The 72,089-nt window shown below is 38.7% G+C and overlaps 1 protein-coding gene across 1 annotated transcript; it reads right to left on the bottom strand.

Moving 5' to 3' along the window:
• Nucleotides 1-17,296: 17,296 nt before the first annotated feature.
• On the bottom strand, nt 17,297-52,282 carry SYT10 (synaptotagmin 10). Its single transcript, XM_066183841.1, has 7 exons — nt 52,132-52,282; nt 38,959-39,316; nt 32,317-32,881; nt 21,103-21,223; nt 20,583-20,754; nt 18,954-19,083; nt 17,297-17,868 (listed from the first exon to the last, which is right to left on the bottom strand). Exons 1-7 carry the CDS (start codon nt 52,280-52,282, stop codon nt 17,797-17,799), a joined length of 1,569 nt encoding a protein of 522 aa, XP_066039938.1. The 3' UTR covers nt 17,297-17,796.
• Between the last annotated feature and the right edge of the window lie 19,807 nt (nt 52,283-72,089).

The following is a 72,089-nucleotide window of genomic DNA, read 5'->3' as shown; positions in this document are numbered from 1 at the left end:
TTTACATGTATCTGAATTTGTAGCCTTTCAGGTATGCTACAGTTGCACTTTTTAAATTTTTAGTTTTCAGATTCAGTTGCATATTTTTCGATTTTTTTTTATTTCATACCTAGTACCTTCCTGTGAGGCCAAAGGCTGAAATTTTGGGGAACAAAAAACCCAAATCCCTCAGAAAAAATACTGTAGGATTCCTAAGAAACCTGAGATATCTGACAACTCCCTGGTCCAAAGGACCAGGTCTGCGTTTTCATTTGTCCCTTATACACATAAAAGCCCTATCTAAGATTAAAACCAAGGCTACAGTAATCCTGATAGGCAATAAATAAATCTGTGAATTTGAAAAGCCTTTACAGATTGTATACAGCAGCCAATGTGCCAGTGCTCCTCAGAAACAAGAATTGAACAGTGTCACCTTGGCCTTAATCATCACAGAGGGCAATGGGATTGTTCCATGAAGAGGGCTGTGAACTTCAACGAATCCACCTGAATATTCAAGAACTCTCCTTTGGATGCAGGGAGTGAGAACATTCTTCTTCCTGTGAAAAATCCACCTTTGTATGCAGAGACATGATGCATGTGTCTATATATCTCATTTGTTTCTCTGCAATGCATTGTTGTATTTGAATCAAAATGCTTGTAATTTGAATGCATGTTCCAAAGTAAGATGCCTTATTGATGCATTAAATCCAAATAATACAAAGTGACACTGAACACACAGAGAAATTTGTCTGACCGCTGTGACCAAGCATTGCTTCTGAAGAAAGAAGATAAAAATCCTTGAGTTTTTCTGCTTCCTAGGTAAACAGATGAAGGAAATAAGTCTGTGTTCCTCTAATCTGGCCCTAGGGCATTTGGATTAATATTGACATCACCAAGCCCTGTGCCAGTGGACCGAAAGAAGAATAGCATATTCTGGTGACTAATTCAATACCAACAGGAGAAAGCAGCCTGAATTCAACATAGAAAAATACTTTTAGTGGATCTCTCATGAGTCTAAGACTGAAACCAGCCCTTGGCAAGTGTCATCACTCACCAGACAATCAGCTGGAACTCTGAAAGCTCTTGAAGAGATGAAACAACATATTCTTACCCTTTAGCATTTCACCTTGCACAATCAGTTTAAAGATAGCTCCATTTTAAAATTCAACTTCTTTAGACAAGCCAGTTATTCAGACATATCTGGCAATCTGCTGTGTTGAGTACAGAAGCGTATAAACAAAACCAAACAACACCAGCCACGGTACACTTAGAGAATTAAAACCACATGATTTCACTGGAATTTAGTATGTTCCTTTTTCCTCCCTTTCCCTTTCTTTTCCTCGTTTTTTGTTTACTTTTCAGCAGTCTAGTTAGGACGGAAGTGGTGTTTAACAAGAGCAGACACTGATGGGCAAGGCAGAGAGTCACCCTTGCAACTGGAAATTGTATTGATAGGAAAAAAGCTGTACTGGTGGGATTCTGTTTTTGCAGGGAACAGAGGAGCTGGGTGCAGCCAGTTGCTTTGAGGACAGGACATGCTCTTGCTTACACAGTGGAGAAAGACAGAGTAGCATCCCACAGCAACTTCTACAACTGCTGTGTGTTATGTCTGTAGTCGTTCAGAGCAGAGTGGGGTGGTTTTCGTGTCAAGTTCTTCTTCTTCAAGCAGGTGGGGATGTAGAGAAAGTAGGAAAAGGGCTCAGCCTGGCTTTTTCAAAGTATCATTTCAACTGGAAATGACCTGGGTTTGAGGAGATAGTAGCTTGTTATGAGAAGAGTCACACATGCTTTCTTTTCAGAAGCAAAAAAAGAGATCCCATGAAGACAATGAAACACAGATTACACTGCTCCAGGCTGATTCTGGATTTTGCAAGTTCTGTCTCCGGGGAGAGAAGTGAGGCTCAATCCAGCCACCTAAATATCACCCATGAAGGGTGAAGGACAGGAAATGATTGGTACAGAGGTGGCATGCCTGCAAGGGAACAGTACAATTTTTCCTTTCAATCCCACACCTGGCTAAGGTACGGTCTTTAGCTGGAACAAAATAGAAATTTATATTCATTGGCTAATGGGAAAGAATCTAGATGTGAGTTTCCTAGTCACATATATAGCTCTTGAGGTATGAGAAAAAAAGTAGGCTATAAAAGATTTTAATTTCTTAATGTGCTAAGTTATTCATATAGCATGCACTTACAAAACATTACTTGTAGATGTTCAATTAGTTTTCTGAAAGCTATGCTTGGTATCATTTTATTTGAGTATGCAGCCTGAATTTGTCTGCATAATAGAACTTAAATATCCAAATTCAAAGAGAATTCAATGTAAATATTTAAATCTAATTTTTACTAGATGACAAGCACACAGATAAATATTATTAGACGACAGTGTCAGTCAAAATTACACATAATTCAGTGCACTTGCAAAACAATCACAGTTAATATGAGCTTGTGAGTGCTTTATGCAATTAAATGGATACCAAAATTAGTTTGCATTATCATGCTCTAGGCAGATCATCACAATCCTCTAGCTAAGACCTCATGTGGCACCATGGCTGGGCAGTGCCAGCTTTCCTTCTCTCCTCTGAAAGAATTAGAAACCAAGCTCTACTGCTGCTCAGATAAATGGTTCTATATGCCTGAATAACATTTGTTTTTCTGCTGAAGATATTTATGTAAAATCACTTTAAAATCAGGCCAAGAGAAAAATGGGAGCCAGCTGAATGCAGGCAAACATTGTGGAATTTGACAATATATTTTGTTTTCTTTTTCTTATCTACCCTGGATTTCTTCCTTCTGTCTCACCTCAAAGGCTGCTTCTCTGAAGCCTCCTGAATAGTGGTTGAATTTATGGTTGTGCTGATCTCATTAAGAGCCTTTGTGCCACAGCTAGAGCACAGGACTCAGTTTCTGCTGCCAATGAAAACATTTGTGAGACAACGAGAATGATCCCTTGTGTTATTGCAGTGGACAGTTGTTTTGAATACAAAAGTGATTTCATGGAGCTTGGGAAGAAGATAAGCAAATGCTTCTTCTGAGGCTTGCCAGTATTCCATGCTTGTGTGACAGGTTCAGTTGCCAGCCTTTAACCTTAGTGGATTGATTTTATCAGGTTTTGGGAATAAATAACTGAGTAGTAGTTTAGAAATAAAATTTTATTAATAAAAAATAGACGTACATTTCCAGGAACACCTACTTTCAATTTTTGGCCAGTAGCCAAAACTCCTAAACAAAGTTTTGCTCCAACTTCTTCCTGTGAAGAGGCCACTTGATTCCCTTTCGTAGTGTGCTGCCTGGAGGTGATGCTCTCCAGCCAGGGGCTTCCCATGCCCACCCTAGCAGGTAGAAGACCTGACATTGTCTAAACCTCAGCACGTTTCAGCCTGAGGCACGAGCTACAACAGAAAAGCAAAGGATTGCTCGATGCTGTCTCTCTGGATGCCTTCCAAGCTTGTGAGGTTGGCTGCTGTGCTGGTCAGGGCCCTGACCTTAAGAACCTGGGCACAAGTACTTTGTTTGGCTGTAATTTGTTAATGATGAGGAAGGTGCTGGGTGACGAGGATGATCATCCAGATTGCTTCAGACTTGGAGTCACAGGGATTTTGGGTAGGATGCTTCCTTAACAAAAACTATTTAATGATTATATATGATATAGAGATGTCCAAAACTGATAGTTATCACTTGGCTTTAACCAGATGGATTTAGTAAACACATTCTAAAGAACAAGGCTAAAGGCCAGAGAAAACTTTTTGGACAGGTTCTTTGTGGACTTTGTGGGCTCAGAGCTCAGAAATAAAGAGCTGAAAAGTCAAGAATTCCCAAATGTAAATTCTTTTCTGCTAGTTTCATCTATAATGAAGCACAAAACCATTATTTCAATAACAAAACCATTATATTTCAATATTTCTGGATTTTTTTTGGTAATACCGAATAAATTAATATTCAATGAGTGAAACACTATAACACGTCTGCACAATCTCACTATTGTTAAGACTTTACAAATAATTTATTTTTATATAACATCACGGAATATAGCATTTAGTATGTCTAGTCTCAGATGCTGACTTGGTTCCTGAATCTTAGTGAGCATGTCATAATAGAGAAACTCACAGAAAATCTTCTTCAGTCACTCCAATTTTGATCCTCAAATGCATTAGGTATGTTAGAGTTGGGAGACGCAACAAACTCTGGTCAATCTCACTCTTTGGAGCAAGGCAATTGTGTTCACCATTTTTCTTGAGAAGCAGCATTAGAGCAAAGAGAGTTTATACTAAACCGGTATCAAAGAAATTAAAATGGGAAACTGTCACTGGTCACCTTAACTGGAAATGCACTCCTTGGGATGTATAACACAGACAAAAGAGAATTGCTATATTTTGAAGGCTGAGGACACAAAATATATTCTGGAGAAGGCAAAAAAAGCACCTGAGTGTGAGTGAGTATGCTCATCACTTCAGCAGAAGAGCTTAGGCTGTGATTGCTGCATTTTAAAATTCCAGAGGGGACAGTAATAGATCAATTTAAGCGCAGTGGGCATGTTAAGCAAAATCAATGCATGTGCAAATCAGAGCACTTGCACTGCTCCGAAAATGCCACTTTTCAGAACGTGACAAGAGACAAAGATTTCTGTCTTTATTATGCCATAGACTTAAGGCTTTTAAAATGATGTTTTGTATTACTGTAACCAGGATTGTGATCAACTGAGCTGCATCCAAGCAGAACAGAGGAGGGAGTTCATTCAGGACCTTTTGTTCTGAAAATACGTGTCTGTCTTCTGAGTTGAAAAACAGCTGTTATCTACAGCAGTAGGAGCAGGGGGGTTTTATTCAACTTTCAGAATGACATAGTGAACAATATTGTGAGAAAATCGTATTTCTGTCTCCTTATCTGAACCAATGTGTTTTAGAAGGACAAGACGTTACTATATATATATTTTTAAATCATTTGCTGCCTCCTTATGCATCACAGCTTTTCCTTTGGGAGACTCTCACATGCTAAGTACAAATCCAAGTAGAGGAATGGGAGTTTTGTGGTGTAGAAGATGGAAAATCTGGATTCACTCCTGATCCCTGATTTTCTCTGCCCCACTTTTAAAGATGTGGTGCATTTTGTTCAGTGACTGAAAGATAGTGCTTTTCTATGTGTGCAAGAATACCCAATAATTCGCAAGATTTTATTATGTGTATTTTTACTGGGCTTTGTTTCCCTTTCTTTCTTCTCCTCTTTTCCTGACAAAACTGCTCCCTTCCGGTTCTTGCACCATTTTAAGCTGCACATACTCCAGCTTCTCTGTGGGTTGGTAAATTTGATTGTTGTAAGGAATGAAGATATATTCAGGACTGACTGAAGCAAAAGGATTAGGACTTCATGCAGAAATGATATTTCACAGACTGCTGTGAAATCTTAAAATGATCCTGTTGCTTCTATGTGAATTACAGACAAGTTTTCAAAATAAACTATAATATTCATAACCCCTAGAACCTGTCACTCTAATGAAAATTAGCATTTTATATATGTGAGAGGGAGAATATTAAGATTAAAGGCAGTGGAAAACTGGAATGACATTACCCTTGCTAGAGAGACAAACAGTTTTCCACAGGAAACAGAATTTTTAAGTCACAGATGTGAACCAAGTCCCTGAATTGAAGCAGAGAACAGAATTGCATTTAATATCTTAGCAAGAATTTGACTTATGATAAATTAATATTCAGCCAGTAGAGATCAGAAACAGGATGGGAACCTCAGATTATTAATCTATCTTTCTCTCTCTCTCTCTCTCTCTCTCTCTCTCTCTCTATATATATATATCTATATCTATATCTGTATCTAATTTCTCTTCAGGAGGATTACAAAACTCTGCCAAAGGTCAACTGCTTGTATGCTGTTTTTTCCCCCAGTGTTTTTAATATGGAATTTAAGCATCTGGTAGAATGGAAGTAGAGCACATCCAGATGATACTGAACACTTGGAGCTTAATTTTCCTCTTTATACTGTCCTTGTAAGTGCCAGCAAAGATCTGACAGGCTTGAACCTGTCTACCTTGGATCATCATTGCTTCATAAAGTGTTGTCATTAGCACCAATTCAGTTTAACCATAAATCCTATTCAAATCTGGCTATTCTTTTCCATTTAATGGTGGTAAAGTTCTTGTCTGTTTGATCTATATGATTGTACAACTAGAAACAAGTGTTTGTTTGTGTCTCTTTAGTGAAATACTTCAATATTCTTAAATACTTTAATAATATTAAATTGAATAGTTAATCCATTATTTAAAACATGGTCTAATGACTTTGAAGATGACAGTAAACAATATCATAGCAGGAAATGGAAGATAATGTGAAAAGAATTACAAAGTAGTAATGGAGCTGCTTGATTTAATTGTTTTCACTCGAAGGCATTGCATCTTGAACCTTGCAAATCTGGTGGCAAAAAGTATCCTTTGCTTCTTCAGGGTGTAGAATTTTAAAGTAACAGTTTCATGAGAAGAAAACCCCTTGGATATAGACAGGGTTGCTCAACACAGGGCCATTGTAATCCACTGATCTTTATTTACCTTTGAAAAGCTTGCCTTTGTAAGAATGACGGAAAAAAGTGAATAATTTTAATCACTTTATTTCTTCTTCAAAATACATATGAAACAATTAGAATAAAATTATTTCAAATGAATTATTTTATTTTTCTTGTCTTTTTAAATATAAAATTATCACAAACTGTACACTTCATAACATCTTTTGAGGTTTCATTGTTACATATTTTTTTCAGAACTGACAAATAGATTCACACTTTCTAGAGAATACATTGTAAAAATACCAAAATGTGTTACAGCTCTCAAAGGCTAGTGCAAAAAACCCCATTTACTATCAGTAGTACAATTTATGTTGTCGAGTTTCACAAATGGCCATTTAGCACATACAAAAAGCCAGTAACACAAGTTCAAAAGGCTTTGTTTTCTTGTCTCTATAACGCAGAAGCCAAGGATATTGACTTGAACAATGTCTAGGTATCAAATCACAGACTTCATTTAAAAAGTCACATAATGAACACTGAATAAAGGGTACTAAAACAGTCAGGTGTTTAATATTAGATCTTGGTCAGCCAACACCACATAGCAAGAAGAGACAAAATCTGAGAAGAACTCTGCAGTTCTTTGTAAGCTACAAAGACTTGGCAACATTTCTGATCTAATCATAAAGACAATTTTAAAGGTAGGGAGTTCTTTTAGAGTTTGGGCCAGTTAGGGCCTAACCCAGAACCCTCACTGACACAGCAAATATGCTTATCCTGACAGGCATTGTGCTGGGTGCTTTCTTTTAAGAGATCAAGATATTAAGTGTTTAAATATTAAGTGGGTTGTTTTAGATGTCAATATTTCCTGTGGCCAGGAACTCCATTTTAACTTCCTACCTTTTGAAGCACACACTCTGGATAATGCCTTCCCCACAATCAAGCATATACTAGGAAAACATGATGCTCTGTGCTGAAGCAGAGATGTGGCTAATTTCTATTCTCCTCCCCCTGCTCCAGTTTTCAAAAGGAGTTCATTGAAGCCAGTCAGCTTGAATGCAGCATGGACTACAAGCTCATGGAGAGAAAGGAGAAGCTTTTTGGGACTCCCCTTGTGGTGTCTGGAGGAGCACCTGAATGGTTCAGAGGAACCAGTGCTGCAGCCCTGCTGCCAGTGCTGGTGGCCGCTGGGCAGAGCAGGACAAGGAGGAGATGCCCTTTGGCTTTGCCTGCTCCCATCCCAGCCAGCAGGGCTATACTGGCATAGAGGGAGCTGAGATTTACAGGTCATAGTCAACACAATATTTCACATGGTTTGCTGAACAAACCATGCCTCATGATCTCTCCTAAAAAGTGAAAAAAGCACAAGTCAGAAGTGCCTCTCCAAACCAGATGCCAGCTTGCCAGCTTCTAGGATATAAAACTACCCGTATTCCATCCTTAGACAAGTGCATTTAAGTCCAACATATCCTACAGAAACCAAATAGACAAGCATAGAAAGAATTTAGACCTACACTTGGAATAAAGAGAAACAAGTAACAATACTAAATATATATCTATGCTTTTTCCTTCTATTGAGAAATAGTTTTCTATTCATTTAACAAAATTAAACTTTGTTCAATACTTTTTTTCCATAGAAATATAGACTGAAAAGAAGTGCTTTTTATCTGATGTGCAACAGGACTATCTACAAATTCCATATGAAAGATTTAGTCTGTACACACACCCTCTGAGCTTCAAAACAAAATAGCATTTTGTGGAAACCTGCAGGCCACCATTAAAAGCAAAATCTGTAAAAATACATCACCTCCCTGTCTGACTATATACACCAGACATTTTACCATGTCAGGCAGCTGAGGATCATCTTTCCTACCAGTATTAGTAAAATCAGCATTTGCACTAAGAGCTCATAGCCTAGAGATGCGCTGAAGACTTCTGATACAGACTGAGCTGTCAGAAAGTGACAAAAACCCATGGTGGATGTAAGAGAAATTCAGCTTGCCTTGAGACTGGGCTCAGTTCATAAGATGCTGTGACACATCCTCACGTGCAACCTGATGCAGAGTGCCCCAAAATCAGTAGCAGTGGCCCTGCTGGATTTCAGCGTTGGGCTGGCCAAGTACAGAGTGCTGTGCTTTCAGAGGAAATTACATGTTCTAAAGGTCTACAGAGTGATTTTGCTGGATACATTTAATGGTCTATTGTAATGATATCAAGAAAATATTTTCATTTTAATTAATACAAGAACAGTTGGCATATAAAGTGATTAGCCTAAAAGAAAGCTCCTTTTGAAAGTCTGCTAGAAATCTTGTATACTTGAAATAGGGTGATGAATAGATTTTTTAGCAATGCAAAATATATAAACAAGTGTGCATTGTTAATACTTACACCTTAAGAGGCTGATTTTAATAATTTTCATTGTGTTATATATTCCAATAACTGTTAAAACTACATTAGATACATTTACCATTTTTGTGTTTTTCTTGAGATAGCCCTAAAAGAGAGGTGGAATATTCTAATTCTAGTCAGAAAAAGTCCCATCAAAAGCAAAATGTCTTTTTGTCATCATCTTTATATTTTGCTGCCACAGATTTTTTTTTGCTGAAAGCCTGTTTTAATTTTTTTTTTTGCATCAATATTATTTTCAGTGCATGAATAGATTGGTATTTTAGTACCACTTTTTGCCCTGCTTGAGATTAAAATATAAAATTCTGTCTTGAGAAATAGTCCATTTTTAACAACATTACATGGAAAAAAAGAAAGAAAAATCTAATAGCCATGTGGGTATCATTTCAATGAAGTCTCTTTTCTCAGCACAGATTGCTCATCATCAAGCCCTCTTTGAGTAGGACTGCTCTTCGACTTGATAGACTACCCTGTGCCTGGAGGGCAGGTAGAATCAGAGCCAGGATTTTAGGGGTTAATCCTCAGAGCTCCTCTGAAACCTGGCTGTGACCTACAATTGTTTGTCTGCTACTGGCAAGTAGCTAAAGTGCAAGAGTGCCAGGCTCCCTTTCAGAGGAATACAAAAAAGGTCCAGATGTGCGGATTTTGGCTGCTGGCTAAGATAAAGATGTACTTTCTCATCAGTGATTTTGATTCCCTAGCCCAAAGTTACCTACATGGACTAAGAACTTAAAAGGTTGTAGGTTTAAATAAATGAATCAGATTCTTGTGCTGTAAAGATAATTAAGATTATTAAACACTTATAATACATGAAGCTTGAAAAGAGTAGATGTAAGAGTGTGACGTGCTCTTTGGAGAGTCCACAAAATCTCCTTTTTCATTATCTGTGGTAGCCAAATCTCCATTTACAGGAAGAAAAATACACCCATGCACACATGCCCATTTGACAAAAATAATTACAGCTGGCAATTCTCTGCCTTGTTCAGCTATGCAGTCATTTCCCTCATAGCTATTATTACACAATTAAGCCTCAGAAAACTGTGGTGAGGGAAGTAATGGTCCTCTATTGATCACTCTGATTTTTAATAAGAGGCAGCCAGTCCCAGGGTGAAACATTCACAGTACACCCACTACTATGTGACAATCTGGGACAAAGGAATAAGAATTCATTATTCAGCTGAACCTCCATGAATAGGAAGAACAGGAGGAGACGAGATTTGGCTGAAACCTCTGTTCCAGGACCCTATTCATACACAAAGACCTTTGGGATATTAAGGGAGAAATACACCATAATTATGACTCCAGATTTTTGAGTCATCAGAGAATTAGCACCTGCAGCAGCCCAATGACTTGTCCACCATTTTGTGGTGTTGGGAACTAACTTGAGAACAAGACCAGTACCTTGTGTACCACAGCAGCATTTTCCAGCCCTGTTTCCTATTGGTAATTCAAGCAGTCTTTGCCAGAAGCTTTGATGATGAGAAGAGGTGACATTATATAAAAATGTTTTTTCACCTATTGGAGATGATCCAACCTATGTCAGGTGCAAATAAATAGGAGGCCATTGCAGCATCTGGAGAGGAATGTGTCTGAGTACATGCGGGAAATGTCCCTTTTTTGCCTCAATTGTGCTGCAAGAAAAAAGACCAGGGGGATAGGATGTGCCATGAGCAACTAGTGGCACTCTTTGCACTGTGAATCCTCTGAGAGCAAGATCTGTGGGGCAGAAGGTTGTTTTCAGTTTAAGAACACACTCAGGTTGTGAAATTGGTTCCCACTACCCTCGAGAGCTTGCAGTGGCCATACAAGCTACGAGGTAGGGGAATCACAACAAAAAGGCCTTTTCTACTTGTAAGAATTTGTTACACATGCTTTTCTTCTATTGAAAAGACTATTCAGACCCTTTTTATATTATCTACTTTTCCTTTTAACAGTTTTTTGTTTGTTTGTTTCTTGGTGTTATTTTATTTATTTTACTTTATTTTGTAATTTTTATTTTATTTTCTAGATGGCCCTTTTCATACTCTATAGGCTCTTCCACTCCTCTCATCTCCTGTTATAGCTCAGTTGTCACAGGAGATTTATTTTAAATATCTTCTTGTTCAGTCCTCTTCACTTCTGATCCTATTATCAGTCTCAACTCATAGTATATTGAAAAAAGCAATTCAAACCTTTTTCTCTCTTCTCTTGCAGACTACTTTTATGGAAATGTATTTGCTTTACAAAAACATCCAACAGCCTACAATTGCTCCTGAAATTAACCTAGAAAAACAGATTCCTGTTTGCTTAAAGTGTCTAAAATTCATGCCTGTGTTGTTGACAAACATTTGTTGAAATATTTCTGATATTTGAAATCACACATGGCCAGGCAACTAGGAATTCCATACCTGCAGGAAAATATTGCTTTATAATCAGAAACACAGTAATTCCTTTTTAAACGAAGAGGTCCCAGGATATTAGGTCTTTAATCTATACGATTATTCTACACAGGAAAGCAATTTTAAGTGTATTCTAGAGCTTTATTTATTGTTCAGAAAGTTTTTACTCCTCGGTCTTGTTTAAATTCTATTTTATTTTCCTTGTGGATGGATGTATGGATAGATTTACTTTACTTCAGGGTCTTGAGTTTTTAAGGTATGAAAATATCCCAAACTGTTTAAAAGCAATATCTCAAAAATACCTATATGCTTGTATTTTGAAGGAGAGGAAAATTGTGTAAAAAGTAGGTTGCTGCCATGAAAACATGTTTCTGGCCCCCTTTTCTAATCAATCACTTTGTGAGGCTTGAAGTTGTGATGAAATAGCTGTGCCCTCATCTTTTCCTTGGTCTGTCTTCTGTTCTTTTTTTGTGTCAGGCTTCCTGACTTCACCTCTCCAGGGAAGAGGTAGGATTTCGCAGTCCTTTAGTTTTTGCTGGGCTTTGGGACACCCTGTCTGTCACAACTGTGCCAGCACAGGCAGTCTGAAATGGATTTGCAACTTTTCTTTTAGGGAGCCTGTGAATACTCCACTTCATTAAAAATAGAATGGTATTTAAATATTTAATCTTAAATATGCAAACTTAAATATTTCAAATAAATGGAATTGAAAATAAGTCTACATGCATATTTGTCCTGCCTCAACTTTTCCCATTCATTCATGGGAGAGCAACCAAGCCTATTTTCTCTGTAAACTACAGTACCAGCTTGCATCCCCAGCCTGCTCAGACACAGATCTTGTCTGCTCTAAATCAGATCTCTTGATCTTTCCTCTTTTATCCTATGCCTGCTTGGGATTTTGCCATTTTAGGTGAGATGCATTTTTCAGGCTGGCTATAGCATCAGCAGACTCTCCCAGGCCACCAAGATGGACATGAACATTTTATACAACTCACTTGCTCCTGAGCGACACTGCCTGTCAAACATTTTCTCCCCATTTTTCCCTAAAGTAGATTTATTGAACTCACCTAGTTCAGGACCAATAGTCAAGTCAACATATTGTATTCATAAATTATTACAGAGCAGCTCCACTTTCATCACAGCAGCTCTATGACTTCCTGCAGATCCAACTTCCAGAACATACTGCCTTGATTTATTTTTCAGGAAGTCAACATTTCTTTTCCACAGGAGGGAGCTTTGGTGTTCTGGCAACCTATATAACGTGTACTTATATGTATTAGTTATATTTTGACAGTGTTGGTGCTGAGGATCTGCAATAGCTCGGCCATGGCTCAGCACCACAGGCTTAGCCACAGAGTGCTGTAGGAAATGCCCTCCCCTGGATCAGCAAGGCACAAACACTTCTCCTTAGTTCCAACAGAGGGAATAGTCCTCATGATGGCAGAGTGCCTTCTTGGTTTTTCCTGTTCTGAAAATTAAATGTGATTTCAGCCCTTCCAGGGGACTGAGCCCCAAGTAACACAAGAACCACAGTCTATTCTTGGGCAGAAAAAAATTCACATGGCAATTGCAGAGGCATTCTCCTCTCTGAGCCTGTTAAGAGGTTTCCCAGCAACAGCAACATTGTAGAGGTGCTATCAGATAAAACATAAAATCACAGCCCCGAAAACCTGCTATCATCAAGCATCCCTTAGCACTCAGAACAAGACTGAAGGTGTTAGTTCCATTTTCCTGACCAGATTCCCCTGTGAAATTCAAATCCCACCTGCAGCTTCACTTTCTCTTAGATTTCTAGCTCCTGGTTTCCTGCGTGCTGTTAAAAAACTTCCATTTTCCAGGGTTAAGAAAAAGCAAAAATGTGCAGGAGGTATTTGTTCATCTAGATGAGTAAACAAAAAACACTTTTAGAAGTTAAGGTGTCATTTGCCTTGAAAAAGGCAAATGGCTATGATCACCACCTCAATTAACTCCTATACTTAATGCTGACACTTCTTCAGGAACATGCTTCTTTTTTCCTGTTTTACAGCAGAGAAAGAAAGCACAAGTGGTAAAACTACTGGAATTATTATCAGTTTCAGGAGGAAGGTTTCCATTTCAGGGAATTTGCAGTTGCATGGAACAGCTTTGTGTCTACTAACACATTTTTCTTCGTCTTTCCTAGCTCTGTGGTCTGCTCTATGCCATAATTTAGCTATTTTCAGAGAGCTCAGTTTAGACTGGCAAGTCTCAGAAGCTAAATGAAAGTCAATCTTGACTTAAACTGAGTGTCTGCTGTGGTGAGAAAGAGAGAGAAAATGTCCCATTAAAACATGCATTAGTATTTCTGATATATGTGGTACATTTTATCCGTGTCTTTGGATGGTCCAACACATATTACATGAGCTTTGCCCAAAAGTCACCTCAGCATCTGATTAACATATACATCATATTTTGACATCTGCTGAATTTTCAAGCATGTTCATTTGCAGAAATAAAGTCATGTGAACTTTACAGGGTCACTCAGTACAGATTTTTCAGGTGCTTATCATGAACTGAAATGTATTTCTGATTAGGCATGGGTGTTCTGTTGTAACAGAAGTGCTAAATAATTGTGATTGTACATCCAGCAAGTGCAAATATTTGTATGTGAAAACCTAGGCTTTTTCATGCTCAAATAAGGTGATTTTCAATTTGACAGGCACATTTATGGATTTCTGAAAAACTTTACATTTTCAGCAGAAGAACTCTATTACTGGGTTCTGAAATGCCTTTCTTTTAGATGTTTGCTGACTCAAAAAATGCAGTCAAATGATTTCAGATGTATAAAGCCTGTTAAATTAATGGAGCATAATAAAAAGTTAGTAAATATAAAAGTTTATAAAAAAGACATAACAAAACAACCTTGGAAATAGATTATCATGCATATGTTGTACATCATCATGTTTAAAATTTTTAAAAGGATTGTATTGAATCCAATTAAAAAGTTGAGAAAGAGGAGACAAGGGTGGATCAAATGAGTCTTTTAGCTAAACTTTTTCTTAATATTGCCCAAAAAATGCATCCACAGAAAGAAATTAGGAAAGCAATTGCCTTTTCCCTTGAAAAAAATCAACCCAATGAAAACATTTATTGCTTGCTCAATATTTTCATCAAAAATAATGGAAGTGGTAGTGATTTTTTAAGAAAAATGTATAATTTTGTTACTTAAACATAAGAAGTCCAACGAATCGCTTTCATTAAAGAAGAAATTTTGCAGGGGAGGTTGCTGGCCACATCATCTCAGACCAGTATTCATATTCCTAAACCCAGAGTAGACAAAAGATGGTGAGGAAAGAGATGATTATTTTCTGGGAGGGCAAGGAAAAGGGCCACGTCATCAGGACTGTAAAATGCTGTGATCCAAAGTAGAGATCATGGAGTGCAGTACATAACTTTAATCTTCATGAGCTTGTGCTCACCTGTGCAGTGTGAAAGTATAAAAAAGCCAGGCCATGCAAATATAATTCTTATAAAGTACTGGTGCTGCTTCCACTAAACTGCTTCAAGAAAAATAACTCAGGCCTTTAGGAAAGGCAGCTTTCCTAACTGTTTTAAAAGTACTACAATATATCTTAAACCAGCCTTTGGCTACATTTGATTTTCCCCAAGTTAGGGTAATGCATGAGATATGGGTGAAATGTGGATAAGTAGAAAGAAAAATGGGAGCAGGGAATTTGCAACTTCTCCAAATTTCCAAATTAAAATATTTAAAATTCCTTAATAAAGATATACATCGAGCAACATATTCCTTGACTTAAACTGTGCTAGGTTCTTCCTTGGTGCTTCTGTGATGTCACTGAGAGAACTAACTTGTGAACCAGGCTCCAAAGCCAATGGGCAGGTTATACTAAGTACATATCCTGTCTTTTGAGATAGCTAAGGAAACAATGGGGACAAAAAAAATCTTTTTCATTAATTCTACCAATCACTGCTAAGAAAATAAATATAAATATTTAGGGGATAATTTCTGAAGTTATATGTCCAGATGATTTTGCAGCCTGATTTCTCCTAGAGATGCAGAGCACCCATCAGTCAAGTTTAGACATAGAAGTAATTCACTATTGTTATTTACTATACCAAAACTAACACAACAAGGAGGCACAAACTGAGCCTTTGGTATTTGACAACAATTAAAATTTAAGAAAATGAATCTTGAAATACCTTATTACCTATGATGGAACATACAGGATACTCATAGAGAACAGTACAATAGGTAAAAATACATTGCTCATTGCTGAACACTTATGCTACATTTGATCGTGAATTTGTTCGCTTTTTGGATATTAGGTGCAAAAAAGTGCAAAGAATATTTAATTAACTGTTACAGTACCACATTACAAAAAGTATTTTCTAGGCCACAAAGGCCACTGTTGATATAATTTATATTAAGATAAATGTATACATAAAATAGTTTTTCAATCTCCATATATATATATATATATATATATCTGTTTCTATATCAGCCTTGCAGAATCATGTTGAAAATGACCTAGGCCACAGAATTTTGTTGGGATAACAATGATGGGAGGGAAAAAAACCTCACAGAGGAGAGTTTCTTCTCCTAGTAAAAAAATGACTCATCCAGAGCAAATGAAGGAATGAAATTCTGCAAGGCTGCTCTGTATTTATGGTGATGAAAATACAGTCTTAAGCAGGGAGGATCAGTGTACAGCATTACCAATCCTCTTTAGGAGAAACCATTTCTGCCTAGAGGCCGTGAATAACAACTTGAAAAGGGCATAAAAAAATTGGTCTGGAGCCTTTTCTTTTTTCCCTTTTTTTCTTTCTTCTTCTTTTTTTTCCCCCCTTATTTGTAAAGACTGTCTGAGAGATTGATTTTTATATATATTTGCTTGCTTGCTGTGTTCATACACACAGGAGGCAAGGTATAAAGGAGGCAAGGCTGCCTCATTTTTTGACTCAGATACACCTGTGATGTTAAGACCAGCCCTGCTAGCTTTTCTGGAGTAGTTAAGACACTTATTTTTGTCTATCTTAGAGATTAGTCTGTGCCATGGAGGGACTGGGTCTTCAGGAACATATTCTGTGTCAGCCAAACTAAACCAACTCAAAATGGTTCTTCAGAAGTTTGCCAAAACGACCTTTCCCCTCATATTCAGATTAACTTTCAAAAACTCTTTCAGTATCATAAACCAATCTTCCTTTGGCGTTTTGCTTCTGCATGACACTTCTGTAAAACTGTTTTGGAAAACACTGCCTCCTCAGTTTTCTTTATATATATATTGCAGAGATACCAAAAGTGCCACCACCCAACTTTTTTCTAATTACTTTCCAGCTTTCAAAACCTCAGACCCAATCATGCCATCTGTGCTACACTCTTAACAGAAAGATGAAAAAAAAAAAAAGAGGAAAAAAGAAAGTAACAATCTGATTTATCTGATTGAGGTAAACTGCAGTGTTTAGAGATAAATCCACAAAATAATATGTAGTTCTCTTCTAGTTTTTAAAATACCTGACTACGGCAAATAGATTTTTGCGTTTGCTGTCACTGTGTATTCTAATAAATGAGTTCACTTGCTTGTAAAATAGTCACATTTCAATTTCTCTCTCCACAGACTGACAGAAAACACATCTCAAATTCATATTTAGCATATATGTCTAGAGGCATCCAGCCAGCAACCAGAAACTAAATTCCATGCGTGCTGTGCACTCAGTCAAAATAACTTCAAAGAAATCTTAGTCTGTCACATTAAATCAAGAATCATAAAAATGTTGTGGGTATCTGCAATATTTGGTCAATTTTGTGAAGAGATAAATCACATTAAATCAATTCCTTTACTTTTGCGAATTCTCTCCTCTGCAGTTTGACTTGTGTAAAGATGAAGCTGTCATTATGAGTGCTGGAAGATTATAACTGCATAGATCCAGTTCTCATACCTGTTTCATAAGGGCTGGACTAAAACCCAATGAAGTCAGTAGATCCACCTCATGGGCTCCAGTGGGCTTTAAATCTGCCCTTCCTTCCCGCCCAAGGAATGAACTGATTTTCCAGATACTCAAAACATGACAGCAGTTGGGTTTTTTAATGCAACATTCAGTTTGAAGTGCAATTTTGCAAAGTCATAGAAGATTTAGTGCAATTCTGAAGAAATTTACTACATGAGCTATGACCATTTGCTCTCCCTCAAAATAATTAGCTGTTAAAAGCTGCAGTAGTTTTGAATTGCTTAAGGGATCTTTCTTTCCGATTTCTTTGCCTAAGAAATGATACAGGCTCCATCAAAACACTGCTTGAATATGACACCGGATGTATGCCAGAGATAAAACAGGTGAATGAATTTGCTCAAGGAAGGGCTATATTTGACTCGAGTCAACTTCATTCACACATTAACAAATTATTACAAACTGTCATATAAGACTTAGAATAGGAAAGATGTATTTTGATTAAAAAAATATGGATACAGTTCATATGCAGAAGCCAAACCTTCTGTTTATGTGGATGTGAGCTACGAGGGAGCTGTGGACGCTGACCACGAGGAATCCATTCTCACTACCTAGGGTGTAAGTGGTGGCTTGGGCGAGGAACAGGATCCCTGGCTATCAAAACTGGTTGCTCGGCCAGGTAGCTGCAAGAAAAATGTTATTTTTACAAATCTCGTCATATCTGGCTGTGCATCATGCTCATTTCAGAGGATGAGAGACTCAAAAAAGAATCCAGATCACATCTAGACCCTTTCTAGTCTCTGGAACAAAGTCTCTGGTGTCAAAGTCTCCAGCAGGACTAATAATGGAAAGAAAATTTCTGAAGTGACCTTCTAAAAATGCCTCTGACTCATTTCACAGGGGTGGGTTTATATCACCAACAGGGGTGCCACCTGTTTCCTAACTCACATAAACCAGACAGAGCCCTGAACCTCTAACAGACACTTCTCTTCTGCCTTGACTCAGTTTCCTTGTCCCAACACTCTTCTTGGTGTTTTACTGCAGCCTTGGTATTATGCTTTTGCTACCTGTCACAGGACATCTTGAGCAGCCATGCGCTACAGAGTGGGGAAATCAAATGACCTCAGGCAGCAACATATTTTTCTACAGAGATTGCTTTTGTGATGGGCTAAATAGTGCCCCTGCTGCTTCTTAAAGGCTTCAATATGTATCTCTCTGAGTCCAGAGCTGTGAGAATTTTGTGTACAGAACACCAACAATGTGTGGCCACAGCAGATCCCAGAGGGAGTCCAAGCCCAGGGACTTGTAGATATAATCACCCCTCCATTTGAAAAAGCTTCCAGTAAGCGTCTGTTGAATAACTCAGGAGGGAGCTGCTGGTATGCTGTCACAATTTAGTCTAATTTGCAGGCCAGTTCCAGATTAATGTTTTAGCAACAGCAGCTTATGTTAAAGATTTTTGAATAGGAAATGATTGCTTTTGAAATTTTTGCAAATGATCTCTTCTAAGTAGCTGTAAGCTCTTTATCATAATCTCTGGAAATTTTAAATGTCTAGATGTAATCTTACAATGCCATCAGAGCTACATGGAAACTGTTGAAAAGGCCCTTTAAAGTGATAGATAAACCCATGCAACTAGATTTAGGCTATGCTAATGGTCTTCTATCTGATCTATAGGTGCTGCACTGATTTTCATGATTCTCAGAAGCCTGTAAATGTGAGGGACAAAAACATTCAATATCAAGAAGAAAATTCTGCTACTTCTTACCTCTACCAGAGGGTGCCAGTGAGTAATTGGTTTACGTGGGTAAGCCAGCATTTCATTCCAATGGTCTCTTCCAAGTCCTTCGGCATCAATTCCTGTCCGGCATACTCCAATGACCTCATTGTGCCCTACTCTGAAAATTGTAGAGAGAGAAAGAATTTATTTTTAATAAAAAATAGTTTTAATAATGTCTGATATATAAATCTGTTTACTGGTTTATTGTGGCACAGAATACACAACCAAAGTTTTCACATCATTTATCACAGATATTAGTTTTAATGGTAGTATAGTAATATTAAATTCTGTAATGGCAATATCAAAAACCTCCAGCCACTTCCAGAGAGCTTCTAGCAGCTATAAAAATAGCAATGAAAACATAATCCTTGCCATTAAAAGGTTACAACCCCAAAGACACAAGGATAGAAAAGGATCATAATACACAAATTTATCTGAAGAAAAACATACTTGAATTTTGTGGGGGAAGAGGGAGAAGGAAAATGGTGGGGAATATATTTCCTGCTGCAAATGCTTCAGACATAATTTCACAAACTATTTCTCAGCTCTAGCTGTTGCCATCTTTGGAAATTCAGTCAAAAATGCAAAAGGTAAGAGTCATAGTTGTAATAGGCTATACCTTAACACTTTGTGCTCCTCACAGTGTCATAAACTGGTTGAGGAACACCAGAAAGTAATTTTCTGTACCTTGACTCTATGTACCTTAGAATAGTGCGTTCCAATTTCCCCTTAGCAAGTGCTGGGAAAGGAGGAGTTGAAGAGGACTGAAAGTGTGCAAGCTGCTGTGCTCCTTTCCTGCTAATGGCACTGTAGTGCCACTCTCACGTCTGACTGAGAAACTCTTCCTGGCAGAACTTGGAGAACAACCAGAAATCTGATGGCAAGGGAAAACAGTCTGAAGGGTGATGTTACTAAATTGGACTTTCACTGTTTATTTGCCCTGCAATCTCAAGAGCTCATTACTAATAGCAGTTGAATGAAGCAGATTTGGCTTGGGCAGGATTCTGTCAGTCACGGTCTTGATCAACCTGCAGTCCTTGAGCCACTCTAAGCAGGAGTCTCTCCTGTCAATTCTCAGTGAAGCCATAGATAATCAACCTGAGAGATGTTATCAGTGAGGGCTGAACCCAAAGGTTACATATTGAAGTTTACATACTGAAAGTTTATTTTACTGAATTAACCAAAGAATTAATTACGACTTAATTCCATGATTTAATTAGCATCTAATTCCTTTTTAGTCACTGAAATTTTCTTTAGTTTCAAGTACCTGATATTTAAATAGAAATTAGAGGGGTGAGGGACTTTTTAATCTAGTAGACATGCCTGATTTATAAAGTTTATACATAATCCAGCCCCTAGAAATGGACAGGAATGTATGTCAGGGCTAGGGGCCTGAAAAAAAATTGAGCCGTATTTCTTCCTCATCTCAGTTATTTATGACACTGATAAAATGTCATGTGCTCTAAAAGGTGTGGAAGCTTTAAACCTCTTCAGGAAAAGGCCCCAAGGCTTTATCTTTTGTGACACTGAAGCTGCTTGTAAGCTTAAGGAGGCAAAAAGCAGTCACATGCAGTGATCAGGAATTGTCTCAATGGTCAAAAAGTGAACTGTGCTTACCTGTCATAATCCATCACTGCAATGGAGAGGCTGACCTGGTCCACGTTCTCTGGAGGGATATCAAAGATGATGGCCTCATTATAAATGGGATTCAACGTGTTCTTCTTTGTGGTTGTTTTCCTCTTTTTCAGTCTCCGTCCCTCACACATCAGCGACACTTTGACATAGGGATCTGAGTAACAGATAGTCAGTTCATGCATTAGTACTCAAAGCCATTCAAATGTGTAGCATAAGAACAATATTTGTGGTAGGAATGTTATATTGCTAAGGTAAAAAGTTGCAAATGTTTGAATGACCCTGGCAAACGCTGCTTTCATTATGTTGTAAATGCAAAGGAAGGGCACGGGCACTCCAAACAGACACACTGGCTGCCAGACCAAAGATGGGCAGTCCATCTAAAAAAGTATCCATTTTCCTGCTACTTCCATCCCACAGCCATGCTAGGCACACAAAACCCAAGATCTTATTCGTCCCCTTCCTGAACAGACTCTGCCTTGTTGTTAAAAAAAAATAGATTTACCTGATGCACCAGTTATATCCATTGCTTTGAGATTCCGACATTTGATGACTGTCAAAGTCATTCTCCCAGCAGTAGGCAAATAACAAAGGGAAAACATGATCTCACCCAAATCTATGCTTTCCTGAAAAAGAAAAGCAATTATTAGAAATCTGATCATACTACCAAAATTCAGTTAAGATCCTGCAAAACTGTTTTTTTTTTTTTTTTGTTTGTTTTTTTTTTTTTTTTTTTTTTTTTTTTTTTTTTTTTTTTTTTTTACACGTAGAGAGGCTTCTTTTGCTCACTCAGATGCTTCTGAAGAGGTCACAAGCAATTTTCAGAAATTTTTTCCATAAAGTACAGAAGAAGTAACAACAAAATAATATTTTAGTGAAAAGATTTTCCATTAATAAACTGAGAAATTAAAACAAAATCAGAGACAAAACTTTCTGGATTCCTGGTCCTTTTGTATTGAATTCACATGAACAAAAAGGTGTTGAAAGTAAAATGTCAAGTTCTGCTCTTGAAAACACTCATACTCCATCAGCCCCAATAGAAAGAAATCTGACGGAATATTTAGATCATGAACATTTACATGCCCTTTAGACACTGGAATTTATGTAGGAGAATAATTTCTTCACAGGAATGTGTATAAAAAGCTAATCCTGTCTAAGTGCTTCAAAAAGAGAATGCTTGAAAAAGTTGCTCTCTTTACTGCTCTCAATGTGCTTTGAGAGGTTGTTCTGTTTCAGAAGAAATGCAAAGTAAAGGAGTAGCACCTACAGCTTTTTTTTGGCTCATTTTGGAGGATAATATCATCAGAAGGATGGATTAGGGTCCATAAGAATGTTAATAATCCTCACAAAGGGTCAGGTTCATACTGACACCATGTGCTAAGTACTCATGAAGCAGGACGTTGCCATACAGTTTAGATGCAACAATAGTTGAGTTGTGTAACCTAAGGAAGAGAGTTTCTATCAGTTCGTATTTTTTCCTTTTCACAGTTATACAATTATCCTAACATTGCAAAAGGTTAGGTTTTGAGATGTTTTCTCTGTTCTAAATTCTTCCTGTTTTAAATTTCAAATACACCTTTTCTCTCCCCACTCCTCAAAAAATTCTTCCCAAAAATATTAAGGACTTAGGATATGAATTTGTAAAGGGCAGGTAAAGGAAGCCACTCTGTAAGGCAGCCACTCTCAAGCATGCTCATGTGATCTCAAAGAACTCTTTTTTTATAAACTAATACTAAAAAGCTTATTTTTAACATCTCAGCTTCAATATTTTCTCTGTTAAATCTACAGTTACCCTGAGAGCACAAATTCGCTTTAGAGCTGCTGGATTTATGGTACAGCTGTTCTAGCATCAGAAGGCAAGCATAATATATTTTTAAGTGAAGCATATTAAAATAATGATCGCTGTGTAGATGACAAATATATTGTTTACAGTCATAAGACAAGACTGGGCTTCTTGTTCACATTCTTCAGCTGCTTATGTGAACAGTTTTATTGATTTCCTTCAGGCTAATACCCTGTCCAAATTGAAACAAGTATTTCACATCTTTCTTGAGTAAAGATGGACTTAATCACAGCTTCAGGGTGTGGGTTTTTTGTATTTTATTTTGTTATTGTTTTTTTCCACCTGCATTGCAGACTAGAGTGAAGAATACAGTTTTGGAATGGCTTTAAATTCTCTGTTGCAGTGGTAATAAAATATTGACTTTTGTGTACTTTGGTCAATTCACATATTCAGTCATTTTGCTGGGAATTTGTTTTGACAATTGCTAGTTTGATAAGCATGTAAACATGCACTGTGGGCAAATTTCATGCTTGTCAGAATTTCAGATTTCTCAGAATTTCAAAATGATTGAGCTCATTCAGTTCACACAGGACAAATACAACTATTTGACCTGTCCCTTTCTTTGCCACAAAGAGTGCAGAATTTTGTGCCACAGATTAAATTGCCAAACTCAATTTTCTATTTCAGAAAATAAACAAAACTTGAACAAAAGAATGGTGATTCTTTCCACTCATTTGTTACAGTGGCAAGTGATGTCTCATATTTTACAGTTCTGACATATCTGAACTTCTCTTACTGGCATTACTCTCTTAGTTCAGAGTCTGATGGTTATTTCTCTTCTCCATACACCAAACAGACCTCACTGTTTTGTTTGAAAAGAAAATAGAATTCCCTGAATTTCAGTGCTTCAAAGTTACCTAAGGTTTATGCTGAGAGAGGTGATGAAGATGGGTTGGATCATGAAACACCATGGCTAGCCCACAAAATGATCTAATTTTTTCTTCTTCAGAGAAATGGATTGTGTAGCTGAATAGGGAAAAAATACTTGCTGAAGACGGGAGTACGAACTTGAGTGTTCTATTATTTCTTTTTGAAGAAAAACTGGGTAGAGAGTGAAAGATTTGTGTGAGCTCAGCTGATAAAGCAGAATACAGACGGGATTATGTACTATGACTTAAATACTTTAAAAGAAGCATTGCTCAAAATACTTGCCAAGCTCACTCCATTGTTACTCTTCAGCACATTATTGAAGGGCAGAGAGTAGAAGTTTCTGCTCTGATTATCTGCCAAGACTGGTCATCCTTCCTCATATGTGAATGTGTGAATGTGCAAAGTTCCAAATGTTCTTTTGAAGAATTAAAATCAAAATTATACCTATATATTATAGTATAAGAAACTGTATTGCCTAAAATGCTGAGACATTTCCATTTTCGCACACACAATTTTATTGTTAATTTGAGCACTAGAGATTCATAAATTTGGAGCTGAAAACACAGATTCAGATCTAGATTATAAACATAGTAATGCTTTGTATTGTTTGGGGCTTTTTTTAAACTTCTCACGACAGTCTTTGTTAAGCATGTTGATTATAATGAGTAACATTTTTAAATTCCCTGGATCCTTAAACATTATCAGTTTTAGTTGAGATTTAAATACAGGATTCAATTTAATTTAGAATCTCAGTGCTATGGAAAATTCATGTTTTTCTCACATTATAAGACACTAGATAATTAGGTTGATGCAAGTAATCTGACAGGAACCCTTTAATACAAGCAAACCTGAAGAAACCAAGGCACAGACTGCCCCTGATAATCACATCTGCATTACAGCGTGCCTCCAACAAAACACAACTCACAAGACACAATCCAGTAGCTGTAATTTGTGCATATTTTTAAATAATCCTCAGATTGCCTTACTTGTATCACATATTTTCTGAAAATTTCACATGACTCAGATAACTCTCATGACACTTCATCTCTTTTATAGACCTATTTTGAGTTTTTCTTTTTCTCCTTGGACTGAATTTGGGTTTCAATTATCAGCTAGCTTTATGGATGTTGGTAAGGATTGCCTCCCACTGGCTTCCAATAACAAAAAATTCCAGAAAAACCAGCATTGAGCACAGCTGCACTTATGCAAATGAAAGCATTTGTTGACACCTCATATCTCTCCTTCACTTATTTCCCATATGTATCCACCAGCCATAACACAGTCCTAAGGACCTGAAACAGTGGCCAGCATGCTACCAGCTTCAGTTACTTTCATAGCTACCATTTTACCTCTATCCCATCCATTTTCTGGTATGCTCTGTCTAGAATAAAAAAAAAAAACAAAACCAAAAAAAAAAACAAAAACAAAAACCAAACAAGCTAAAAGAAAACAATTGTCTCACGTGCACATATCAGTTTTTCTGATTAATTTTGTGGGTTTTGAGCTACAGAATGCAGATTTTTTTTTAAAATAGCATAATGTTTGTCCCGCATTGGTAGCCATGTGAATGAATGTGCTAATAATATTTTCCTATTACTTCCATTTGGAGGGATCTGTCCACATTCTCTGCTTTGTGGGCTCTTGGGAAATTAGTCCAGGAGTTGGCAGAGTCAGAAATAAAAAAGTTCCTTATTCTATTCTATTTGTAATCATACCCAGTGAACGCCAGTGCTCTCATTTTCACACATATGCCTGTAAAAAATGCAGCGTTTCTACAGAGGCTGTGCTCCCCACTCACAATATGGATAAAAGGGAAGGGATGTGAGGAGAAGTTTGGAGAACTTGCAGGGGAGCATCAATCAAACTGATTGAGGTTTTTGAACTGCTGTTGCTGGAAAAAGCTTTGCTGCCACTTACTCCAATTAATTTTCTCAGTTGTTTCCACTAAATTCAATAAAAGGGACAACTTTTAACAAGAAACCTCCACAAGTTCAGTGGGGAAGGTGGCTATAGATCCTTCCATGTTCAGGGTGGTTTCTATGCACATATCAACCCCCATAACTCTGAAACTGAACAGGAAAACTGTTTATTGCCTATAACGATAGTCTAGTAACTTTCATAGTCTACCTCCTCTATGCCAACATCTTAACTGATTTCCTGTGATAGCAGGAGTAAAAAGCTTATAGGGACCTGATATATGAAAAAAGGTGTAATTTCTGAGTCACAATTGAACTTTAGACTATTTTTTCACTGATGTTTGTTTCTTCTTCTTTTCCACTAGTTTATCAAGTTTTGAAATTCAAGTAAAATCTCTAAACAGCGACTTGCTATGTATTCTTACAATGAACTAGGTAAAGGCTACTGGAGCTGGAAAATTTACATGCTTTTATTGTTACTAGTCTGTCATTAATTTCCATGGTTAAAATAACAAGTATCTGCATAATTAATACCAGTAGAAATGAGATTCCCTCAAAAAATTACTTGTTGCTACTTTATCATTCAGTTTGTCATAATCTACAGTAACAATTTTGGTTCTTAATCACAATTTTAATATCTGGAACTACTTTCCTATTAATTGAAATTGGAATGATGTTCAAAGACTGCGTGTAAGAGTAGAGTAACACAAATACTAATGGCAGCATGAATTCCATCTGTACTTGCTTTCTAAACAAATTATTCACCAATTTCATTCTCACTTTTCCTGCTATATTTTGAGCAAGCATCAGTAATAAATATTAATAGCAATTTTCTAGCTACCTAAGAAGGTACTCAGGCATTTGCTCTTCTAGAATTTTAGCTGTTGCCTTGAGTAACACTGAAAACTGTTTTTCTATACAATATGCAAATTTAAAGAAAAATGCGTTGGCAGAGCTAGACCTTTGGCTTTCTTGAATATTGCAGGAAGGTAATTCCCCCATAGCACAGATTTCTCTTCCTCAGTTTAGATACCTATTATATTTATTTTGGCTTTCCAATAAAAGCTGCCAATATTAGGCTTCAAGAATCAGGGATAAAATATAACAATGAATGTTGGGAGTTGGATGGAAAGAGAAAGAAAACCTGTCCCCTGAGAAAATTAGTTAAGATTATAATAAGGTATTTCTGGTTTTGATATATATCAAGCATTAAAAGAGTGATAGGAAAAAGCAGAATAGAAAGATAGAACAGAAATCTACCAGTCTGTTTTCTCATTTATGAATTTAGAATTCAATGGTACCCTTGCTATCACAGAAATTATTAAAAATTCTGTGAGGCTCAAATTGGAGAGCTAATTCTACCACCTATCAAGGGGACTTTCCTTTGGAAACCTAGTCCCCACTGCTAACATTTATTTTTGTCTTCTGTTATTCTTTGCATATCAAACCCAGCTCTTTCATTCCTCTCAGCACCAGTTCCTGATTGAGCTGTTGCCCTGGGAAATGAATCAATTAAGTTTATGTTTGCTCTTGCCTCTGTGGAAGATAGTATGGAAGCAGTGGGGCCTGTTGCTCTGTAATGGCTGTCTTCTGCTTGTGGAGGGCTAATGCTTGTCTGAACCTGTCACCCTGATTGCTCTGAGTGAGCTCTGCTGCTGATTGCAGCCCTGATGGCAGAGGGAGGGCTCCCTGAGACTGCAGAGTGTCTTCAGTAGTGCCTTGGAAGCCTCCTGGGTGCTCCTTGTGCTGCTCCCTCAGTACAGAACCATCTGTCCTGTGCACCCAGGTGGCTGTCACATCTTGCCAGGCAGCAAGGAAGCCCATTCCTGCCTCAGAGCAGCTGAGAAAAGAGATGCTCGTGTGAACTAACTGTGACAGGGGAATCAACAAAAATGTATATGGACTCCTATAGAAAAGATGCTTTTCCAAAGCTGCAGTGCAATGTCTGCAAAGAGACTTTGCAGTGAGAAACTCGGAGAGAGCGGCACAGCGGGTCAGAGAAGTCATGAACCTGCAGCTGCCACAGCACTGTCTGGATGTAGAGATATTAAAGTCCCTTGAGGAAACCATGCCCTTCATTCACCTGATATTTCTTACTTTTAGGGTAGAGTGAAAGTAGCAGTTTGCCCCTAGAAAATCAAAATATTCAAATAATTTGTCATTTCAAATGAAAAGAAATACAAAATAATAATAATAGAAACCTTCCCTGCCTTCAGTAACTTGTCAGAAACCCACCCTTTCTCCATTGTCTTCTCTGGTTATCAACCAGACCTAAAGCAGCTCCAAACATAAATGAAGGTCTCCAAAATGCTTCCTCTAAAGACTGATCCAGAGTGTTCTCTCACCTGCTCAGCAGCAGCATTGGTCACATGGATCCCTTTTATCACTGGCCCTGGGCAGAAATGACAAGTGCCAGCAATTCTTGGCTTAGTCCTGGGCTCTTCCCACTAGAGATGATAAATGTACCTACACTGGCAAGCCCTGAGTCTTTCACACCTGTTTAAGGCTCTGTTAAACCTTTTAGGAGCATTTCCCAAAACATTCACGTAGACCTTAGCCCACTACATTGCTGGTGATAAACCATTTACTCATAGTGCTGCCCTTTGAACACTAAAAAACAGAACAATCCCTAAAATCCCTCAAGGTTGGGCTACAAAACGCACCTCTGTCAGCCCTCTACCACAATTGTCTTACTCAGGGAAAAGTCTAAAGTGTTTTGTCCACTAACAAAACAGGAGATATGGACAAAACAAAGCAAAGATTATGTTCTGGGTGAAAATCAGTGGTGGGCTTCATTCTTGTTTGATGAGGAAAAGGGAAGAATCTATTTCCATAACAGGGGCCAGCAGCCAGCAGAGTTACCTGTGTTATTTCCTGCTCTGGCAAGTGTTTGATATAAATGAACTGAGACAAATGTTACTGTCCTACTTATTTAAAAATATACATATTTAACCTTTTCTGTCTTTCCCAGCGATGCTATTAATTATATTCCAAATGCTTTAGAAACAGCAATCATGCAGCACAGACATCACATGAAGACAATGTCCTTATAAAATCTGCTTTTACATTCCACTTCACAAATGAGCAAACTGCAGCACTGAAATGCCTGGTGTTGGGGAACTAAATGATAATCGAGTTCCATCTGTCTACATGAGATCATTCAAGAGGCTACAAGTCCATGACAATTTGATGACTAAGATCCCCAAGAGACGACCACTGTTGGAAACGGAAATGGCTTTCCTCTAAATTCTGAGCTCATTCTGCACAGTTTCCTATAATTGCTTACTCAGACTTCACAGGATACCTTCAGAAAAAAGCCCAAATCTTTCTGACAGTGACTTGCAAATAATTTTAGGCCATAGTATTAGAGGAAATTTCCAAAGCAGGTGATAATTTTGAAAAGTATTATAGGAACTTAATAAATGTTTACATGCAGAAATTGTTGGATCACAAGCACTGGACTTCTTGCCTAGAAAATTTTAAGACACTGGATATTAGAAATCCTTGTTTGCAATTCCAAAAAAAGAGTTTTCTTCCTTAAAAGTATGCAGCAAATTTTGATAGTAACAAGACCTCGGAAATTGTGCAAAACTTACAACCACTTGACAAAAATAGAAGCCTTGTGTTGATTAAACAATCCATTTGATATTATTTGTTTGCTTCTAATGTTATGAACTAATTTTCTCAGGTGTAGTGAGAATCACAGCATTCCAATATACTGAATAACCTTCACAGGTAGTCTAAAGCTCCCTCTTGATTTTTTTTTCTCTTTTTTTTTCTTTTATAATTAATCAGGTGAACAGAAGCAAATGATGGACTTTTAATTGAAAAGTCAATCACCCATGTACAAGTGAAATTTGGGGATACATCAGGTATCTAAGGTACTTTTTGTACACTACTGATTTTGGTCTAATTTACATTAATAATCTAACATTAAGAAATTAATATACTTCAGCTCTTAAAACAGGTGCAAGTTACATGTTATAAAATGTGGTATGCTACCAACACCATATATAACAGAGAAACAATGGTCTGAATAAAAAAATAAAGGCAAAAATCCAAACTACAAAATGTGAAAAAATATCAGCTTCTGAAAACAATGAGAATAAAAATGAGTGTGTGTGTGGGCTAATTCTACACTTCCACAGAATAAATTCAAACGATTATTAGGAGAAAAGAAAGTGTATTAAAACTGTAGGTTCACACAGAATCATTGGGTTTAGAACCAAAAAGGATCCAGTGATTCTGATTTTCCCAGACTGCATTTCTTGTACCAAATAAAAACTCTTTATGGTTGTGCAAGAAAATATTTTAAAAATAACGTTAGCTACTGACGAAGGGTTGTTGCATAATAAAGAATCTCCTGATCTCCTGTGGCAATCTCCTTCACAGGCAAAATGACACAATCCATTTTCTTAGTAAATCTCATTAGTAGTATTTAAGACTGCAGAGTTTGGTGTCATAAGAATAGATTCTCTTCACACTGGTAAAAGGAATTGTTTTTACCCTCATTTTAGGTTCTGAGTAGAAAATTCTTGACTGTGGAAGAGATGTAAAAGATTCACAGCTGAGGAGAGGCTGCTTCCACTGATTCTTTAAGTTTTGGACTAATTCTTTGATCTATGACTTGTTTTCCACATCTATCATTTAGCAACAGCACGAGCAGAACACTGGGTGTAGGAATCATGTCTGAACAGAGACAAAAAACTTCTGGGACGGAGCAAAGGTGAAGAAGCAAAAAGCATGAAATAAATATCTTTACAGAACGGCATGTTGGTTCCTGGGCTCTACTGGGTGGGTATGGCCTCTTGCACTCAGACAGCCTGCTTGATTTGCAAAAATTCTTCAGGAACACCAAAGTATATTTGCTTGGCTTAGAATTATTTTCCACCAATTTTAGAACCAGCTGGATCTTTCTTTTTCAGGCTTATCAAAGTTCAGTTGATTCTAGCCAAAATTAGCAATTTAACTTCTAGTTAGTGACTTTGGTAAACTTTATATCTGGTGTTTAAGACAGCAAGTCCTCACTGATTAACATCTCACAGAGTGTTTATTCCTGTTTGGCTCTCTCAATTTATAGTTTATGAAATGCCAGAACCAGAAACCTGTATTATTATTTCATAAAACTGCTCAAGTAAAACACAAGGCAACACATTGCACATACAGTTACTGGACATCTTCTAGGAAGGCTTCTTTTTGCCAGGAAAAAAAAATCGGTTTCCAGTTTCTTACATAATTTTAATGCTAGAAGATATCTCAATTTTCTGTGCCTGTCACTGATGGTTTAAGTGGAGACAACCTTTTCATACACATGCAGTACTTTAAACCATACTGACTGAAAGGCTGTAATCCAAAAACCTTATGGTTTCTCTTAAACTTGACACAGATGAAAACACCAGCAGAGTGAGTTAGGCACTAAAACTGCATGCACTAACCCTTAGTGAGGAAGAAACTTGAATTCGGATCCAGTACCAAGTTTAGCAACCATTTTCATCCATGTGTGTATTAGTATCAACCCCAAACCCTCGGTCTGATATGGCATTTCAATCTGCTCAAAACCAGTTATGAGCAGTCCAGAGATTCTTATTTGCTGAAACCATCCTAGTTATCAGTTAAAAATCTCACAGACACACCTGCTGACTAGTGAGTTTTAAGTAATTACTAAAGTATTAAATACAATGTCAAAGCTAGAAGAAATTTTTAAAAATGGTTATTTGGACTATTATTCCAAGACCTTAAACACATATTCTATTTTAATCTTGAGAACAAAATTCTTAAAATTGCCTTAAATCTGAGCTTGATCAAACTAGGCAGGCACAGATTCAGATTTCCTGAGGTGTGCTGAAGGTTGTTCAGTGCAGATTGGTAGGCCCAGCAGTGAATAAAAATAAATAGCAGTGAATTCACATTTGAAAACTGCCTCCACTATTCTACACTCGCTAGTATTTCTCCTTTCTCAGGGATCACAGTGCTATGCTGAAATTGGTGAGGCCATCATCAGTGCTCCTTTTCCTTCTAATCATGCAGACCTAGACCTGTCTACCAGGTATGAACACCATGCAAGTGCTTGGTGACAAAGGCATGGGAAGTCTCTGGCTGCAGGGAAGGGGTGGTGTGAAGCTTCTGTCGCTCATGTGTAGCACTGGTCTGTCCTCTGTTCATCCCTGTGTGGAAATGCAGCCCATGCTGAAACCCTGGCATGAGTCACACTGTTTGGATACACCCACAGAACCAGGGACAGGAAATGTTCTATATAAATAGCATGCTAGTTAAAAAGAAACTGAAACCAAATTCAAAACCAAAACAGACACCCTACACCTCACTATTTTAATGGTGGTTTTTTGTTTGTGGGTTTGTTTTGTTTTGTTTTGTTTTTTTGTTCCACTTCAAATCCCAGCCAGAAATTATGAGTTTGGAATTCAAGGTTAATAAAGCAATATCTGGAGATTGCTGTTCTCTGGTAGCCTGTCATTCATCCTGTCACCTGTGCACAGACATCCTTTTCTTGCTTGCAACAATAAACAAATTAATTTCTATTTCCTAATTCTTCTTGCTTGTGCCTCTTGAGTTTTCCTAGCAACCAGCAGCAATGAAGATACAAGTGTTGGGGGTCCTAAGCACAGTGCAGTCAGCAAAAAATATTTTACACTTCAAGCACTTTCAGACTCTTTTCCTTACCAAGATTTCTAACCTATGAAAATTTCCTAACAAGAGCAGGATAAGATGGGCCCTTTTTCTTAATAGATGGTCATTTCGCAGGACAAGGTGTTTTGCTAACAGCAAAATGCTATTAGTTCTGGATAAGCAATGACTTGCATGATGTAGCATTTAATTAATAAATGCAATTTATATACACACAGTGAGCCATAAAGATGACAGTATGCTCCCAGAAGATTTTTTGGTAATTAAATTTTATATCTTCCCAAACATTTTTCTCTGTGTTCAAAGGCAAATATTGACAGTTCCTCTTTTTAATTCTTTTTTTTTTTTTTTATTATTTTGGACTCTGCTGATAAACAGGGTAGACTGCCAAAAACTACAGAAGAGAAATGAAAATATGATGTTAATGCTTCTGTAACACATTACTTACTGTGGTGGCACAGTGGATGTCTTTCCATACATTGGCTTCCCTGGAGAGATCTGAGACTTCAAAAAGGTTATCAAGAATAACTTCCCCAATCATGTCATGTCTAGAAAATCTGTCAAAATCATAAACACTGAAATGCAATTTCCTGTTGCTGAGTTGATCATAGGCTACAGGAAACTGAAAGGTTTCATCAAAGACAGGATTTAATGTCTTTCTGTGAACTCGTGTCTGAAACTTCTTTTTCCTATCTGGAAGCAGATAAATCTTAACGTAGGGATCGGATGTTCCTGTGAAGTCTTTAGCAGGCAGATCTAAGGCTTTGACAATTGTGACAGCCAGAAGTTCATTCTCATAATCATACCGGAGAGTGAAGTTAAGTTTTCCACATGTTTTCACATCTTCTTGTTGCCCATCAGAATCCACAGACTTCTGTTTGTAGAGTTCTGGTTTTATTCTCCCAATGCTGGTTGTGGTCTCTCCCCTTTGCAAAACCGGGTCTGTCCCCAAGTTAAAATCAACGCTGGACACTTGCATCTGCCTTGGCAAGTGCCTCCTGAAAGAATTGTGCCTGCACACACACACGCACAGATACACACACACAAAAAACAAGCCATGGTTATCTCTGGGAAAAGACCATCTCTCAATAGAAAATTTAAGAACAAATTAGTGAGGGCTCCTCTCTTTAAAAGAATTAAAAAATAATCCTCTCCACACCCCCTTCAGTGTTTTGCAAGTGTTAAAGCATCCTTGAGAGGAAATGATCATTCAGAATTAATTTCGTGGCCTAGGGGACACCCATCGTCCCAGAAATAAATACATTTATAACTTTGCTTTCAGACTGTGCAGCTGAAACTGAATTCATGTTCTTTCACAGAACAAGTTGACAGTTCCAACATTGCATGCTTCCACTTTTCTAGGGCCTGAGTAAAGTATGGTCAAACTGAACAAAAAAAAAAAAAAAAAAAAAGCTCTTGCAGAATTTTCATCAGTACTCTCTGGTTTTTGGAGGTATTCCATGGTGGCTTTCCAATTAAATATTTACCAGCTCTCACAGTGATGATGGTGAAAGGCGCCTGAAAGGGAAATGCAGAGCTGTGTCTGGAGGTTTTTAGCATAGTGCTTCGCCATCCTACAACATTTTATATTCACCTGCTTGGTATCTGCTACACTGAGGTGCAGGCTGCCTTCTCTAAAAGCACTGGGAATATTTTGTTCTGCCTACAACGAATTTCAGAGTTCTGTCAACAATTTTCTGCAATTGTTTTTTTTTTCTCTTTTGTTCTCGTGGTCTGCTGTGCCGTGTATTAGAAAGCTGATTCCTGTACCACTAGCAAGAAACAGTATGTTAAATTCCTTGCAATTCTGAATACAATGTTGCATAAACATATGTATTTATGGGCTTATCTTGGCTCATGAATCTGAATGGAAAGTTGTGCCATTCCTACGAAGAGCAAAATCAAACCCCTGGCATGCCATACAAGCTTAGAGTAGTATAAAAACACTGGTTTTAAAAGCTTCACAGCATTTATCATCAGCAAATGCCATAATGACTACACTATCCAGTTTATTTTTTAGGCATTTTCACATTTCCTTGGTACTTCCCTACCCCAACAATCTGTGCTGCAGAAGATTACCACCTCCTCCTGTGAGCACACTTAGTTGCCATTAAAGAACAATCCGATTGTCAGAATTTCCTCTGCTTTTTGCAATCAATTGCTTATTAATGCCACATGCAGCCTTGCCTTATTGCTTGGTTTCTCTGTGGTGTTTTGTTCTGAAAACAAGAAGTGTCACAGCTGCATGTTTCTTTAAATCAGAAATTCGAATTGTCCATTTGAAAGCAACCAGGACTCATTTCATAGATATTATTTGTATTTTTGCTGTAAGTGAAGAGCTTGCAGAAGGCATGAAGCACAAACTGCCGCAGTTGAGCTGAGCAGAGATACAAGAGTGTAATTTGCAGCTATTAAATAATAGACAAGAATGTTTCCCCTTTCAGCTGTCTCAGTCCTGCTAGGTGCAGGGAGCAGTCCTAGGTCAACACATGAATAGGGCAGGGAGAGCTTCATAGCCTACACTTGAAGTAGCTCAAAAAAATCCAGGTGTTTGGATGTCAAATTTAGATGAACAATACAACCCTCTTGTAACACACTTTGCCTTTCTTTCTTTACAGATAGACAAGTTGAAAGATTTTCTTCTCTCTTAAATGTTAAACCTCCCTGAATTTATAGTGTCTAATGTCCACGTTGGAAAGGAGTGAGGAATGAAAAAGCCCTGACTGGTCAGAAAAGTGGAATATTGTCCTCAGGGAGTTTCACAGCTGTTCTTGTGCTTTTGCCCTCCAAGAAGTGCAACCTCATGGGTGTGCCAAAATGTGGGGGAAGAGCTGAACTCTACCCAAAATGTAGTGCAATAAATTCCTGGGCAGGCAGCAGTGTAGGGACTATCTTTTTAATGTCTTTGACTCATAATGAGGTCCAGGAAGATCTGTGTTACTGCTACTTCTGTCAGCGCTAAGGAAACCTGAGCAGACTGGCCTTCCTGAGTGCTCCTCACACGCTGTACTACTGAGATGCCCAGAGAATCACAGAGTCATAGAATAGTTTGAGTCAGAGAGGACCTTAAAAATCATCCAGTTTGAATCCCCCTGCCATGGGGGTATTGTGTTCAAACCCTGCTGTACACTGGCAGCAGCTAGAACTGCCTTTGCAGGGGAAAGAGTGAAACTGATTGTATGACATCAGTCTGAACATAAACAGGTACATGACAAATTCTCTGTTCTTCAACTTCTCTTGCATTTTTGACAATCTGGGTTAGTGTGAGCAAAAGCAATATATAAGACCCCAAATCCATGATTTCTAAGGTACCAACTTTCTTTTAAAATTTCAGACTTCATGCATTTCAGATCTTCTACTGAATTGCTGCGAGATGTCACTAAGAAAAAGAATGTATTTGTATGGCTGTTCCCTGTGGGAATCAGCAGCACTTTTGCTCTAGTAAGCCAAAGTCATAATTACACAGTGCCTAGTTCTGTTCTGAGTCACAGCATTTCACCAAGACAGCTAATTGGTCTGTTAATTATTAAGATGTTTCATTGTTGTCATGGCAACATATTTATTTTCCTTTGTTCTGCAGTAACAAAGGGATTAATGACTGTGATAATGAAAAACAAGGATGTCACAAAATCAGGTTGTTAAAATGTGGCAGAGCTACCAACACCTTCAAATCCAGGTACTTCAACCTCTACTGACTCTTATGTGCAGCACTCCTACAGTAGACTTGCCTTCCATAACAGAACAAATGCATTTTGAGTGATAGCAAACGTGTATGTAAATCAATATAAAAGTGTATTTTCATGGGCATAATGACACTATGAAGCTGATTTCTAGCTCAGTAAGACTGCCACATCTGTGACAAATGGGAGGGATAGGATGCTGATTTATGATATGACTTGAGATTTATGAGGGGTGACTCAGGTCAAGCTTTCCTAGATGGCATTAGACCAATCTTTTGGTCCAAATCCAGAAAAGGCCATGATCACTGGTGGTATTTAAACAGAACAAAAGCTTCTCTCTTCTCCTTGCAAACACTAAAATCAACAGATATGTTTGTTTTTCTTTAACCTTAACAAATCCAAGCACCTCACTTTTGCCTTCGTGCCTCTTGGGAACTGACTAGCTCAACATGTTCCCCTCCAGCTGGTACTAAAGAGCAAAAAGCATGTTCTTGGAAAATACAGGTGAATGGTTGAAGAATGGATTTTCATAGAAGGAATAAACTATATCGTAAAATAATATCACGAAGTATGGGAAAGGGTAGTTCTCAATAACACAGAGCAAAATTATTTGCAAATGAGCACCACTTCTGCAGTTCTTCTGCTGTAGTGTACTGGTTAATTGGTGTCAAGGACTAGAGAGATTTTAACAAACAGATCTTTCCATATTATCAGGGAGTATGAAAAATATGTAATTATAACTAAACAGAAATATATAATTTTCCCATACTAACATGTCTCTGTGTTAAATGTACAGTCTAAAAAATGTGATCAGGCACATTTGATTGTTGCTCTGATTGGCTTATTAAAACCCTCACACTTCAATTACAATGACTTAATACAATTTCACTTATTTTATTAAGAGCTGATGGATGCATGAACCCATCATAGGACTGGTTACAACCCCTTAATTTGCCCCAGCTCAGGTGAGATCAGTGTACAGGAGACAATTCAGTATATCTACATCCAACTGTATTCCTTTGTCAATGGAATACATTTAGGTGGGGGTCCATCTGAATCCCTCAGGGCTCCTGAGGACAAGAAGCAGTGTTGCATTGAAGATGATGCAAAAGAAGTTCTGTTACCTCTGCATCTGCCATTGGTGCCTTTTTATTTAGACGCCCCCAGTCAAGGACACCAGAGTCAGGTTTCAGTCATTTTGCTGGTACATTATTGCCAGCTGGGGTTAACACGAAACAAGGAATAATTCAGAAACCCGGTCTAAATGTCCAGCCTTACTCTCATACATGATATTCTTGGCAGCAGCAATTCATGTGGGCTGTTAAGTTAGGACTCCGATTAAGACAGGGAGGGTGTAGATAAAATGCATTTACAAACAGAAAGATCACCATTTCTGGGTAATTTTTAAGGCACATGTCATTCTAAGCATATTTTGTAAAAAGAAGCAGAATTTTTCACCAAACTCTGAAAGAAGGTGATGTTTCCAAACACTGCTACTGATTGGCTGTGATGGGACAATCAGGTACTCAAAGCACAGGAACTGCCCCTTTCAGAGGAGATTTAACCCTGATAATCTTGACAGGATAAAAAGAAACCTCTCTTACAAGGTTGCAGAAAGACTGGTATTGAAAGGAGGTTTTACTTTTTTAAAACTGTCCTTGGCTTCACAAATATTTTGTATTCATTTAGATCCCAATCCAAATCACTCTAGGGACCTGTGAGAATATTTTCACTGCCTGAAGTAGATCTGGATCATATCCCTGGAACTTCTCTCTTCCCCTAGAGTGCCACTGGAATAATTCAAGTTCATTTGCCAGCCAGCTATTTCTTCTGTCTATTCAGGAGGCCAGACAGTCTGAATACTTGGATTTGATGGATAAAACTCTTTCAGTTAATATCCTCTTAGGTAGCAGTGAGCTGGATAATGGGCTTGTCATGCTAAACTGTACCAATTTTTGTTCCTCTGTGTTTAGTGTGACAGTTACAAGCTCATAATTATCTGAGTGTTGTGGGAATGTTCCTCAGTGTGGTTTGCATACCATGCTCCTGTTCTGAGCAGATGGATACAGTAGCAGGAACCAGGCATAGCCAGGGTAATGTGGTTTAAAGCCAGCTGGAGAGTCTCTTAATTCAGGAGATGCTTTGGCTGCTAAAGTCAGTCAGACCTCCTCTAGCTGGAGTGCTCTCATTTTGGGAGCTTCCTGTGGCTTCCTGTTGGCTGTTCCATGAGGTTGGAATAGCTGAGAAAAAGCACTTGAGCACTCACTGCCACAACGAGTGCACTGAGCTGGACAAACACTGTCTTTAGGGCTCCCAGGAGGCCAGCAAAGTATGTGCCCACTCAGTGTAAAGCACTCGTCTTCCCCTCCTTTTGCCTCTAATTATTGTGAATGTGAACCTTTGTTTTTTTGTTTGTTTCTTTGGCTTTAGTGGGCTTTTTCATTTGGTTGGTTTGGGTGGGTTTTTTTTTAATTTTTTTTTTTTTTTTTTTTTTTTTTTTACTGGTAACATGTTTCCTTAGCAAATGGCATTTTGAGAAAAAAGCTACTTCCTACACAGTATTTGTACTGTAACTTATGGCATTACACAATTCTTCAAGTTCCTCTTTTAGCCTTAATTTTCCCAATCTTTGCTTATAAAACAACCCCCTTTTTATTTCAGGATTTGATCTTTGCAGTTCATAGTTTGTTACCATGTATTAAATTTGCTACGAGTGTTTCAAGAAAATCCCATTTGAATCTATAGGTCCCTGCACGTCTTCACTGCTTTTCAGTATAAAGTGGCATCTAATGAAACATTAAAGTTTGTGTCCTTCACTTTCATACTAAAGAAACCACTAAGGAATGCTGTGTGCTTGTCATTTATTTGTAGACTTACATGGAATCTGAACAGCTTTAAGATCAGCTTTAAGGATCTGTATTTTTAGGCCGGAATTTTAATTCCTTTGTAATCAGCAAACCATGTCTTAAGGAAATGTGCCATCAAAAATGAGTCTATCATTTTATTTTGTTGAGAGGGAATCTTTCATCTCGAAAACAACTGATATATCTATAAAAAAATCTCTGTGAAAATCTAGACTTGCAGTTCTTTAAAAAAACACTGAAATATGTTTTCCTGTAATCAAGACCCAAAAGGGAAATGCTTAAAGTAGCAACATCTATCTTTGCAAAGTAGTAGAAAATGTAGATTTCACTTTCATATGTTAAAATGATTATGAAACTGAAGGGACACTAAACGTTTCAGAATATTCTGTCCAAAGAACAATGTGGCTTCACATTCACATGACTGATGTTTCACCCATAACTGTTAAGAAACATCTGAATAATCCAGGATCCTGAAAATTTTCAGCAGTGTTCCTGCTCTACTTGTTGCTGGGAAAGGTGCCACAAGTGCGGGTGCCTCTGACTTACCTTGATGAGGACGTGGGCTCGGTGATCTGCCTCTGCATCCGAGCATGTCTGATCAGGTGCTCTTTCAGCGCGTTCTGGACCTCTGCTGGTATATCAGGTGAAGTGTGGCTGATTTTCAGCGCAGCTTCCAGTACCTTGGTCGTGGCTTTCCCATTTTCTTTAACTTCCTTTTTCTCGCTGTTCTCCAAAACCTCCGTAGGGGCGCTGGAGTTGCTCTGCGGGACATTACTGGTGCTGGAGGTGAGAGGTTTGCTCCTCCAGCAGGGCCAGCACAGCTTCCAAAAGACAAAAAGCGAGACGACCAGCAAGGCGAGCCCGCAGAAGCTGACGACGACTGCTAAGAGACTGACAGAGACGTCTGCAAGGAATTAGGAAACAAAAATCGTCGTGACAGACAAACATGCAGAGAAATAAAATTATTAAAAATGACACAGGCAAGGAGATAGAAGCATTTTTTATTATTATGTTTGTGCAGAGCTTTAAAGTCCTTTTTAAGATTGCTACTTTTTTTTTTTCCTTTTCTTTTTGATATCTAAGCGTGTAACATTTAGATATCATTATTTTCTAATATCTGCTTCACAAACTGTCCTTTAATCATTCAGGCCAAAGGTCAGTGTGTGTACCACTCATCACATACTCAGACATCCTTCTCAGGAAGTTTCCTTCTCAGGAAGTAAGGAAACAATCCCCAAAACTCTCAGCCATTGTTGGCTAAGGACTTTGAGATCAGTAGGTGAAAGAAATATTGACCTATTTTGCTAAAGCAAAGTTTTTATAATCAAACAACAAATATCCTCACTGAGATTTAAAGCAAACACATGAGAATTCAGTTCCCAAATCTAGATTTCTAATTTTGGAAAAGAAGCACCTATGTAGACAGCCCTCTCCTTATGGGTAATGTACACATCCCTTTACTTACTGGCCTCCGGTGGAGGACACAGCTCCTGAAAACATCAACAACTTTAATTTCAGTCAGAAAGGCTGATGTTGATGCTTAGCCCTTTAGAACGTATATTTAGAACATCAAGAACATGTAGATGAAAAAGTTAAGCCACAGTTAACATTTTCTATCAGTACACATGCATGTACATGCACAAATTCCTTCAAGATTTGCCAGACGTCTGACTGTGTGCTTCAGAAACATTTTTAAATCTAACATTTAGGCATAAATAAGTACAAGATAAAGTCTGTCATAATAGGAGATTTCTGTGGTTAAATTGTCAGCTCTGGACCAAGACTGTGTTAGACTAAGATAGCACAGACATATCAGTATCTAAAATTCTGCTGCGAAAATGCAGCTGGCTTCAGGGAACACAGTGAAATGCCCTGAGCTGAACAGAGATCATGCTGTACACTGAGCTACTCCTGCTGCCCTGTATTTGACTTTTGCTGCCAAAACTGCTTAGAATATTCAATAGTCTGGCTAAAGATTGGAGAATGGATTTCATACCAACAAAATACCATGGACACACTTGTATTTTAGGAGATGGTGGATCGCCGGGACAGCCAGTTAAGTCCTAATTATGAGTTTTATTCTATGTGACATGGTCCCATTTGATTTTTCCAGTATCCTGTAGCATGATAACCAAAAAATCCCATTCCTTTTCAAAAGAGCCTTTTATATGTCTTAAAATTATTCACTAAACCCTGCTTAAATATCCCTCAAGCAAGAGCTGCTGTTGCTCCTTGTTACAAGTTTTGACAGTTTAACAGCTAATACTTTGTATCCATAACTCCAGGCTGCAGGCCACTAAACTGAATCACTGGAAAAGTGCTAAAAGAGTTTGAGCATATTTTTATAGATTTTGCACATGAACTAAAAGGTATGGATTAGCTCCATGAAACAGTATGTACCTCACCAGCCCTTATGAGGATTGAAGATAGAAAGATGGAGCAGAATGATGAAGATAGAAAGCTGAAGATCAAAATTTGGGAATGTTTTCTTTATTAATATATAATATGCAGATGCATCTCTCAGTAGTAAACACTGAACTTCCAGACCACTCCTCATGAAAATTCATGAGAAAAGCAAAAACGTATAGAAAATGTTGTAGTGTGGAGATCATACCCTCACAGCCAATTCCTAGCCAAGGATCAGGAATTAGAATAGGGAAATGATCATTCTTCGTGGGTGGTTTGGATGTGGCCCTTCTGTTTCAGCATATGACAGACATTAATAGCAAGGAGAGAGGCTCTTGCATGACCTCAGTGCCAGGGAATTGTCTGTAGTGGGTTGATGGACAGATGCCCGAGGCCCATCAAAGCTGCTCTGTCAGTCCCCTCCTCAGATGGACAGGGGACAAAATACAACAAAAAAAGCTTGTGGGTCAAGAAAAGGACAGAGAGAGACTGCTCAGCAATTATTGTCATGGACAAAACAGACTTAAGGAAATAAGTTTATTACCAATCAAATCAATGGTGACTAATAAAACCAAGCCATAAAACACTTTTCCTCACTCCTCCCTTCTTCTGGGGCCCAACTTCACTCCTGCTTTCTCTATCTCCCTCCTCCAGCAGCACAGGGAGATGGGCAGCGAGGCTGCATCAGTTCATCACATGCTGTGTCTGCGGCTCCATCCTCTTCAGGACTCCTCACACTCTTCCCCTGCTGCTCTCCTCCAGAGTGTGGTCCCTGCCGCAGGAGACAGTCCTGCACAAACTGCGGTGTGAATCCTTCTCACGCACTGCTCCAGTGTGTCCCTTCCGCTGGGAGCAGAACTGCGGGAGCAGACTGCTCCACCATGAGCCCACTACAGGGTCATGAGTCTTGCCAGCAAACCTGCTCCAGTAAGGGATCCTATCTCCACAGGTCCACAGATCCTGCCAGAAGACTTCTGCAGGGTGGGTTCCTCAAGGGTCACGGCCTTCTTTGGGAATTCACCTGCTTGGGATTCACCTGCTCCATGGGCCGCAGCAGTGAAGATCTGCAGTGGGAGGCAAATCACTCTTGCACCTAGAGCTCTTCTTCCTCTCCTTCTTCACAGACCTTGCTGTCTGCAGAGTCATTCCTCACAAATTCTGACTCCCCTCTTCCTGCAGTTGATGCACAGCAGATTTTTTTTTCCCTTTCTTAAAAATGTTTTCCTGCGACCCCTGTGTCTGGGGGGCTCAGCCTACGCCATCCTGGAGCCAGCTGGCCTTGGCTCTGTTGGGCATGGGGGAAGCTTCCAGCAGCTTCTCACAGAAATCCCTCCTGCCACCTGTTGTGGTTTAGGTTTGCTTATTTTGGGGTTTGGCACTATTTATGTGGTGGTTTTACATTTGCTGAATTTGTTTGCTAACAGAGATAGGATTTTGGGAGAAAAAGGCAAAAGCAGGCTCAACTTAGAAGCAAAACCAGATAGATTTTATTAAAATACACTAAGAGAGGAAAATAAGAAAAGAAAAAAACACCCCAAATTAATTTCTAAAACCAACCCTTTCTCTCACTACAAACTGTTTATTTTTTACAAACAATGTAAAGAGGCAAAACTCAGAACTCCAGGTCAGTACTACTTATTAAACAATCTTTCATTTGGTCTTTGAGAGAGAGAGAAGCCACTTCTGTGGTTTGGTAACTTTCACACAAAAGCAGTCCACCTAGAAGAATCTGCATTTGTGGACCTTCCCATATCATGTAGCCTTTCCCATGACTACCTATGGGCCACGGATTTCACAAAATTGGGGTGGTACTTTTTAAAAATGAGCTGTTTCAAAAAAACAAAGGATCTTTTTCAACTCAGGGAGCAGAGATGGTCTTTTCACTTCTTCACTGGCAGAGGGCTTCTTCTCATCTCTCTCTGTTCAACTTTTCATGGGGGCACAAAAATGCTCACTCAGTTTATCACAGATACTTTTGCCCAAATGCACGAATCATCTCCTCAATTTGTATTGTCGACGATTGAAAAGATTATCCTGTTACTAAAATCCATAGGAGATTTTTCAGCCTAGAACCAAGGCAACCTGTCATCTCCACTACTTAAAAGTCACTCTTCCTTTACTGACTTTAAGATCTCCATATTGCCCCTTTACATGTCTCCAGTTTGGCCTTTTTTTTCATCTCCGAGAAGGGTTAGAGTTTTAAGGTCTCAATCTGTGTCAGGACAGAGTTAAAGCTTGCCCAGGTCTGTGGTGGTCAGGTGATCTCTGCCAGGGCAGCTGCAAATGTTTCAAAGCCATGCCAGTGAGGGGGCAGGCTGATGGATACCTTGTCTTCCATCCCTCCATCTGATGGTGCCAGCTGCTCGCAGCTGCTCTGTAAGAATTTTAAGGTCCTAGCAGGGAGATACTGTTTCAACCAATGACACCACCAAAACCTGGCCAGGCAAACCCAATACACAGTCAAAAAATCAATTTTAATGTATTCATACAGAGGTAGGCCTCACTGAAGAACCTTCTTTGAGAGATCGAGCCAGAAGAATTGTCAGGCAACCTGGCCAAATTTTTTTCCTGTTCTCAAAGTGTGACAAAAACTAGAACTCTGGAAAATGTTGATGGTCTGCCAGGAATAAATAAAAACTAAGAAAAAGAGAGAGGAAAGCAAAAATAAACTCAATTTTGGGTGATTTGCAATATTTCCAGCTCAGTCTGGGGACGGTTGGCAAAATTAGGTTATATTTCGAAAGGAAAACTTTTACAACTGAAAATTGTAGGGTTTTTTTCCATTTGGAAAATGTTGAAGGAGGATGTTTTAACAACTTTGAAACTACTGGAAACATTTCAAAACCAGAAATATGAAAATTGATCCCTTCCAGCAGAGCTTCAATTTGATGAATAGATACTATCAGCTGAAAAACATTGCATCAAAGCATTTCTAGCCAATTCTAATTTAAGTTTTTCACTGCAAGACATTTTTCAAGCCTTCAAATAACTTGTTGTCTCCTTTCAACACCTACTCCTGTACTTCAACTTTCTCTAAGCTGTTTTTTTCTATTTCCATTAAACTACTTCAAAGTTGAAAGAGCTCCTGAAATCTTTACAGAAAATATTTTTATATCCATAAAATAATCCCATGAAACATCTAAAGTCTCACGAGCAGAGATAAGGAACTAATTCTATAAACAGCAGTAGTTTTAATTTTTGGTATTTTATTAGTGAATTAAACAATTCACATATTGAATTTCAGAGTGCAAAAATTACAGGAAAGACTTGAATTGCCAAAAAATTCATTCATTCAAAGAAGAGTTCATTATGGAAAGCAACTTAATTACATTTATTGCCACAATTGCTAAAAAGCAATTGCTATGCCATAAAATAAAAATTGACATAAAAAGCATATTTCATGTCCTTCCTTCTGTCAGTCACTCAACTGAGCAATTACAAGAGATTTATTGTTACGTGAAGACTGAAATCATCTGAAGAGCAGTCAAACCCTTTGTGTGTTAGGCTGGATATGTCTCTTATATTAAGTTTTTACAGGAAGTTTCTTAAGAATGCAAAACATTAAGAGAAAGTTCCACAGACTTGGAGCTTCTTCACATCGCTGCCAAGGAATCCTGGTTGGAAAGAAAAATGGGTACTGAAGGATGGATTTATCATCAGACCAGGGTTGCACTTCACATACATAAGTATTATTTAAAGATATAGAACTGGTGACAAATTCAAAGACTGCCTAATTTTTAAGGGCAGAAGAAGATATAGACACAGCTGGGACAGCATTAATTGTCAGCATTGTGGATAATGTTTTCATTGGTCTCTGGTCCAAAAGAAAACAAAAGCCATCTTGAAAAACTGTTTCTGAACTGGTAATTTCAGCTTGTCTGCCATGATTTAGATTCATACAGAACCGGACATCCCTCTGAAAATTCAAAAATATTACAGAATTATGCATTTCTCATTCTTGTTCTTATGCTTGGTATACTGAGGAATATCAAGATTCTCTTTTTCCTCACACCATCCCCTTCTGGACAGTGGGAGATCTTCCAATGACTTCATTTCACTCCTAAATGTCATATTTCTACCCTTGATAAAATTTGATAACTGAAAGCATCCCGTTTCCTCATTGTTTTATATTTAAAACTACTCCTTCAAGATACAGAATTTTGAACAATTTTATATTTCTCATTTAAGAAAGGCATCTCTATCAAGAACCCTCAAAAATTCTCTGTATTTTTATAAATATCCTCTGATACATTTCTGCCATAAAAGTCTCCTTGATAGCCAGTCTTTTGTATCAGGCAATTACTCCAGAACCATCCCCATGTGTTGCTGGTTTTGTTTGTTTGTTTGTTTTTGGTTTTTTTTTGGGGGGGGGGTTTGTTTGTTTGTTTGTTTTTTCTTCTTTTCTGGATGCTAGGAAATGTCTTGTGCATTGGGTTCAGTACTACGGATTTCAAAAATTTTTTGTTTGGATCTGGCCTCGGAAAAATTCTCCCCATGGATCTGTTTGCAAACATGCACATTGGCAGACTTCCATTTCAAAACCAAATTAAGATCACTTACATTTTAGGCAACATCTGCCTCATGAGGCTGAATTTGGAAAAACATACTCCACAAACCCATGATCTTGACCGGCGACAGAAACACCACACAGTGCTGTGATGTAGATGCCCAGGTGTGTGAGGGTCAGGCACATCTGATGCAGACTACACTAAAGAGAATGCATTCGTCTCAGAAAAGGAGCAAGGGTGAAAGGAACACTTGGGGAAAGGCAGGGTTCTAGTCTCTTCTGGCCCATTTGTCTATATCTGATCTTGGTTCTCTTAAATATTTAAAATGCAATGTCTATAACCTGTGTTCAAAGATATTTTTCTTTAACTTTGAATTTGTTCTCTTGTTCAACAAGCCATAAGGAGCTTCACCCTTTCCGTAATAAAGGAGCTTTTGTGTCTGTAATACCAGGAGCCAGATCAATCAGATAAATTAATGTCTCTGATTTTCTAGGATTTGAAACGAAGCAGGGCCCTTATAAATTATAGAAGGTCTGGGGCCAATAAATCTTCCCTATCCCCACACAGATGAACTAGTTGGTCCAACCCATCATATCTCCTGTTCGGTTTTCCTTGGGGAATTTTTAAGCACATAAAAACTTGCTGGTATTAGCAGATCTTCCACAATTACCTGCAGATCTTCCACAATTACCTGTGTCTCATCCAAATCCCTTCAGATGGGGACATGATGCTCTAGCAAGCCTCAGAAAGTGACAGGTGCAAAGTCTTGTATTTTCTCTCTCAATCTGAACCTGTCAAAGCACCTGACTTAGATATCAAATGGCAAAAAAGCCTTTCACTTAAAAGAGTAGGTGTGACCTGCTCTCCTGCACTCTTGGAGAAGCGTCCTTAGAAGATCTTCCTCAAACTTTTACTCTGGCCTTATTGTGAATGTGCTCCCTCCCTGTTAATTCATTCTGGTGTCTGAATTTGTTCCATACAGCCACTACCATCTTCTGGATGGTAGATCACTAAATGCTAGCAGAATTCTATGGTAGCTTTTTTCCTGACAGGAGGGGAAACAAATGAATTCAGGGATCACTGTGATTTCCTACACAATCACAGCACACAGAATTATCAATCTTTTGTCAAAATCAATTAATCTAAGCTATATTAGAGATGATGTTCTCACTTTTGCCTGGCTGGGTCTGTAAGTTATTGATCTTCACTCTCAAGGCTCCTTCTGGTGGGCATGGTTTTCTGCTTGTTAACTCTCAATCCCAAGAGGAGGGACTCTCAGCTAGACCCACACCTGCCCATTTGGCTTTCCATTAAATTGAAAAAAACCCCAGCCTTAGGCTTGGTTCTGTGCAGTTCCCACACTTTTGAGGATCTCTTTGTGTCTACAAGAAGCCCTCATTATCCTCTTTCAGATGAGACAAGTAAATTAGAACATATAAGCTCACTGACTGCTGTTCACCACAAGCATAAAGGGAGGTTCATGCAGCTCAAGTGTCATTTTTGAATTGTCATGGTTATGTTATTCGTACCCAGTATTATATAACAAACATCTCACACATATGACAGGACCCAGGAAAACACTGTGTCTCTTCATCATCTTTGCAGATTTGTCCTCCAGATGGCATAAACCTTTCTGCATTTCTCCCCCTTATTTCTTTACGAAATGTGTATAAAGGAAGATTCTTTTGTAAACCTCATGTTTTTACTGTGTACCTCTGCTGTCTGCATTGTTGTGATTGCCTTCACGTTCGTTGTAAATAAATCTGGTCTCAGTGGTACTTTTACCGCCCCCCCCCCCCCCACCCCCCCCCGTTTTTCCTTTGTGCTGCTGAATTAGATGGATTTCTGGTTTTCACAGCTTGTTTACACTGATTTTGTAAGTTACGTTTTTCAGTAACCCTGCACTTTTTTCCCACCAAGTCTTCTTTCTCTGATAGTAATATTGACCTAACCAGATGATGAACTGTATGGAGTGTAAATAATTTGGTCAGTCTGTTAACTGTTAAAATGTTTATTGTTTGATTTTCTCACATTCCCCTGTAGCAGAGACACTGTTTCATTTCTCTGTAACAGAACACTCCCTTGTTTCACACAACAGTTACTTTATGACAAAGAAAAATGCTCCTTTCTTGTACGATAGTCCTACACTGATCACAGTAGCCTTCACATTTGTCCAAGCTGTTTCTCATCGCCTTCATGCTTATTTTGGCACAGTTGAGAAGAATTTGCAAACACTCTATAGGGTAAATCTGTTCTCCTCACTCCCCTAAATACATCCAGGCAGTGCAAGCATAGCCACAGCTCATGCTGTTCGTGGATGTGTGTGCACTGTGTGCATGAGCACAGCATGTTCAAAGGAACCAGGACTAAATGGAAACCATCAGTTGCCATCCAGCAGGTGGAGAGCTGCCAGAGAAGCTTCTGACAGCAAACAGGAGGCACATGCCAGCTGCAGCAGGAGGACATAAGACATTGCTCTTCGGGGAAGAGTGAGTGTCTGTTACAGGCTGGCCTTGTGCAGGATGCTCCAGTGCTTTCTTACTCCTTCTGTACTTTTATAGCAACCTGTCAATCAGGGCAGGGTTAAAAACTTGGTCGGTTAGACTGTTATGTTAACTGGATAACTGTCAGTAGAATATTTACATGAATAACAAATGATCCCCTAGAAGCTGATGCTCTTTGCATGGTCAACTTTCAAAAATCAATTGTTTGACAAGCAAAGGAGCAAGAGTGAACACCACTCTCAAGATATTCACTACCCACTCTAGTGGGCCAAAATATGCCCTCAATGTTTGTTACAGAGCTGGTTTTCCAGCTCTGCAGTAAACATTGGTCACCCATGGGAAATGATAATAAGAGAGTAAAGTTTTGCATGACCAGCAGGCCTAAAAAAAGGCAAAGAGCACAAAGTACCCACCATTTGCAGAGGACATAAAATGAATTTTAAACATGTGTCCCTAGAGCAGAATGTCCAAACTCCTCTCATTATGCTGTATGCAATTGGCTTAATCTTCAGAAATGCTCACAACTGGGACCTTTGATGTGCTTGGTTCCATTGAAAATGAGGAGGGATGCTCAGCTGGAAAAAATTAATTAGAGTCCTTTATTAATGAGATAATCTGAGCCAAGATACCAGTATAACCTCACTGTATATATGAGTTTGGGACAGTTATAGAAAATTAATAATTCACTAAGTTTAGAGGTAAATTGTATTATATGAAATCCTGCACTTTCAGCTCCTAACTATTTTCCACCTTTATTCTTATAATTGACATCGTAATTATTTTGCCCAACTGTATTGGAGGTGTAAAATAAAAACAAAACATCTGCACATCTAATTGAGCATTTTGCCAAAGATGCTATAGCCTTCAGAAGAAAGCTCACAGTCATCTAATCATATAAAGGTACCATAAACCTAAAGAGCTTCCTCATCTTTTCACTTGAGCATTTCCCTGAGATGAGCCAATTAATAGTTCTTTTAATTACTGGGGCAGAAAATATAACAACAGATGTCTATATTCATTTGTCTAAAGCTCTTAGAAATGGAAGAAATTTTCTGTCTTGTGAAGATTATTTGCTGTGAGTTCTGTATATTGATTGTTCAATACACTAAATATGATTACCCCTTCTTGACCCAAGAAGTGAGCAGTAATTGAGGGTGCTAAGGTGTTGGTGCTGATACTGAGAGGAAAAAACCTGTTGAATAATCAATCTTTTCTTTGATGTAATCCTCTCTGTCCCTCATTGTCAGGAAACCTGAATATCTCCCCCTTCTGCTTTGTTGCTTCATTTTTTTATACTCTGCCTTCCCAGGGCCATACTCACCATTTTTTCTTCTGACCATGTGTCCAGCTTCCTTCTCTTTGTTTGTTTGTGTTATCTTTTTTATGCTTCTTTCTCCCATCTAGGCATATACACTATCAAAAAAAAATCACTGCCCAGCGTCTCTGCTTCCCTCTGAAAATTCCTGGGTCACAGGGTCAATATTGTCTCACATTTTGCTTTGAGCCTCTGACTGGGTGATGCATCTTCTGCCTCAAGTAGCTGATTCCCCTGAGAAGCTTGGCTGCTTTTCATGGTCTAGCTGAACAGAAAGCTATCACTACACTCACTAACATAACAACATCAATGCAGTTCTAGCTGCATTTCACAGTGCTTTCAACTTCCAGAACATGTTTTCATCCTTGTATTAAATAGAAACAAACTATCTGGTTTCCTTTTTTACCATCTACTCTTCTACTTTCTGAAAGGTTGCTTACACTGTTCTTTCCTTTCCAAATGTCTCCTCATGGTTTACAGAATCGCAGATATTCTGAGTTGGAAGGGACCCACAAGGATCACCTAGTCCAACTCCTGGCCCTGCACAGCACCATCCCCAAGAATCACACTATGTGCCTGGAAGCATTATCCAAATGCTTCTTGAGCTCTGTCAAACTTTGTACTGTTTAGACTTCTCTCCTTTAGTGACATCTCATTAGTGATTTTTGCCTATTTTACCTTTGTGACACTTTTAGGTATCTTTTTGAGACAAGGAAAACTGAACGAAGTTAACATTTCCACCTTTAATGAAGAGGATTTACGGTTGTTCAATGCTCTGGACATTAGCTTTATCCATAGAGATGACAAGGAACTCTAAGTGCATTTGAAGAGAAGAAGAGATATAGCATGGCTCACCTTTCAATGACACCACTTCTCTCAGCTTTAACTGTATTTAGAGTATTTCTGCTCATAAAATTAACGCAAGTTATATTTATATCTTATCATACCCAAGCGTTTACATATTAAAATATTGTCAATTATCAACAATGACTGTGTGTCTGTTCCTCCTCTGGAGACAGAGTATGTTCATTAGCAGTGTTGTTGATGAGATAATGCTCAACATACTGTGCATCTCAATAAAGTTGATACCCATCATCTAATACTGGTTTCCTTTTAAGGAGGAAAAAGTGAGATAGAGGAATTCAGCTGAGATGTGGTACCCAGAGGTTCCAGCTCCTGTCTGTTAACTATTTTTTCCCCCTAATCCAACAGTTGTAAGGTAGTTAGGGATTACAAACGGAAACCCAAGAAGATCGTTGACTTTTAATAAATATTTAAAAAGAAGCTCCTCTTATTATTCACAGTGCAATATCAAACCAAGTGTTGAAGATTCATATTCTCTAAACAGCAGATCTTGGTTTACCTCGTGGAATGTTTTGTGTCCTTCATATCCCACCTGTTTATACACCAACTTTGCAGAGCCAAATTTTCCAGGCTCCATAGGGTAATGCTATTTTCATTCAACCTTCTACCATTCCGATCGTGAAGATTAACACAGAGCATGATTAGAATATTCATGATCCTTTCTGGGGGAAAGGCTGCAGCCCCCTCACCCCTCCTTGCCTGTCTGCCCTGCCTGGCAACTGGGTCAGGCTGGGCTGAGTAGGGCAGGGTCAGAAAACAATGATTTTGATCTGAGATACTACGAATAGCCCGAGATTTGTGGTAAAATCTGTGGGTATTCAAAGAAAAGAAAACAACAACAAAAAGCCCATCAGCTGCGGAGGCAGCGACAGTGCAGCTGGGGCACACGCTGGGAACCTGCTGCTTTACATGACCCGGTGTTAATTTATTTAATTTGCACTGTAACACTTGGCATTTGCTGGCCATAATGCAAGCTGTTCATTTGCATTTTTGGACAGACAGTAGAGGTTATCAATCCCGTCTAGCAGAAATTAAACACAGAACTTCGAGCAATTTTCAAGCCCTGTCCTAAAAATAAGTGTGAAGAAAAACAAGGTGCCCAGAGAGCACCACATGGGATAATGCAAAAATGAAGAGTCTGTTCCAAAAGGTGCAGAAAATTCAGATATCAGGGACCAAAGGCACCACTAATAGGACTCAAAAATCTTAATTTCAATATGAAAATTTTTGGAAATTTGGAATGTTTAAACTATCCCGGATTTTCTCCTTCCACCCTACCCAAAAATTTCCTGGACAAGTGTCCTGGGCCGGACCGAAGTTCTGCCCTGACTCCACAGGTTCCCGCTGCCTGTCAGACGGCTCTCCTGCCTCCCCCAGCGATGAGCGCAGAGGATGCAAAACACCCAAGCCCCGCTCAGGAAGGGAAGACTGCGAGGCGGGACTCGCCGAGCCGCGCCCCGAGCCCCGGCTGCGTGCCGACCCGTGCCGGCTGCCCGCACTTCCCGCTGCCCAACCTGTTGCCCGGGTCGCCAGCGCCACTCGCCAAACGCAGAGGGACGGTCGGGGACAGGGGAGGGAGAGCGGGTGCAGCCCAGGCGTGCCGCGCCCGGCGCACGGACCCGCTGCCCGCCCGTGACAAGAGCATCGAGCGCAGCGCTCTGCCCCGCTGCCCTCCCGCACGGCCCCGCACACACATGCAGCGGCAGCAGCAGCCCGAGGCCGGGCTTTTCACATAGACAAACTCCCGTCGTGGCGAAAACCTTGCCGAAGCGGAGCTGCGGGTGGCAAACGAGCGAGCTGCGGGGGTACGAGGAAGTCTCCGGCGGTCATTTCTGTCCCCTCGGTACCTGTTCGTTCTCCCCGGCCCCACGCCCGCACCGTCGCCCGCTTCCCCCACGTTTGCCCCGCAGCGCTGGTCCCCGCTCCGGCGGTCCCGGCGCTCCCCTCAGCGCTCCTCGGCAGCCTCGGCGGGCTGAGAGGGAGCGGATTTTAAAGCGGGCTGCGTGCCTGCCCCCCCTTCCGCCCCCTCCGCACGCAGGGAAAGCAAAGGAAAAAGTTGCGCTCTCCGGCCGCCCACGCCTCGCTGTCCGCCCCGCGGCGGCGGCGGGGCCGCTGTGGGTACCTGTGCCGCCGATGCCCTGCCGGGCGCTCTCCAGGGGGAAAATGCCTGCGCACTTCTCCCGCTCCACCTGCCCGCCCAGGCACAGCTCCGAGATGATCTGCAGCGCCTTGTGGCAGAGGCTGCCCACGCCGTCCTCCGCCGGGAAACTCATCTTGTGGCCCGGCCGCCGCCGCTAGGCCATGGCCGGAGCGGGACGGCTCCGCGCCCGACCCGCGCTGCCTCCCGCGGGGAGCGGAGCGGGGCGGAGCTGCGGCGGCGGCGGGAGCGGCGCGAGTGAACCGAAGAAGTAGTGAAGGAGCGGGGGGAAACAAAAAAAAAAAAAAAGAAAAAAAAAAGAAAAAAAAAAGGGGGGGGGAGGAGGGGAAAAAATTAAAAAGGGGGAGAAAAAAAAATAAACATCCACTTAGCAACGCCTTTTGTGTGGCTCCGTGCTCCGGCAGGCGGCTCGGCCAATGGCAGCCCGGCGCGGGGGGCGGGGGGCCCTCGCATCCCCCGGGAAACTTTTCCTTCCCCCTCCCCGCGGCCCCGCTCGGGCGGTGCGGTGCGGTGGGCGGCGCGGGGAGCGGCGGGCGGAGCGCCGTCCCCTCCCGGCAGCAGGACCCCCGGCACCGGGGGCAGCGGGGGCAGCGAGCGGGACGTATCGACCGGTCCGAGCTCCTCGGCCGCTCGTCGCGCCGCCAGCACCGAGCGGAGCTGGTTCGCCACCGCTCCGCTCGTTCTTTCCGCAGCGTTTATTCATTCCGAGGTGACCTCGGCGGGGGCATCTCCAGCGAGAGCGACCGAGGCGCGTCCAGTAACTTCACTGAGCAAAGCACCATCGCCACTCCGCTTCTCCGCAGCGGAGGAAGCGGGACGGCTGACTTTGTCCGTTTCTTTAACTTCTTAACTAGTCAGAGGAACCTTACGGTTGTCTGGTCTGTTTCCTCAACAAATTCTGTAAAGTTGGGTTATTTATAGATAAAAATCTTGGAGGTACAGCGTGTGTTTGAATATACCTCTAAAAATCAGTGCAGCATTTACCGCAAGTAGTTGTTTCAGTTATTGGCTGTGGAGCTGAACAAGACTTCATCTGTTTATTTGTTCATCTACTTACTGAAATTCCGACACAATTTTATGTTTGTGAGGGAAAATTCCTCTAGTTCACTGGCACACATATGCCTTCAAATGCTTAATTCTGGCTAGGCATAACTGGAAGGACGTCTGCTAGCATTTTACTTAGCAGCACTGCCCGTAGTCTGCTGCTAGGGTGTCTCATTTTCATGGGCACAAGAAGTTAACTTTTGTGCTGCTGTGCATTCTTTTCCCTCTGAAATTAGGAGGTTTTACCAGTTACCTGTAAATAAATATCTCTAGCAAACTGTCAGGTTTAACAGCTGAAAACTTTATGACTATCCTTCCTTAGCTGAATTACAGAATAATTAAATGAATTATTATTCCAGTTTTAATTCTGAAATTCCATACTTGCTAAAAACACGAGAAGATATTTCTAAACCCCAGCCTTTTGGTGTTTTGAAGGAGCATGCATTTATACAGATGAATTCATACACATGCAGTTTTCAAAATCTTGGGAAATTGATAGACTGGGTTGTACACAAACTGTAACATCAACACAAAATCTGTTCTGCAGAGCTTTTTTCCACAGAGACAGCACGTATTTCAGAAATATCAGACACTATTAAAGAAATTGTTCTCCATTCAACACCCTTCCTTGAGACTAGCATTGTCAAAACCCTGTGTTAATGCTGCAAAATGTTCTGTCAAATGTTAGAATGTTTGGACTGTAACCAGTCAGAGCACAGAACGTGGAGATCTATTTGAAGACTCCTTTCACCCTCATAGGGACCTAAATCTGTATAATCATTAAAATAGTCTTGCTAGCAATAAAAAAGTGTGTAGATATTTTCATTAGAGTGAAGGCAACTGCTGCCTACATGCAAACTTCAAAATATGAACATATTTACTGTCTGTGTGACATTTACAGTCCTGTTCCCAAAATCCTGTCATGCATCACCAACTAATAATTAAGCAGTCTGTTTATCTTTGAGACATACCCAGAACTCTAGCAAAAGCTAACAGGACATACATATACATAGAAAAGGTCTTAATCAGAAATTGGTTTTAATGAGAATAAGGACTGCATCTAAAGGCTGAGACCTGAGCTCCTCCACTTCTGAACTTTTCTACAGACTGTGCCCATGGATGTATCACACAGTCCACAAATGAAATTTTCTGTCTCTGAAGTGAATGGCAGCATTGTCACTGATTGTAGTAAAGTTCCTCACATAGACCAGTTTGCTATCCTGCTTGTTTATTTATGCAGTGAGTCTTTTTGGTGCATTTCTATATTGCTTGTCTTTGCACACAAGAACTTAATTTCAGTGAAAATCACACCACTTTGGTGTTATTGCTGTTATTGATGTATACATAGAGGCAGAAAAGCCCAAATGGGTGTACGCTACAGTAAATTTAAAAACAAAACAAATGCCTGTACTTTTGAAGATTTTCAGGTAGGTATCTGGAAGTGGATACCCAAGTCATTTCTCTTAGATGTCCTAAATATTTTAAAAAAATGCTTTTAGGTATAAAGGAAACAATAGCCACACTAACTAGGTACAGTATTACTGTACCTTTATCAGAGGCATGTAAAGCATCTAAATCCTGTTCTTCAGTAAGTAGTATGGATAGAAACTTAATCAATAAAATAGTTTTTCTCAGTCTAAGAACAATGTGATTAGTTTCACTAGGAGATTAATGATTCTTCTGGTGAGATATGCTGACTAACCTGTCCTAAACCAGTTCCAGAAACAATTTTTATTGTTGGAGTCTAGTTATTGATGAAGAAGGTGTTTCATTTTTCTGTTGAGGATTTTATTCTTATATGTAAATTCAGATTCCAAATCACAGCATTTTTCTCCAATATGTTCTTTCAGTGAAAAACTACTTTTTCTGCATGTGGAAGGACATAACAGCTTGTTTTCGAGCTACTCCCACTTGCTTTGATTTTCAATAGCCTGGCAATTTTTAAATTAATATGCAGCTGCATCTTGTGTCCTGGTATCCACAAAGACCATTAATTTTCCCTTTGGGAGTGGTCTTACATGGTTTTTTAAGACACAGGAACCTCTTGCCTCATGGATCCCAGTCGGTGCCATCAGACCAGATCACACCAACTCATGCTGTGCCGACTGCTGGTCATTACCAGGTTCATACTGCCCTGAGAGCTTCCTGTTGAGTAAGGGAGAAAATGTCTCTGTTCTCAAATTAATTGCATTGTATTCACATCTTCATGCTGTCCATGAAGTATCCTACCAGAGGTAAGGGTACTATGCTCTGGAGAGGAAAAACTTGGCAAAAATGCTCAGTTCTGTAAGAAGTGCTCTTTAATGAGGACTGTGTTAGGGGTTTTGAAGTTTAGGCAATGTAGGTAACCTATGTATAAAGGCAGATAAAATTTTGGCCTTGGTCTCTTGATTTGGAATCCAATAAGGATGCCAAAAAAAAAAAAATAAAGTGTTGGGGCTTGGGAAAAGAGAAATTTTAGCATTCAGCTTTTAAGAAGATAAGAGTAGAAGAAAAGGTTGAAACCATAGGTTACAATCACAGTTTGCCTTTGCAACAGTTACAAATACATTTTTTCCCTGATAAGATCTCTGTAAATTCCTTGTAAACAGCAAAAAACCCCCTGAAACATTAAATATTGCTTTACTCTATCTACAAGACCCTCCACTTTTTAATAAGAAGTGGAGAAAAAAAAATGGCATACAGCATTCCAGGAGCCAGTCAAAGATGGATGTTCCTAACCTGTGAATTAGAATGAAAGACTGCCACGAGCCCATACAAACAGGGACTCTCCCTCAGTTTAAGCAGTAACACAAAAAAATTCAAAATTTTATTTTTTTTTCTACCGTTCCTACCATTTTTTGTTCTTACTTCCACACTTTCATAATATCTGGTACTACAAAGTCTTCCTCTGGGTTGCTTTTCCCAACTTCTAATTCACTGTGAATTAAACTCATAATCATAAAGAAAGCTCCCCATATTTTGTCCAAACAGATGCTTCTTCAATTTTCAGAAATGCTGAGCAACTGTTACTTTATTTTTTTTTTCCACTTGATTTGGTGCACTTGGTTCTTAAGACTACAAATATGAGCAAAGATAGTCCTTCAGGACCTGCACAAAGAGATGAAGCCACTTCTGAGAGCCAGCAGCTAACAATTTAGGCAGTTTTATGAAGACATTTTTTAGAAGATGAATGGCATGGAATAAATGACGACTTAAGATAAGTCCTGTAGAATAATTGTTTAGGGACAGAGGACAAAGTGATTACTACTCTATTTTATTTCAAATGGTGCTTTGTAGATGATACATGGCCTTGACAAATTTTTGGTGTCTTGGAGCCCTGCATCCACTGTGAGTTGCTGTTTTCATTTTTGCTGCTAGTAGGTAATTACATAAAATCCTTTTTTTTTCACTGCAAAATCCTAGGCATGGGGTATGGTGGTTTTTATGGCTGTTTGAGCAGAAGGAATGGCAGAGCAATCAACTTGGAAGCCAGATTCCTGGAGCTCATCCTGGCCGATGGGGAGAATGGATATAGCTGGTGAGAACTTGGTGAGTCCAGTGGACAGGCTGTTGGAAGAGGTGAGAAGGGCAGATTAAAGACAGTTTCGTCCTCTGATAGTTCTGCTTTTTTTTTGCTTTTTTTTTGCTTCTTCTTTTTTTTTTTTCTCTACTAGATGAAGTATTTTTTGGTCCAATCAACCTTTCATATACACCATTTCTCAGTTGAAGGGTTTCCTTGTCTCCTCTCTGTGTTTCCACACAGTCTGTCATTTTTCTTTATTTTCACCTAATTTTTGAAGCAGAAGAAAAGCAAGAAGAGAAGCAACGTGTTTGAGCATGTTTGTGTGACATGATGCCTTAAAAGAACATATTCTATTGAATCATAGCATATTAGCAATCTCTGTTGCCATATTTCTTCCTATTACCTTCCCTTCTTTCTCCTAATTGCACTTACTGAGGAATGAGGTTGTGACTGGCATTAGCAAGCTTTCTTCAGCTTCAGGACAAGATATAGTATTGAAATAATTTCATGATTTGCAAAGTTGGTTGGTTTAAAGAATCCACAGAATAATTGAAAAAAATTTTTTTTTCTTGTCTTAGCATACTTTTCAAAGTTTTTCCTGAAAGCCAACTCTCTTAAAATACTCCATAGTAATACAAGCCAACCCCAGGTTTTGGTGAGATAAGGTATTTTTTGCTACTAGACTTGTTCAATGCAGCCAGGTTTTGCTGATTAATTTGGGCTATTCCTCTGCACCTAATGGATTTCTGTCTCTATGTGCCTCCTAGTGAGATGGCTGTGAGCATGCTCCTTAATGATTTTCAAGCTCTATTATCAACCTAAACACAGATATAGGAAGCTTGTTTGGTGAATGTAATTTTTGTTCTGGTTTGGTTCCTCTGTACTTGATTTCCATGGTAGAGTGCTTCCTACAACAGCTCCAATTTTATTCTGTTTAAAAAATATTTAATTAAAAATCCTGATAAATTAAGGATATTGTGGCCCATTTGGTTGTATCCTGCTCTCACAGCAACACTATTTAGTGAATGTATGATTAGGTCCTAATGGAACAGCACAAAATCATTTGTGGTAGTGCAGATACAGCAAAAACGTTTGCTTTAAAGGGCAACACTTCTGCTGCAATACATTTAATTCATATCATAGGATAATTAGAATAAAATAGATCAACTATTATGAAATATCTACACTATCAATAGCCACTAGAGATGCACATGTAGATAATAAAATTACTGCATCTATATAAATCATTGAGTTCCACATAAAAGAAACTAAGGTAATCCTCAGCATTGTCAAAAGAGTAAGCTCCATGCTTTTAGAAGATAGCAGCTCTGCCTCGACATTCATTCATGATAAATGACCCTCATTTCAGCATTTGTGGAGCGCAGGAGACCTTTATCCTGTGACATTGTTCTATTCCACTGTCATTATTTCTTAATTAGCTCTGTCATCACTAGTTTGGAGCTTGGTGTATGTTACTGGTCAAATTCAGCTTTGACTTAAGTGGGTACAGGGTAATTTGCTCACAATAGAAATTATGTTCATTTGTGTCGGGACTGTGCTTAATTCTCGGCTCTTAACAAGTGGCTCATGGTTCAGTTTCCTTGTTCTCAACAAGCGCTGGAAAATAAACACAGAAAACTAACTTTTAGAATGAGGAGATGTCACTCACACATCTGTGGATGAGTCTCACCCTGCTCCCTTCCTCCTATCCTTGTCCCCTGCCCCACATTCTGCTGGGGGACAGGCAGAGCTGTTGACTTGTATCTGACTCATCCTGCAAGCCAGGTCTGCTACTTGCACAGTGAGAGGCGTTCTTGGAAGGTCTGATAGTGGCAGCAAGAACACAGTACTCCTTGACCATCCTCAACCAGAGAAGTCCTCTTGGGAAATTGAGAACTAATCAGATTGTCTCTGCTGTGTCTTTTGCACTTATAACTCCTGCTACATAATATTTCGGCTGGGTCATGGAACCTTAGCAATGTGCCCAGTCATAAAGTGATACCTCATTTTCTGGTTTTCCACCTGGACCATGGTAAATAAATTCTGTTAGGTTTAAAAAGATGTTTTCCATTCTCTAATAATTTGTAATTTAATTTTTTTCAGTGAGCGAAAGGAACTAATCCCTGGTAATTCTAATTAACACAACTCCAATTTTGTATAATCGTTCAGTTCAGGGATTTCTTCCTAGCCCTGAATTGCTGCGCTCGCTTTTGTTTACATTCAGGGGAATAAGTCAGACACAGTACCCAAAGACAGTGTATTAGTGCATGCAGAGAACTGTTTATGGGGTCTTCTATCAGCAGAGTGTGGTTGCTACTGACTGGAGTCTTTGGAAGGGGTGGGGGCAGGCAGTGTGCAAAGCTTCCCAGAAGGGATGGGAAGGAGCACACAGGGACATGGCATCAGGTTTTTTCCCAGCACAGGCTGACAAAATGGGCAAGACTTCCCCCCTGGCAAAAGTGTGCTGCAAATTTCTGCCCTCAGCCTCGAGAAAGCAGGATTTCCTGGTGGAGACCCACAACAACTGGGGCTTTGCAAATGGCACAAATAAATGGTAGAAATGCTGATCCCTTCCACCCCACACTGAAGTCTTGTTACCCATCTTGAGTTAGTAATCATATCACAAAGTACAATATTTACAAATTTCCTGAGCTGGTGTGTGAACACTGTGGAGATTGACAGCAGCAGAACCTGCCTAAAGGTCACAGCAATTAATAATTCTGAATTCTGTATTATGGCTATATTATTTAAAGCACACTTTTTAAAAAGAAATATTTATGGAGAGAAAATATTTTTCAGCTTGTTTGAATATGCTGTCAGATTGCCCCACCACATTGATGAGAGTTCTGGGATGCATATGTGGGTGTTGGAAAGGATAAGGATACTGGGAACTATACCCACAGGAACAACCCAAACATGCAAAAATCATGTCTCAAATGTGGCTGAATTAGGAAAGTTTTCATCAAGATTTCATATCATGAGTCTCTAACTTGTCATGCAATTATGGCATGTATACATATAAACAGTATTTAAATAAATAAATTCTGGTGAGGCACGAAGTGAAAGGGGTGGGAACATTTTCAATCATTCTTGGTAGGACATCTGAGTTTCTAAAACATTGATTCACTAACTTTCATGGGAAGCTTCTCCTGATATCTTGTCTCTGTGTCCTTACAGGGATGTGTTGTAGTGTTTTATTAAGTCCAGAAATAACTATCTGAGAAGGAACGTGATAGCACTGTAGAGGATGCTCTACCATTTAAAAAGAAAATCTATACCTGCAAAGTGGCATTGCTACATTTGTTTTTCAGAATTAGTTCTCACAAGTACTTTTTCTATTAAAAGTGTTTTTCGCAAATGGTTTCAAAGCATATAGTCAAAAGCAGCAAATATAATAATAAAATAATATAATGATGCTTTGAATCAGTCATATATTAGCTGACTGAGAGCAAAGTTCTGGAGTACTGCAATTACAGCATCTTCCATTTACTGTAAAATTCAGAAATGAAGACACAGTTTTAGGGAGAATCACTGCCAAATAATTGTGAACATGGAGTGTTTCATATTCCTAACCGTGAATGATGCACTTAGGGAGAAAACTTGGAGAGGAACTTTAAAAATGCAGGTTTTAAAGAAAAAGTGAGGGGAAAAAATAAAAGCAATCTTTTTTTGTTAACTTAAAAGCTTTTGCATAAATTCTGAATCAGGCACTGTAGACAGCAGTTTCTTCTGCCCAAAAAGTATAAGTATATGGCTGCACTCTTCTCCATATCAAATTTGATTTAATGGAAAGAAGCTCCCAAAGAAGCCACTTGTAGGTCTAGCTGTGAGACTGGTACTATATTCATGTTTTGATGAAGATTTGATATTTTGCTTTATTTCAAGGCAGCCTAAAAGTTCTTTTTAATATAATAGATAGTGAATCCATTGTTCCTGTCCATTAGCTTAAAATCAGAGGTCTCAAGTTCTGAAGGCCTTAGCCCATAAAAGAAGAGTGCAGAAGAATTTATTTGTCTTTCCTGCATTTAGCTGTCTACAGTGTAAATGTTTTATCTGTCATCTGTTCATAGCTTATGGACAGAAATGGGTATCGTACTGTGAATTATCTGAGCCCTCTTACTTGTTACCTTAAGATGAGATAAATGTTTATTTTAGCATACCTATTCTCCACTGACTGTGGAGGGATGCCAGCTCAAACAGGAACATGAATTGCAGTGCAGGACAATAAGTCCAACCCTGAGATTTAGAATTTCAGTCTTGTAAGATAATGGCAACCATAGAAAGCACCAAAATGTTGGAAAATTCCATGGAACTATGGAAGTAAGAGTTCTGGGGAAAGTGATTCCCCTTTCACTAGCCTTTCAGTTCTTACACAGACTGATCTCATGGGAATTTTTTTGTTAATTTTATTTATTTTTATTTTTTTAATTTTTTTTTTCATGATGAACATCATCTGTGATGGAAGCTGTAGTCCAAAATGCGTTTGGAATCTCCTTGTAGAACCTTCTCCATCAGCTCATCTTCTGGGAGGCCAGAACCCTTCCAGTGATCTCCTACATGAGAATATGACTCAGAAAACATCCACAGGTCCAGCTGACATTGCTATGTGGGTATCTGGAATTACTTACAATGAATACAGGTGTGCCCTCTATAAAGTGGTAAATCTGTTCAAAAAATGAACTCAAATAAACTGGACTGGAACATCCTTAATAAAAGAATAAAGTAAATGTGTGTGTCTGCACACTTGCAAATGCACTTGTGTATGTGTTATAAACATTCTGTATGAGGAACAAACCTAAAAAACCCCTGTATTTGTAGCGATTTTTCTACATCATCAACAAGATAACATTCTGTAATTTCTAAATCTGAAAGTAATCTGAGCTCCTTAGAGAGAACAGTAAGATTGGGAGCCAGTGACCTAACCATTTTATATCAATATTTTTGATATTGATTGGCAGTGATGTTGAAAGTGATTTTTTGTGGAAGAAGGATCATGAGGACGTAATGGAGACTGATATTTAAGTGATCCATTTAAAAATTTAGAAAAAGCTGTAGTGCACAATATTTATGTGATATTTGGTGAGCAAATCTAAGGAAGATAGAGTGAAATAGAAAAAAAGACTGATCTGATACAAATTTTAGTCAGCTACTCAAGTGGTGAGAATTAACAAGTTAGGAACTACAGAAACATTGGAGAAGCTAAAATCAAAGAAAATGTAGATAAATTGGGGAAATAAAAAATAAATGAATATTTAAAGTTATGCCTGCTCTGACTAGCAAGAAATCTCCCCAAATAAGCAATTTTCTTCTTAAACTTTGCTTAAAGGGTAAGAGAGGAACTGAAAAATAAAAGCAGGCTAGAACAGGAGGTAATGGACTAACACATATTAGTGAACAGTGCCTTGTGTCCAGAGAGAATTGGTGAAGGTGGCCAATACAGTTCAGAAGCACTGAGCTGTGATTCAGGAGCAGGTGACACATCATATTTATTACAGTGGGATGGAGAGAGCTCTATTGGCAGGGGATCTGCAGCTCATACACTTGGATTGGCAGTACCAGATAGCAATCCCTTATCCACATTTAGTAACCAATATGCTGAAGAAGCATCATACTTTGCTGGTTTTATCAACCAGAAAATTATACAATTTTTTGTTTTGTTACTTCAGCCAAAAACCTGTATGTCCTTTGGCTGGGAGTAATCAAAAGTGACTCAGTTTTTAAAAAATATATATGCCAATATGCTATAAAGACCTTAAGAAATATAATAATGCAGCATTTTAAAGTATGAGTTTTGTCTAATCTCTATTGAGTAGATAAACCAGGATAGTCCATAATGGATGGGAAGCTTGTTGAACAGTAAGGATTCAATTAGCTTTCAAGATGAACATTTCATTTCAGCTGTTTAGAGAGGCAGAGATTTGCATATTTATATGCATGTATATGCATAAAGTATATATATGCATCAAAAGCTGGTTTCTTCGTGTCCAAATTTCAGCCACCTGCTGCTTTTGCTTCCTCTAAGTTATTATTGTCCTACAGCAGCAGAATAGTCCTGAAGTTGTCTGTGTAACTGATTAATATTATACAATATCTACTCAGGGCCACTCCAGAGCCACTTGAACTAATGAGGAGATTCTTGTTAAGTTCCAGGGGTTTTGGAGCAAACTCTCAAGAGATGCCTGTTACTCAACAAATGCATTGGATTTCTACTGTTATATAATCTTAGATAATAATGAAAAAATGTGTTCAGAGAGTTGAAAGCAGGAGGCACAAATACACCATGTTTTAATATACATATAAACACATTCACATAATGCATTTATCTTTGAAGCAGTAAATTTGCTCTAAAGCCTTTCATGTATCAATACATACATCTTTTAAGAATGTACAACTCTCTACTGTTTTTTGTTAGCATTATATCTTCGGATACTAAATAATTAATCACTTCATCTTACTTTTCAGTAGAGGGCACTCAGAACAAATCGTAGATCAAAATAATGTATAAGAGACACTAAATATAATGCAAAGTATTCATTAAAAACTCTCCTGAGTCTTAAACAAGGCTACTATAAATTTACATCTGTTTCATATGATAAGCAACTCTATGAAAAGATAAAACTTTTCAAAACTTGAGCTGTGTCTTGTGCACATTCTTATGTATTTCACAGCGTGATGTAAGCAAGCTATTAAACTTTGAGAAAAAGTAGTTTGTTCCATTTAATGGATTAACTAGCCAGGGTCTAATAAAAAATTTAACAACTTTGTAATGAACTAAGCCTGTCCTCTTCTTCCGGATATAATGAATAGTGTGTATAGGTCTTGGCAATAGACATCATTCCCTTTTTTGGTACAGGTAATTTAAAATATGCAAAGCTGAAAACATGCAGGCTTTATTTCCAGCAGAAACTGATCTGTATTTGAGAAGAAAATGGTCCTTACTCCTCACTAGCTTTATCTAGCTTTTACACCAGTATAACCCTAATGAATTCAGCTATCACACCATTATAAAAATAAAAGTGGTGTGTAAATCTGGACAAAACAATTTGATTATGTTGACTTTCATAAAGAAAAATGTAGATTCAAATGAACTTTATTTTAAATAGAATTCAAGAAAAAAAATCAACCTGTGTCACTTAGAAGACTTTTAAGAGGCCATGAAAGAAGTAACAAGTAAGTGTAACAAATTTAAGGCATGAAAATTTTTGATATTTTTCTTTGTTATGTAAGAGCTCCAATTTGGGAAAAAGAGAAAGAAAGAAAAGAAAGAAAAGCTATATTTCTTGGGTTTTGGGTTGTTTGGTGTTTTTGTTTATTTTTGTTGGTGGTTTTCTTTGTTTGTTTGTTTGTTTTTGTTTTTTCCAAACAACTATCTAAACTTAGGTTATGTATATGTAGTTTATAAAATTAGTGCTTTTTGAATGAATGCTTAGTAACATAAGCCCACAACTTTTGAACACACACAAATGTTCCATGAACACTTGGTTTTTGTTCATGAAGGGCATACATGGAAATGTGTGTCTATCATCTATTATGTCTGGATTAAACCCAGAAAATGGAACTGTGTTCATCTGTATCTTCATTGAAAGAAACATCAATCACAGACTTTTACTTATTTCTTCCAAAGATAAACTTACACCTTTTTATACATTTTTTAACTTTCATTTTATTAATCCTTGTGAAATGCTAAAACTGCTGTTTATCTACAGGTTATGTACACCAAGACAGCAAATTTTCTTACAGCTTTCCCAGTGGGTGATTCAAATTTGTTTTGCTGGAGAAGAAGGAAATTTCATCTGCACGCTAATTCTTCACTGGGCACAACTCATTGGAAACTGGCCATGATGAGGTTAATCTCCAGAACACTGTTTTTGAGACCAAGGGACAAGGAGCACTGATATTTGGTGTGTCATTAATATGGCACTCCCCCGGCTATGACAGTGATAAGTTTCTATGAAACTAGCACTGGTAATCATCCAGAGCCAGGCACAAGTTCTTTGGGACTAACCACTGGGTATAAGAAGAAAAATTGAAAACTCATTTTATTTCTGAGCTAAATTGTCACCAGGATGTGAGGCTGCTTCTGCAGAGGTGAAAAGCTAGGAAACTAATTTACCACATTGCTAACTCTAAAGGTTTAGCCAGCCCTGTTTCACTGTGTGACATAATTCAAGGCTTTCATTGTTTCAAATATATAACCCTGGTGATTTAGGTATTGACTTTAAAGATCATCATAGAAGAAAGTTTATTGTATTATCTCTCTTCCATGTCAGAAAAGTACATACTGTGAAATTAAAGTAACACATAATTTCTCATAAAAGGAAGCTAGTCTGTGCTCTGCATTGATTGGGGGGGGGAAATCTTTATCACAAAGTAATTTAAATGTGTTTTACAAAATTATGTGTTATGTTTAAAGACTGTGACCCAAAAAGGAATACATACACATGGTTATGGTCTTTGAAACTGTCATGTGTGTATAGTATTTTATGTCTATGTGCGAGCATTTTATACTACAATAATACTTAGGACTGCTTCAGAAATACAAATGCTGAACAGAAACACTGAGTGATTTTTTTCCATACTGCACAGATGTACTTTGCAGTATAAATTCTGACAACAAGCACTGGACACACAAGACACACCTGCAGCCCTGGTTGTGTTTCAGATCACATATGCAGTTCCAGCTGTTCCCTTGTTCCGTGCTTTACTTTGCATCTTGGAGTGCTCTCGGAGTTAGGAATTGGATTCCTTTCTAAGGGAAAGAATCTTGAAGAAGAGATCCAGGATTTTTGTCTGACAGCCTATGTCCACTATTGATTATTCATCATTCATTCATTCATTCATTCATTCATTCATTCATCCATCAGGGGACCACCTTGAACCTCATTAAAAATGTGACAGGGGCATTGGGCTCTCAGTATCAATGGTTTCATCCTGAACAACTCTACTGTTTGTGCTCTACTACTGGTAACACAGTCAGTGCCAAAACAACCCAAAATATATATTCTTTAGATATCTTAACAATTTTCATTAGTATTTCTTGACCGATAAACCATGCAGAGGCAGTTTTTCATGAGCATTCAAAAGCTGAAATCTGTGCTGTGTTGGTTGATTTAAAATGTGTATTCAGATCAGATGGGAAGCTTCATATCCTGATTAACTGAGGATGGGAATGGAATGTTTATGTTTATAAATTCAGTTTGCTTTCCACAAATATTCTCCAGTGGTCACTTAAAGTTCAGTGTTTCATAGATTTCTGCCAAAAGGATGCTTGCTGTAAAAGTCAAACACAAAAAGGTTCATGATTATGAGCATTATGAGAGCAAATTAATCTTAGAAATGGTTTTACACTGTTTACCCAGGACTAATTTGGTCTACGTCTCTTTCAACTGCAGACAACGTGGTTTTTGATTGTTTTAATACACATTTATAATGTTAAAATATTAATAACTACAAGGAACTTAATTATTTGCACTCGAAAAATAAAATGTTAATGATGGCTGGAGAAATCTTTGTTTTGCATAATAGCATCTACTGTAGCCACAATAAAATACCAAAAGAAGACTTTTATCTATTTTTTTACTAACACAGCACATTTTACATTACTGAAAACATGATTTTTTCCAAATACGTGTTCATACTTAAATATATATGTCATTGCCCTCATCCAAAGACATCTCTAAATGCTCTTATATGGTATAAAAATACCAGATGCCAGATCAGCTTAGATAAATGAATAAAAGTGGGAATGCATAAGAAACTGTAACTGCCAGCTACATTAAAAGGAGTTTCTGAATGTGCGCAAGCTTTGATAGATGCCCCAACAACATGGGCTTTTTAGCCTTCCCAAAGAATTACAGAACTTGTAAAGAGTGTTCGTTGTATGGTTAAATTTTATTTTAATCTTAATTCTTAAAAAAAGTATGTTGGTGAAAGAGGAAAAAATTTCACTCTGCAATTTTTTCTTCATGAGCTCTGTTGTTGGGTCTCTGGGTAGGTACAGAAGATCATCAGCACAAACCCACCACCAGAACCGTGGTCTTTGCACTGATTTATCGAATCTGTATTCAGGAGATTTAGAGATTTAATGGCTCAGTTTTTATGGTAAGCATAAAGCAGAACAATCACCAAGCTATGGCAAATCAGCCGTGTGTTGTTTGGCACCTTTTATTTACCTGTGTTGAGATGGAACTTTGTACCACCAACCTTGTGCTAACATTTAAGGAAATACATGCCTCAAGTTCTTGAGTAATAAATGAGCATGTACATTACTCATTTACATATTTTTTTAATCTCATCTTTTAAAATTCTATTTAGAGCTTGCCTTGAAACAACACTTTATGGAAGAAAGATTTTTAGGACATTTTCACTCATCAGAAACATTAGATTTTAAATAAGATATACCCCAATAAGCACTTTATTTTCAGTTTTATCTGGCAGTTACATGGGAAACTTGTCTTGTTTCCTAATTGCTGGAACAGAATTAAAATTACATTGGTCCTAGAAAAGCTTATGCTTTTTTCCCGGCTCTGGAGAAGAGACGGTGAATTCTTTCCTGTGAGGGTGGTGAGGGACTGGAACAGGTTGCCCAGAGAGGTTTCAATGTTCCATTCCTGGAAGTGTCCAAGGCCAGGGTGGGATGGGGCTCTAAGTAACCTGGTCTAGTGGAAAGTGGCCCTGCCCATGGAAGGGGGTTGGGACCAGGTGACCTTTAAGATCCCTTCCAACCCAAACCATTCTGTCATTCAAAGGGTTTGAGCCTGCTGAGGGTTTTTGTGCCTCCAGAGTACTATTAGGCATTTCTAATCTTTGCTATGGCTGAATCATATTTTGCTATGGTGTAAGATCTTATGTCTTCACTGCCACAGATCACTGCAAACACTTCAGCTGAAAAAAAACCCCAAACCCCACACTCTATTGTACATATTCATATTAGCCTAATGATGCCAGGACAGTCATGATAAAGATAAAAAAGGAGTACAGCCACAGTGCTGTCAAACTAATGCCAGTGTCTATCCATCTCCTTAACTTTAGGACGGTGGCCAGTATTTTGGAAAGAGTGCAAGAAACACGGAGAGCTCTTTGCACTTTCTTCGGAAAAAGACTGCAAGATCCTTCCCTGTCCACCAGCTTCTAATAACCTTCCTGATTTATGGCCAATTAATTGTGTTAATAGCTGCCAAAACACCACTCTCCTGAAATTTTCTCTCCTGATCTAGAGTTGAGATTCTTCAAAGCAGTAGGTCCATATCTCTAAAAAAAAAAAGGAAAAAAAAAAGGTGTTGTTCTCCAGAAGCTCATATCTTAGGCTCAGAATCAGATTCTATAACATACAGGTGTTTTTACATATCTCCTAAATAAAACTTTAAATCACAGCAGCAAAGCAATGCGATGCAGCCTTTTCCTGGTGCAGAGCAAGGTCTTGTGTGCTCACAGTCTGGCCCCTTTGTTTTCCAGTCTGGTGGCACAGTGCAAACCCACCATCAGTGCTGATGCTAAACAGCAACTGGAAGAATATGAATCATGGCCAGCCCCCTGCCATTTTAGCTGGAGGGCTAGAAAGCAGTAACTTAAAGAGAAGAGACTGAATGAAATATTTAGGCATTGTCATGCCTCAAACTAGTGCAGCAAGTTCTTCCAAAGCTTGCCTGTCCTTTCTGCTGCTAAGAATTGTAGTCAAATTCCTGCTACTGGCTCTGGGTTGATGAGACAAAAAGATTATTGTGTACACAGCCAAGATAGAATGAGATTTTTCATTTTACAGGAAATAGCAAGATCTTTTACATGAGTTCCAGAATTCATTATTCTATTTGATACAGGAAGAAAGTACTATGCTTAAAAGAATGAGAAATGGAACGTGCCCTTCTAGGCGAGGTATTTGTTATTCCTAATGACCAGGTGGATGCCACCCTGATCAGGCTGCAGAAAAGAAGAGAGAAGAATGGTGTGCACCTGCATAGGTAAAACCATGTTATAGATGCAAGAGCACATTCTGAGCCAGGCAGTGCTCATTGGAGGCTATTTTTTCCCAAAGTCAGGACAATAAAATTTTCAAGGTTTCTGCTCTTGAAACTTGGTTTTGCTTTATCTCAAGACTTCCGGTTCTATTAATATTGCATTCCTCCAATACCATCAGAAGTGGGGACAGATACAGGAGTCTAGCATTTCTAGTTCAGAAATGTGAAGAAAGTAAAATTCTCCTAGGAATGCAGCACTTGAAAGTTTAATTTCTTTTAGTTCCTGCTTTTTCACAGAAGATTTGCACCACAAAAAGGAGAATTAAGATTTTTCCTTACAATCATTGTAAAGGAATCATTTGTATAACCTAAATTTAAGATAAGATATTGCAGTTGATACCTTTTTTGTTAATGTGGAACTCAGGGGCGTAAGTGAGGATTGTTGACCTTTCATTGTAGGCCAAGTCTCAAAATAGTGAGAGTATTGGTGAACTGAGCCTTGAAATGATCAGGATTCTTTGTAGATCTGTCTCCATTTGCAAATTGTTAGTGACAAAGAGGACAATGAGTAAAAGCAAGTGAACAGCTTTTGAGGACTTAACCTCCAGTTAAACCAATTTCTTCACTCTGGTGTGGCAAATTATTTCCTTGCCCATTTTTGGCACAACGAAGAAATCATGTAAGGGGTTTTGCAGCTGGAATAAATACTAGAGGAGAACGGCAACATGGTGGTTTCATGAGCTGTCTGGCTACTTACCTTAATATCAGTTTAGCAAAACAATCGAACCACGGATCATGGGTGGATAGAAAACAGCACATTGTTAAAATACTTCAGTTGGGGAACAGAGAGGAGTGTACTGAAGTGAATAAATCAGTTATAAATACGCAATATCAATCAAGTAAAGTAGTAAAAATCTAAGCCTGTCATCACATTTTTGGAAGATAGTTGAGTGCACTAATGCCAGGAACAGGGACTGCAATTGGCTTTGAGATCATCTCTGAGGAGACCAGCAGGGACCTTGATGCCCTGTAACTTCTGATTTGGGATTAGGACAGCCTATCCCAGTGCAGTGATATAAATCCTTGCACAAATTTTATAAAAATGTACAAATTTTGCCCCAAAATTAGGTCCATCCAAATGCAATGTCTGCTAAATTACGCTACAAAATCCGTCTATGAATTCATTAAACTGCATCAGCTTTCCACTGCTTATCTTCCACACCTGTATTTTGCTCCAGACTGAAGGAATGATTGTTCCATTCTACAGGATTTCTACAAAGGCTGTTTCTGCTTACTCATATGAAGCACCACATTCTGTGTAGCTCCTTAAGTACAGATTCGGCAATGAGGAAATAGATGTGGTCATTTTAAGAGTAATGGCCTGTTCTAGTGAAAATGAAGTTGCCAGAATCTGCCAACACTTGCAGCATTTGGCAGGATATTACAGGAAAACATACACTAAACAAATGGGAGGAAATGCAGGGAAAACCCGAATATTTCTCTCCCGTGTCTTGAGCAGAGGGAGGGGAGAGATAGAGCAACTCTGTTATATGTCAGCTTCCTTGTGCCCAGCGGTGGGAAAGGGAACTACTACAGATGGGTCATGGAGGCAGATTGAGAGCTTCAATAAGAAGTGTTTGGAAACAAAAGTAGAATTGGCAAAAATGGATTTAACCTACTTATAGAATTCCTGTATGAAGACCCAGTATGGCTGCATTCTTCTTCAGACCTTTGGGCAACTGCAGAATGCAATTGCATATCTGGGATAAATCCTTTTAACTGGAAATAGCAAATAATTGTTCTCAGTCTATGCGTGATGACAGGAAAAAGATGAGTTGGGAACTTTTCTGCACTGAAGGCTTTCTACAAGTGATGAGTGGTCAGTACAGATTTGCCCAAATCCCAGGTGCAGGTATTAGATAATCTGTTATATGAAATCACTTGATATGAAGTTCCTGTGCTATTGCTGATGAAAAGATTATACATAAATGGTAATTCATAATGTCTGTCACAATCAACTGAAACAAAAAATATTCACTCTGTTGCTATAGATTCTGTAAAATGATTAACAAAGTGACAGCTTTAAAAAATGTTCCTGCTAGATTTGTAATGAAAGAACTGCAGTGTAATCTGTATTTTGCTGTATAGGAAAGAATATAATATAATATAATGTATTATCAGAGATGGGAAAAGACAGATCTAAGAGCTTATGTATGGCATTAAACACAAGAATTAAATGAATTTTGGATGGTGCTAAGCCTTCCTAACAGTCCAGAACAGGCATAACATGTCAGACTGACTTTTAATAAAGAAGTGATTCTTCTACTATTTCATTTCTTCAAAGCTGGAAATTTTTAAAAATTAAAATATAAACAGATTTTATAAACAAGCAAATAATTTTCATTGAAATAAGAAGAGTACTTTCTAAACATTTCAGAAAAAAATAGTGAAGAAGCAAAGTCTGAACACAAAAACCACAGAGAGGATTGTTAGGTGGTCAGGGACCCGATCTTTGTTGTGAATGATTATGGTGAAACAAAGAACCTGGAATGTCAGGATAACTAATCATCTGAAGATTTCCCAGAAGATACCTAAATGTTGGAGATTTAAAAGTTCAAGGTGATCTTTGTGGCAGAAAAATTGCTCACACTGAGACGATCTGCAGGATCCAAAGGAGAAGTCCTTACCTTCTGCACTGTCTGCAAGCAAGAGTAGTCAAATATTTCCTACAGCCAGGAAGGCACATTAACCATATTAACCTCTGAAGTGCAGCCCAGCAAGCAAGGGCAAGGGCAGTTCCTCAGGGTCTTGATTGGCTTTCAGAGCCTCCTACAGAGATCCAAAGGAATTCTCTGGCAGGTTTGTGACATAGTTACTGTCTTTTCAGTCAATGCTGAGTGACACAGAAGGTCAGGATCATCATCTTGTAGAGCTGGTTACCAATCTAACCAGTACAGGAAGAGTAGCACTTTGCAGACTTTGTTTTATGTGTCTACACATAAAACTCTTCCCCTGACAGTTCCAAGTTGCAGAAAGGAAGGCATCTTTAGGCTGCCATTTGCTCTTGTGTGATTTCTTTTCCTGAGAACCACAGGCAACTGCATAGTGTTTTATCTACTAAGTGCCACACTTACCAGAAGCGTTCACATCGACCTGCTACTGCTTTTAATGTACAGTGGTATATAGATGATGGCCCAAAATTTAGATAATACACAATGGGCTCAATGTAGGTGAAAGTATAGGCTACAAAAAATTACTAAAACAGAATTAAATTTTCAATTTAGAAATGAATATTTTCAAAATTCTATTTAAGTTTATTTATGTGTTTCCTGACCTTCAGAGTCTACCTGCTTCCCTGGATATGTACAGTACCATGCCCTATTTTGGTTGGACTGCGATTTGTTTATTTTTTAGCTCCT

This window comes from Chamaea fasciata, unplaced genomic scaffold (genome assembly GCF_029207755.1).
Source record: "Chamaea fasciata isolate MVZ Bird 193981 ecotype frontalis unplaced genomic scaffold, bChaFas1.0.hap1 SCAF_5, whole genome shotgun sequence".
NCBI classification, from domain to species: domain Eukaryota; kingdom Metazoa; phylum Chordata; class Aves; order Passeriformes; family Sylviidae; genus Chamaea; species Chamaea fasciata.
The sequence above is the reverse complement of the archived record's forward strand: the minus strand, read 5'-3'. Positions and strand labels throughout refer to the sequence as shown.

Bases quoted from the DNA above. Each gene is read 5' to 3' on its own strand.
- SYT10 (XM_066183841.1), bottom strand. From the start codon at position 52,282: ATGAGTTTCCCGGCGGAGGACGGCGTGGGCAGCCTCTGCCACAAGGCG. The intron at 32,882-38,958 runs GTAAGTCAGAGG...GTGTGTGTGCAG, and splicing joins GAGCCCACGTCCTCATCAAG to GCACAATTCTTTCAGGAGGC. The intron at 21,224-32,316 runs GTAAGTAATGTG...TTTCTTTTTCAG, and splicing joins ACATCCACTGTGCCACCACA to GAAAGCATAGATTTGGGTGA.